Consider the following 71,399-nt stretch of genomic DNA (forward strand, 5'->3'; position numbering starts at 1 on the left):
TGGTCTAGGCTGCACAATGCGTTTTAGGTCAAAAAATGGGACAAAGAATAAGAAAAATAAGAAAAATACCAGCAATTACAAATAGGGTTCCCACACTATGTGTGTGTGAACCCTAAAAAAACTCGAGCAATTACAATAGGGTTCCCACACTATGTGTGTGAACCCTAATTAAATATATGGTCAACCTTAAAAACTTAATACGTTTGATCTGCCCCTGTGCAGTGACCCGCCGCGCACGCCGGAAGGGGGCAGTATAAAGCTCTGAGTCTTATTCACGCTACAGCCATTGGACCCAAAGAAGAAGAAGTAGGAAGGCGCTGTCATACGAGCGGATACGTTTATTTAGTAATTGGTTTGAAACGCTAAACATCGCAATGAGCCGGTCTTACAACGACGAGCTGCAGTTTTTGGACAAGATCGACAAGACATGCTGGCGAATCAAGAAGGGCTTCGTCCCAAACATGCAGGTGAAGCTGTTCAAACGAAACGTGGCGCAGCCTGCTGGGCTCGCCGGACGAGGTCGGACATGGGCAGACTAGCAATGTGAAGTGCATAAAAAGTCATTTTGGTGTTGACGTGAGTCACCACATCCAAATAACAACCAGATCTGCATATTGTAAGGGTTAGAAATGTTTAGTTTTCTGCGTCACGAAGCCACGTAATTTAGTTAGCTGTATAATGAGGTGGTGTCGTATACTGTCAAAATCAAAGTCCCTTCAATTCGGTAATAAATTGCGTGCAATCAATTTAAGAAACTCAAAGAATACTTTTTTGCAGTTTGTAGAATATACACACACACTTTGATTGTTTTATTTATATATATAAATATATAGAAACTATATATAGTGTATGTGTGTCGTCATTTGCTGAATACCTTTGTCAGAAATGTTTCTTGTTACACTGCCAGATGGTTCCTGAATTATTGTTATTGTGCATTTGTATTAAAAATGACATGTTGTGAAATTCATAGGTTGAGGGTGTGTTCTATGTCAACGATGCACTGGAGAAGTTAATGTTTGAGGAGCTGCGAAATGCATGCCGTGGAGGAGGTATCTGCAGTTTACATGCAGTCCTGTACATCTGTAAAATCAAATGTAATATTGGCATCAGCCAGCCGAGTTTAAATAGCCTAACGTCCAACTCCACGTTTTTTCGGACAGGCTTTGGCGGATTTCTTCCCGCTATGAAGCAGATCGGAAATGTGGCAGCTCTTCCAGGAATTGTGCATGTGAGCACATCTTTTATTTGTTAGTGTTCTTTAGTATTCAAGGCTGAGCTTGTAAATATGAAGTTCTGTTCATGCCATGTCATTTATTTGACCCAGAGATCTATAGGCCTGCCTGATGTCCACTCTGGATATGGTTTTGCCATAGGAAACATGGCAGCATTTGACATGAGTGACCCCACAGCAGTTGTCTCACCAGGTATGTTGTAAACAAGAAAGGACATGATTTCTGGGATCGGGTAGTTAATATTAGGCAGTAAATACAGGGGCTGGGTTACAATATGTTTACAATATGTTTACACCATTTCACAAGTGGCAGAATAAGGACCATGTGACTTTGTGCATTGTGTAGGTGGTGTCGGGTTTGACATTAACTGCGGCGTGCGTCTGCTGAGGACCAACCTGGATGAGGGGGACGTGCAGCCCGTGAAAGAGCAGCTGGCCCAGGCGCTGTTCGACCACATCCCCGTGGGTGTGGGATCCAAGGGAGTCATTCCCATGAATGCCAAGTAAACCACCAAGAGCACTGGTTTCATCGCTCATAGTCATCTACAAATTGGTTAATGGCTATGAGGAATCCCCATGACCCATCATCCACAGGATCGCTTTTGTGTTGAGAATGCTGTGCACTGATGCGTCCACAGGGATCTGGAAGAGGCTCTGGAGATGGGAGTGGACTGGTCCTTGCGGGAGGGCTACGCCTGGGCGGAGGATAAGGAACACTGTGAGGAGTATGGCCGCATGCTACAGGCCGACCCCAACAAGGTCTCCTCCAAGGCCAAAAAGAGAGGCCTCCCGCAGGTACGCTCATGCACACGCAGCTCGTTAACCCACTGTCCCATCCTCCGTGACTGAATGGGTTTGCTTTAAAACCTTTGCCTTGACTATGTCGGCAAGGAGAGATGATCAGAGACCCAAAAAGCTGAAGGATCTGTTTATGACCATGTGTACCGGTCTAATTTGTGCTCTTGAGTGTCATGACCATGTATGATTGTGTAACTGGTCGGGTGCTGTGCTGCAGTTGGGGACGCTGGGAGCAGGGAACCACTATGCTGAGATCCAGGTGGTAGATGAGATCTATAATGACTATGCGGCCAAGAAGATGGGGATCGACCACAAGGGACAGGTGTGTGTGATGATCCACAGCGGGAGTCGCGGCCTGGGACACCAGGTGGCCACAGGTGGGTGTTGTTCAAATGTCAGAAGAGCCAATTCCCTTTACTGCTGTTCTGGCTGAACAATGACCTCCATTTTGAAGACGCCTGCCCCCTTGTTTTATGTTCGTATTACCTTGGAACAGTGGCATAGTTCTGCAAGAGTACCGAACTGTCATAACTAAAAACAGTTTTAAAAATAGCCCACATTTATATAGGAATCCTCATGTTAGTATTTGAAACGACAGTAAAAGGCAGTATATCCCAACAGCCATTACAGAAGATTAGTTGGGAGGACAAAGATTAGGGGAAAAGGGAGGCAACTTTTTTTTTTATGTACACACTGTAGGAAACAAACCAATTCACTAAGTCCTATGCACTTTGGAGACCATTTAGATTTGTGGGTTTTGGACCTTCATGGACCCATCACAGCACAGCCACATTTCTGATTTCTGAAGGGCAACGAGAGCATTCAGTGTGTCTGCGGTCTTCAGTATGTGTGTGTCGGAGTGGTGGGATGGCATCCACTAAGTTTGCTTTGGACTGGTATGTTTTGTAGATGCTTTGGTTGCCATGGAGAAGGCAATGAAGCGTGATAACATCATCGTAAACGACCGGCAGCTTGCCTGTGCTCGAGTCACTTCTCCCGAGGGACAGGACTACCTGAAGGGCATGGCTGCGGCAGGCAACTACGCATGGGTCAACCGGTCCTCCATGACCTTCCTCACACGGCAGGTGAGTTCCGCCCCCGCGGCTGATGCAAACCGCTACATACCCCCCATGCTGAGCCAGAGTTCAGCACTTCAATCTTTGAACTTAAGTCTCCATGCTTGGCTTGGCTCCCCATCACAGGCCTTCTCCAAGGTGTTCAATACCACGCCGGATGACCTGGACATGCACGTGATATATGACGTGTCCCACAACATAGCAAAGGTGGAGGAGCACATGGTGGATGGGAAGCAGAAGACCCTGCTGGTGCACCGCAAGGGCTCCACGAGGGCCTTCCCCCCGCACCACCCTCTCATTGCTGTGGACTACCAGGTAGCTCCACGCCACGCCATTATGCAGGCATTAAGAAGAGCTTTGGCCAAGAGTTGTTTTTTTTTTTTTTTTTTCTTTTCTTTATTTTTTTCTTCAAGCCCATACGGGTGCTTGAGTTCCTTTATTTAACACTGCAGTTATGAGGCTAATGTAGCATGCAAGCTCTTTCACCCAAAACCTTTTGCTGATCATATACGTAGCTTTAACACTTAATCTGCGTAATCTCATTTTCAAACACGCTGTTTCATTACCTGTCTTTCCCTGCCTCTCTCTCTCTCTCTCTCGTCTGTCCTGCCTCCCAGCTCACTGGACAACCTGTGCTGATTGGCGGCACAATGGGCACCTGCAGCTATGTGCTGACTGGCACCGAGCAGGGCATGACTGAGACGTTTGGCACTACCTGCCATGGCGCTGTGAGTGGGGCATGGCAAAAACAAGCTGAAGATCTTGATAAACGAACACTTGATCAGAAAACATTTGAGAGTATTGAGACAGATGATGTGTGTTTGAGTTTGTGGTTTTTTAACTTCAGGGCCGAGCACTGTCCCGAGCCAAGTCCCGCAGGAACCTGGACTTCCAAGACGTTTTGGATAAACTAGCGGACATGGGAATTGCCATAAGGGTGGCGTCACCCAAACTAGTCATGGAGGAGGTGAGCTGCAGAGTGCAGGACTGACCCTCTACAGAGGGGGTTTGTTCCATGTTGGTCAGGATGTCATAGTATTTGGGTTTAGTACAGCATGACGAAGCATGCCATGGTTAGCATATTTAATGAAAGCTTTTGAATGACAACTGTGTAATTATAGGAGTCATATCCTCTCAGGAGGAAGATGTAAAATATTAAATGCATGTTTTATTGATAGCATGGAGGGCTGTGGCTGTTGGGAGTCTAGAAACACTGGGCACCAGATAGATCGTGAGATTTTGATAGGATCCTGTGGAATTAAAGGGATGGTTTAAATTGAACTGCTGGACTTACAGGAAAACGAGGCAGGACTTAGAGCTGCACATTTGGTTCGACAACCAATGTATTTATTCAACAGCATTTGAAGTTCATGTTGAAGGATAAAAGTTTTGGAATATTTTTGGAAGAACCTAATAGGGAGAAGCTTTTCTGTGATTCATTTTAATTCGGTTACAAAAGACCTCTGCTGGTTTGTCCCCCTTTCAGGCTCCTGAGTCCTACAAGAATGTGACGGATGTGGTGAACACGTGCCACGAGGCTGGAATCAGCAAGAAGGCCATCAAACTCAGACCAATCGCAGTAATTAAGGGTTAAACTACCAGGCCCTGCTACCATCACCGCAGGGTTAAACCTCGAGAACCCTACCACGTGCCACCAGCAGAACCTGCTGAGCATGGAATGGGCAGAAGGGAGAGGTTCCTGCCCTGGCCGTAAGACCTCTGCACGCTGATTACAGGGATTGGCCTTTTCCTACATCTGCGTCATACTGCACAGACAAACAAACAAAAAAAAAAAACACCAGACCAGGAAGAGCTGATGAAGCTGTGGTTTTGTTTCCTTAAAAGCTTTATTCTTATAAAAGCTGAGTGAAAATAGGATTTTTCTTTGTCAGATTAAAAAAAGGAATTTGTGGAAAAATAAAAAGCAGCCATGTTCTCTCCCTGTTCTAGTTTCCTCCACACTGTGGATTTACACTGCAATCGGGACAGTAATACCACACAAATAGGCAATTAAACAGTAAAGAAAGGACATGGGATGCAAATAATCAGGAAAGATATCTGCAAAATGATTAAATCTACTTTTTAAAAGTTTACATTGCTTCGGGGAACTTGTTTGGTATGTTGCCATGGGTTGTCCTATATCATGTTGGGTGCAGACTACATTAAGGTTTGTGTGCTATTCCAGAAGGGGAGGGTGTGCTGTTATTTAAATGCATTTTAACATGCTGTCAGGCTGTAGAGAGCTGCTCTGCAAATGTCTAATTCACAATGATGTTCAGTAGAACTCCATGACCATTCACAGACATGTAACAGATATACAAATAGCATTGACATGTAACATGACTCCACACATAACATACTGTAATGTATTACCATTTTGTATTTGAGTTTTAAAGGGTTTTCAAGTTTTGATGAGCAGTAATTTTCTTTGAGATGGTCCATTAATGTCCTATTATATTTTAATGTGAGTGGCATTCATTAATGAAAGCATGTGCCTAATTAATAAAAATTAATTCGACTGGATAATGGAGAGGGATCATAACCTTCCTGTAACCTGTATTTTCCTCATTTATTAAACACGGACTTCACATGAATAGCACTCAATTAGCATGCTGCCAAACTTGAAACAGTATTTTCCAGTTAATGACTGGCATTAGATTCGTCTTGTAAACATTGGATGCCAGTAGGCTCTTAAGGGCAATCTTTTTTTTTCTGACCACTGGACTTATTTCAACATGCATTGTGCACTGCGCAAAATAACCTAAGCTACACAAACCACAAAGGCCTTTAAAACCATATAGGAATTAAAAAACTCTGTTCTTGTTTATTGAGTTTGCTAATGGGGGAAAAAAGAACTTTCAAACTATTCCTCTAAACACTAAATTGCCTTTGTGACAAACACTGAAAATCACACAGCTGCACCAGCTGGGTCAGCACCCAGAGCGGGACACCAGCTGGGTCAGGACCCAGAGTGTAGGGTACACAGGCTGGGTGGGTCAACACCTACAGTGAAGTGGATGCTGGCTGGGTCAGCACACAGAGCGGTGTGGATGCCGCATGTCTGTGATTATGGATGGCTCACAGGAATGAGGGCCTTGAATTAATGGATAGTATGCAAATATCAGATGGCATGACCGTGGCTGTGAGGTCAGCTGTTTATAGTGTTTCCTGGTTAAGGGATGATGACTAACTAAGACTGGCTTGTGAGGTACTACTGTACAGCAAAATGGTCTATAACTCATTTAACATCCCATGAACAAAAGGAGAAAGGTTTATTTTACAAATCAGAGAGGCAAGTGGGTCCTGGTCACATAACTGTGTGGTAGGAGGAAGCAAAGCGTTAGACCCAGAAATTCAGGATCAAGAACACTTTCATATTACTTCTAATCACTCCAAAATAAAAACTACAATGGTTCCATCCCATGTCATTAAAAAAAAAACATTAAATAAAATTCTTCAACCAGCCCTTCATCTCCAAGTCTTTAGAGAAACCTCGTTTCAAAAATTCAAACAAAAATATCACCACATTTTTAAATGCTCTACAGATTTCTTTTTTATTCCCTATGGATTAATAAACCAAAAATGCGGTCACAAATATAAAATATTACTCAGATCATTTCATATTTTTAAGCGTCACTTTTCCCCTTGTTTTGGTAGGTAGGGGCAACTTAGGAAAGATATTCTCTCCAATAGAAAGACCTACCACAGCTGACCACGAGCTTCCCACCATGTCAAATTGGCCATTGATGAATGTTGTTCCCTAAAGCAGGAGGTCAAACCCACATGGAGAGCACAACACTGATTGGGCCTGGGTCACAGGAGGGCCGTGGTCACAGCTGACTGTTAGCTCACGCTCACAACAGTCCTGTTTGGGCACCGTTCCCCTAGACCCCTTAGGGTGGGTGTTTTTAAGCTTCTCTCTTCAAGTGCAAAAAGCAGCCTCTAAGCTCTGCCTTTATCCTGTACTGTAAGTGGCGCTGTCTGCTGTCCCCGGAGACTAGAGTCCAGTTATTTACAGTTTAGCTCTTTGAAAGAATGCCTGAAAGACAAAGACAAGCAGAGACACCATGAGCAACGAGAACAACGACAATCATTTGAGTGTGAAGATTCAGCGAGCACTGTGTTTCATTGAGGCGACACACCTTCATGTAGTTTTTTAAAACCTTTGTGTCAGGTTGCTGAAGCACTTGACAGAGTTCCTAAAGAGAACAGACACGTCTGAGACCAGAGTGCAGGTAAAACATGGTAGATTTAAACACCATGTGTTACAGACCACAAACAGCATCCTTTCATTAGTATACACAATAGCACTTGGAAAAGGACAGGGAATTTTGGGGTTGTGAACAACTGTGATGAGGTACCTGTGTGATCTCAGGTGACACCTGCAGAGAAGGCAGGTACTCCTGTTGTAGGAACTGAATAAACTCCAGCCCCTGGGAAGACAAACACGGTGAGCAAGTCAGTTTACATTTGGAAGGTGCTAGTATAATGGGGATTGCAATAACCATACCAGTTCTGCCAGTGCCCCTTGAAAAGTGAGGGCCCGAGACTAATCTCCCTTAATGGACCAATGTACAAAAACAAACAAACAAATTGGCTGCATATGAGCTGGTACCTGTGCACCCTGCCTGAGCACCGTGTTATTTTTTCATGGCCATGACATTATGACTTAATTTTGTTAAGGGCCCTACATGCTTGAGTATTAGGAATGTAGTAAAGTAAGTAATTCTAACTGAGGATGTACTAAGTTACACATTGATACCCATTGACATTCACATTAACACTGCATTAACAGTGAAACAAATAAATTAAGTGTTTTTAAGCTTGAGGAACACTAAAAGGCATCTTTGTCTAATTATGGCAAAACAGCAAAGTCCAATCAGAAGGCATTTATTTAATTTGAGCACTCAACACTACTGGCCTGACGGTGCTTTGAGGTGAAAGTTAAATCCCACAGGCCCAAGACTCACCCTCCGGAGATGAATCATTTTCAGGGTCAGTGTACACTCTGACAAGGTCTGTAAATGAAGAGTTTGTGATATAGGTTACACACCGATTGCTTTTGTACACACAAGTCTCACCTGACAGCTTAAGACCTAATGGGACTTACCAGGACAGTCTGAGCATCTGAGAGGTCAAAGGTCGGTTTGAGAGGAGCCAGGAAACATGCTGGGACAATGTGTTTGTAGATGAAATCTGGAAATCCAACTAAACCGTCTTTACCCCCTGAGTGAATACATTTGAGAGGGTAAACACAGCAGAAATAATAAGTTGACAGGGTTACGATCTTTCAAAGCTTTAACTCAACACCACCATACCCCAGAGCTCCACAAGTTTAGAGAGGATGATGAAACAGGTCTTCTGGGCAATAGGGTCAGGGAAGTCCACCGCTCCCTGGATGATGGTGAACAGCACACGCTCAATATTGTCAGCACCTGATATCCACAAAAGACACAACCCACCCCACCCAAAAAAATGGGAGTTAAAAAAAAAAAAAAAGATAAGAGACATGATTCAACTTCAGAGAAACAAAGTGAGATCCCGCCCTAGCCTTACTGCACGAGTGTGTGGGTGCCTGAGGGTCTCACCCTGGTTGGCCATGACCTCGTTCATGCCGCTGCTGGCGATGGTCTGGATGAAGCTGAAGTAGCTCCTCCTCAGCATCTGCTTCTCGAGGGCGGCCGTCTGGTCATTGTCCTCTGCTGGCTGCGACAGCACCTCGAAGATGGCCAGCACCAGCGGCATGAAGATCTGCTGCAGGAATGGAGACACCTGGCTCTGCAGAGAGATGTGCAGAGAGATGGCCGCAGGCGTTAGAGCAGGCCACTGCTGATCTGGAGGGCAGCGCTGCCGTCGTGCCCTTGAACTCAAACATGTTCCCACTACTCCCATCCCCACTCTGCCAGGAACATACTTACAAATGACAATATATCATCAAAACACTCAAACATTCAGTTTACATTAAAAAAAATGTTTTACTTTAAAAGCCTTAAAAAACAAACAAACAAACAAAAACCAACCGGACCACTCCGTAATATTTGTATTTTGGACAGTGAAAGCCACCTTAAACTTAGCCGTGATCTGGCTGATGAGGGGGATGAACTCCTGCAGGTCTTTGGGCTCGCATTCCTTCAGCATGTGCTCGGACGCGGCCGGGATGAAGGGCAGCACCTCCTCCTCCAGGCAGATGATCATGCGGTGGAGGAAGGAGCGCACAGCGCTGCGCAGCGCCCCCCGCTGGACGGGGCAGCTCAGTGCGGGCAGGAAGGTCTGCAGGCAGTCCAGGTAGACCTCGGAGCAGCCGCACAGCTTCACCGTCTGCTTGTTACTGAAGGCCTTGCTCGTGCGACTGGGGACAGACGGGAACACAATACAACATTTGGGGCATTAGAAAATTAAAGGGGTTCAGGGGGGTCGTATAGCAGAGAGATGGGGTGCTGACCGCTCCCCCCGAGGACACTGGTGAGTCCAAGCTTGACATGGGGATGATGAATCTCAGTGTGGACTTTTGTCACTGAATTATGAGATTGGGAATACTGTTCAGAGGAGTTCAGAGTGTAAATCAGGCCTGTAATTCAGCCAGCTAGCAAAAGGACTTCGGATTCCAAGGTTTTGCATTTGGAGTCGAAATTCCTGGATTTTCAGAGAAACTGATGCACCAGTAAAGACTGCACTTTCTCCAAGTATTTATGGTGTGCTGAAACGGTGACCAGGACTATATACAAACAAAATGTCAGCCAGTGTAAATAGAAATGTTCTTGAAAGCCGATTAATGCCAGTCATTGCTTTAGTTTCAATCCCTATGTCCAATCAATAAAAATGATTCCAGTCATGTTACTGACTATGATTATTCAGACATGTGTAGAATTTTTTGTGTGGCGATCAGGCAGCGTACGCATCATCTCTCTCCTCGCATACCTGGCGAAGCCCACGGCGTGACTGAGGCAGTCGGCGAGGGCCGTCTGCCTCTCCTCGTCGCCCTCTTGTGTCAGCTTGGCGAGTAGCAGGCGGAAGGCCTCCAGGAGAGGCGTCAGCAAGCTGCGCATGAGCGCCTGTTTCCTGTCCGCCGGACTCTCGCCGTTCACAATGAGCACGCCGGCAGTCTCGAACATGAACAGCTGGTCGTCACTGCTGAGCAGAGCCTGGAAGCCATTCTCCTAGAAGAGAGAAGGAGCAGGCCAGAGGATGAGGTTGTGTGTGTGTGTGTATGCGTGCACGCATGTTTGTGCGTGTGTGTGTGTCTCTCTCTTACAGGTGCAGTCAGTTCCAGCAAGTCCTGTATTCGGCTCAAGATGTCTTCTATATAGGAGTTCATGTGTTTACTATTTAAAAAGAGAAAAGCAACATCAAAATACAAATTAGCAGCTCTTAAAATTCATCACAGCTCTTCCCCAAGTGAAACTCACTCCACCAGCACTGACTCAAGTGTCTCCAGACGGCCACCGTGTGTGTGTGAGACTGACTCACTGTAGCGTTTTGATGAACCTGGAGAAAAGGTAGGACACTCTGCTTCGCACCTTCGGACTGCTGTGTCTCAGACCGCGATGGTCTAGGAACGCCATCTGAGCAGGGGACACACACACACACACACACATCAACCTTTTGTTTGTTTTTGAGATGACCAGTGCGTGGGCAGTGCTGGCAGGATCCCTAGGGCCCTGGGGCCCCAAACACTCACCAGGACACTCGGAATGTGCTGTGGCTCCACAATGAAGAACTTGTCATAGCGAACGACAGTCTCAAAGAACTCCAGCGTGACTGAGGTGTGCTGGTACTCACTCACCCTGCTGGATATCAGCTATAAACACACACGCACGTGCACATATTAAAGCGGCGCACCTCTGCACAACCACTGCATGTCTCTAGCTATACTGGGGTGGGTGGGTGGGGGTGTTGGTCGTGGGCACTCCTACCGTCCTCATCATGTCCTGGAGCGCGCTGGCTTTGGTGCTGTCGCCCGTGAAATGAGCGCCATGAGAAGCAGGCAGAGCCTCCCCCAGCATGTAGAACAACCTGATGGCCACTTCTACCTCCATGAACCGCGCCGTTTGCCAGCCCCTACACACACACACACACACACACACACACACACACACACACGAGGACACAGTTACAGCTACAGCACAGTGCTCAAAATACAACCACTGTTCTTCTTTGGAGAACAAGCCAGAGAAGGGCACGCACTGTGGTGATTGTTTTGAGGTGTGTGTGTGTGTGTGTGTGGCAAGCCCTTACTGCATGGTGCTGGTGAAGACTCTGCTCACAGACTCCAGCACTAGCTCTGGGGACACCTGAGCCAAGCGGTCCAGCAACATCTTCAACTGCTTTCGGTATTCCACAAACATAGCCTCATCCTCACCCTGAGAGAGAGAGAGGGGTTAATTAAACATAAAATCATGAAGAGAAGTCTTGACCTTGTGTGTTAGGTTTGCTCATGACATTAATAGCATTACCTCATTTTCAAAGTTGTATTCATCATCATATGTCAGCTTCTTCATAACAGCCACCATGATGGCCTGTTCAAAAGCAAACAGAGCAGATAGAGAAAGATCAGGCCACCATGGAGAGAGGATTACAGGTACGCCGAGAGAGACGGTTCAGGATAGAGAGAGAGAAGGTGCAGGAGAGAAGGAGATAGAGACAGAGAAAGAGGGCACAGGAAAGATAGAGAGACAGACAGCACAGGCACGGATTTGGTCTTACCTCAGCATTATTCTTCTGCTGATCAGTGAGCAGAGGGAGCTGTGTATTAACACACACACACACACACACACACACACACACACACACACACACACACACAGTGTGTGAGTTTGAGTGTTTCTGTAAACGAACTTTATAATGCTATAGAATAACATAACATAAAAAAAAAAGTGGTAAAACTATGTTGCATCTGGGGGCAAAAAGAGCCGGTTCCTCGTGAGCCAACTGCTCTTGGATTACGAGAAAGAACCGGAATTTGTTGTCACACAAACGTGGAGGCGGGGGCGAAGCGAACTTATTTAGTTAGATCGTTATTACCGTATTTTCTTGACTATAGAGCGCACCGGGCTAAAAGTATACTTATATACATATATCTACTGAACTGAACACATTTAACTGAGCCAATCAGTTTCCCAACGGTGTCTGTAGCATTTCACGTGCAACAGATTTGGCCTTCAACTGGTGTTGTGCCGAATTGGTAATCTCCCCTTGTTTATCTGTGCATAAAGATGCTTCAGATTATATTGTCACTGCTGGGAAATGTGTCCTGATTGGTCAAACCTGTTTCTCCCCATAGCAGCTATTAACTGATTAAACACACTAGCAGAGATGCTTATATGAAGACTGAACATTGTATAACTACTATGCAATACAGGCTCCTTCTTCTTTAAAAGAACTGCTAGTACCACAGACACATTTACGAGCCCTTCGTTCTGTGCATCTCCACCGTCTTCTTCCAACCAGAACAAAACTTTGTACCATGGGTGACCGTGCCTTCTGTTCTGCAGCTCCACGCCTTTGGAATGCCCTGCCTGACCATCTGAGGAAGCCACAGACAACTGATTCTTTTAAAAAGGGACTAAAGACATATCTTTTTAGGAGGACATATGGTCAATAAAGTATTATATTTTATTAGTATTATTATTTTTTTCTTTTCTTTGATTACTATCTTTAATTAATGTTTTACACTGTAAGCACTTTAGGATTTACTATAAATGGAAAGTGCGTTATAAATCCAATGTATTATTATTATTATTATTACTGACTGCAATGCATGTGTGTTTTGTTAATCCCTCATTACTGAGTATTTGAACCCTGACCCGAACCCCACCCCGCTTATGAAGATTAAGGTTTGCTTGAGCAATGTGTGTGTAAATGTTGATGAGTACTTTTATGAGAATGTGTGAGAAGTGAATAGTGTACCTAGCTGAGCATGTGTAGGATGTCAAAACATGTAGGTGGTCAAAACACTGTGCGTGTATACACACCTGTTAGAGGACGTGCAAGTAGTCATAGCATCAGGCCACTGTGTGTGTGTGTGAACCGGCTTGAGAATGTGTACATAGTCATAGCAGAAGGCCACCATGTGTGTGTGTACCGGTTTAAAGGACGTGTAGATAGTCGTAGAAAAAGGCCACCATGTGTGTGTACCTGTTTGAGGACGTGTAGATAGTAGGGATGCAAATTATCGATTAATTAATTAATCGTTAGTTGATTGATCTTATCGATCGACTTTCGATTAATCGATAAGCAGCGTTTTCCACTTGAATTTCAGTGTTTCAATAGGGCTTTTAAAATATTAGCTAAATATACTGCTCAAAAAAATTAAGGGAACACTAAAATAACACATCCTAGATCTCAATTAATAAAAATCTTTGAAATCAGTTGAAAATCTCTAATTTCTACCCGTTGTCTGTTCCATTTGCACAAGAGCAGTTGAAATTGATTCACAATCAGTGTTGTTTCCTATCTGAACACGAAGTGTGGATGACTTGGAGTTACATTGTGTTGTTTAAGTGTTCCCTTTATTTTTTTGAGCAGTGTAGTTAAAACACTTGGGTCAAAAAGTATATATTATATTATGATAATTATATTGTATTATATGATATATTGCTCAAGTAATTATGCATTAGGATTTTTTTATGGTATAACAAAATACATTCTTTCATTTAAAAAAGGAATAAATTAAGGACTGGCTCCGTTCTTGCATTTGAAACATTAGACATTTTTAAAAATGTAAAAAAAAAAATTTAAAGAAGAAATTAAATAGAGAGCCAAACTGAATATTATTGAGCCTATGCTTGGACAATGTTTCTAGCGTTGTCGTGAACACACGCTGTAACGCGACCGAAGAGTCCCCAAGTCTCCACAACATCATTGAGCTTGTCAGCTAAATTGTCAGCGGTGTGTCTGTCCGACATGTTCGTCGTAATCAGCACTGCAGATTTTAGCTGCCAGTTCTCGTCAGTGTAGTGGCACGTCACGGTAATGTAACTTTATGTTGTTAGAGTCGTCCAACAATCTGTTGTAAGGGCAGGGCCGGCGCCAGAACATATACAGTGAGGGGGCGTCAGAAAATTTCGGGGGGGCGAACGTAAGTTGTTGAGCGGGGGGAGGGGGGGGGGGGGGGTGCGTGTAACGATTGTCGAGCGGCCGAGGGGGCACCATGTAGCGATTGTTGTAAAATAAATGGGTCTTATTTTTTACATTGAGGGGGCGGGACACCTCGACTGAGGGGGCAACGCCCCCATTCGCCCCCCCATGGCGCCGGCCCTGTGTAAGGGCTACAGCAGTAGTGGTAGCTAGCTTTGTTTTAGCTCACTCTTCATTTTTCATAGTGAGCTTCGAAAACGCTCGCCTTCCCAGTGTAGCTGTGATTTTAGGTTGACCAGGTGCACTGGTGATATGCAGGACAGCTGCATGCACGGTGTTCAAATGATAATTGAGTGAGCTAGTGGAACTGTTGTACTTCAATACCGCATTACACAGAGAACATTTGACTTCTTAGCCTAAATTAACAATGTTGAAATTGTAGCGACTACTACTCCTCGCAGCGAATTCCCTAACAGACAGGCACTTGGCCCTTTAAGTGACACTGGGGGAGCGGCGCCTGCGCGCGCCAGGGGAGGGGGAGAGAACAGTGCTGTTGTTTGAGTTGCGTGGAAAATAAAGTTTCTCTCCTCGGGATTTTCTGGATTACGCAGTTTCTGCCTCGTTTCCCGAAACCGCTTCAAAATGGTCCCACACCGCACGTCTTTTCGCCCGCTTCATTTTGTTTTCCACTCTGATCTTTCGCGACACGTGTTCACCTCTCGTTCTTACACTCTGTTCAAGTTACTACAGGAGCGCTCTCTAACGATTAATCGTGATTAATACATTTTGATCGAGTAACGTCTTAATCGACAATTAATCGAAAGTCGATTAATCATTTGCATCCCTAGTAGATAGTCATAGCAGAAGGCCACCGTGTGTGTGTACCTGTTTAAAGGACGTGTAGATAGTCGTAGAAAAAGGCCACCATGTGTGTGTGTGTACCTGTTTGAGGATGTGTAGGTAGTCATAGCAGAAGGCCAATGTGTGTGTGTGTACCTGTTTGAGGACGTGTAGGTAGTCATAGCAGAAAGCCAATGTGTGTGTGTGTACCTGTTTGAGGACGTGCAGGTAGTCATAGCAGAAGGCCAATGTGTGTGTGTGTACCTGTTTGAGGACGTGTAGGTAGTCATAGCAGAAGGCCAATGTGTGTGTGTGTGTGTACCTGTTTGAGGACGTGTAGGTAGTCATAGCAGAAGGCCAATGTGTGTGTGTGTGTGTACCTGTTTGAGGACGTGTAGGTAGTCATAGCAGAAGGCCAATGTGTGTGTGTGTGTACCTGTTTGAGGACGTGTAGGTAGTCATAGCAGAAGGCCAATGTGTGTGTGTGTGTACCTGTTTGAGGACGTGTAGGTAGTCATAGCAGAAGGCCACTATGTTGGCTGAAATGTCATCGTCCTCGTGAATGAGCAGCTGCAGCATCAGGGGCACCTTGGCCTCCAGTGCCTGGAGTGTCTCTGCAGCAACCTTCACATCTCCAGACTTGGTGAGTTTGGTCCAGCTTAGCACCAGAGCCTGGCCCATCCCATTCACCAGACGTGAAAACTTCGCCAAGAAGTCCACGTCCTCCTCCTGACACACAGTTTTCATTCGTATTATATTCACATTCATATTACATATATACACACTATACTGCCAAAAGTATTCGCTCATCCATCCAAATGATTGGAATCAGGTGTTCTAATCACTTCCATGGCTGCAGGTGTATAAAATTAAGCACCTAGGCATGCAGGCTGCTTTTACAAACATTTGTGAAATAATGAGTCGCTGTCAGGAGCTTAGTGAATTCCAGCGTGGAACTGTGATAGTATGCCACCAGGGGAGCGGGGTCAGCGGATACTGAAGAGCATAGTGCGAAAAGGTTGCCAACTTTCTGCAGAGTCAATCTCAGTAGACATCCAAACTTCATGTGGCCTTCAGATTCGCTCAAGAACAGTGCGCAGAGAGCTTCATGGAATGGGTCTCCATGGTCAAGCATCCAAGTCATACATCAAGTGCAATGCCCAGCGTCGGATGCAGTGGTGTAAAGCACACTGCCACTGGACTCTAGAGCAGTGGAGGTGCGTTCTCTGGAGTGACTAATCGTGTTTCTCCATCTGGCAATCTGATGGATGAGTCTGGGTTTGGCGGTTGCCAGGAGAATGGTACTTGTCTGACTGCATTGTGCCAAGTGTAAAGTTCTGTTGAGGGGGGATTATGGTGTGGGGTTGTTTTTCAGGAGCTGGGCTTGGCCCCTTAGTTCCAGTGAAAGGAACTCTGAATGCCTTCAGACATTTTGGACAATTCCATGCTCCCAACTTTGTGGGAACAGTTTGGAGCTGGCCCCTTCCTCTTCCAACATGACTGTGCACCATTGCACAAAGCAAGGATCATAAAGACATGAATGGACGAGTATGGTGTGGATGAACTTCCTGACCTCAACCTGATAAAACACCTTTGGGATGAATTAGAGCAGAGACTGAGAGCCAGGACTTCTCATCCAACATCAGTATGTAACCTCACAAAAATGCACTGCTGGAAGAATAGTCAGAAATGCCCATAAACACACTCCTAAACCTTGTGGACAGCCTTCCAAGAAGAGTTGAAGCTGTTCTAGCTGCAAAGGGTGGACCAACATCATACTGAACTTCATGAATTAGGAATAGAACGTCACTTAAGCTTATGTGAGTCAAGGAAGGTGAGCAAATACTTTTGGCAATATAGTGTATGATCATGGTGTGTGTGTATGTGGGGAAAAGACGGAGCCCACCTGCTCCACATTAAAGAACCCAGCTGATTGCAGAACTCGGGAGAGAGACTCCACCAGTTTGGTTTTGTCCACGGGGTCCATGCCCTTATTTATGATCTCAAACAGACAGTCACAGGCTTCTTCCCTCAGCTCCTCCACGGACATATGGCTCAACAGCAGATTCACAAACCTGCAAACACACACGCACCACACACTCAATTTCGAAGCTGAACCATCATCATATGGTAACCACGTTTCCATGACCATCGCTGGTCAAGTAAAATAAACACTGGAGAAACACAGTTAAAGACCTTGTGCACTAATACTAACCCAATATATTGAAAACACCAAGCTTTTTCCCCTATTGTGTCCACTTAATCCAATTAATAAATACTTGTTTTAAGAGGTACTAATTAGGCATCATTCAGTCATTGACCAAGAGGAGTGTCTGCAGTCAGCTGCTTCGTCTGTAATGCAAACAGAGGTCTGTTGCAACTCAAAATACCGGATTAAGTACTAGAATACCACTTTTTCCAAGAATAGCACATGACTTGCTTTTATTTAAAACCCCACCTACAGATCAGTTATCCTCCTCTGTTACACATTCGTCCACAAAAAAGGCAGGGCAAGGCAGGATTATTTATATAACACCTTTCATACACTGTGGTCATTCAAAGTGCTTTACAAATACAAAAATATAATGCAACTGAACCTAATTCAAAAGGATGTAAGGAAATGGAAATTAAAATCTTGATTAGCACAAAAGATTTCAACTGAAGTAAACTGAAGCAACATTTCAGGTAAAAGTGCAATAGAACTAAAAGAACAGTGCTTAAACTGAGCTGAAAGCCTGATTTTATCAAAGCACTAAATTCAGATTCAAGATTATGTTAGAGTTTCTCTAAAAGTCTATCAATTTGTTCCATCTAAAGTCAGCATACTAGCAAAATGCTATACATTTTTGTGTTCCATGTTTAGTCTTCGTCTTGGTCAGGACAATCTGCTTAGGTCATATTGCATATGTCCCATACCACTGAGCATTTCATAGACCCGTCATAGTGCATTAAAGCCAACGGTGTAAGGATTCAAGTGTGGGAGTAATGTGTTCTCTTCTTTTGCACCTAGGCAGAAACTCTGAAAACTGCATTTTTAAATCAGTTGTAGCTGTTTGCCTTCTTTGGTCCCACATGGAGAAAATTACAGTAATCAATCACCTGTAACGACTCCCCTATAGGTCTGATTTAGTCAAATTTTGTTGATGTTCTTAGGGTCATAAAATGCTGATTTATCAAGTGGTTTGACATGAATGCTAAAACTGGAATCAGAGTGTATTAGTATTTCAAGGTCATGGGCTTCCTCTGAAACCCAGAGAGGCACTTAGTCTTTCCGTCCCATCCATGTTCCCAAATTAAATAATACCCGTTTTATCACTATTCAACCGCAGGACATTTTGGACCATACAGTTTGTGATGTGCTCACGGGACGTGGAGTGTGAGTTGTGGGAATCAGTTGTTTGGGGAGAGGGCCAAGTAAATCTGAACGTCCTCCGCATAGCTGTGGAAAATAGCCCGAAGATTTGTATGATTTGGCCAAGTGGAATCATGTATAAATTAAATAAGAGCAGTCCAAGAATTGAACCCTGAGGGACACCACAGGTCACTGGCACTCTTTCAGAAACATTATTTTTTGTTTCGATAAAGAATTCCTTTCTTGCAGGTATGAACTGAACCATTTTAGGACTGAGTCAAATCCACTACACAAGCATATACAGTGAGGAAAATAAGTATTTGAACACCCTGCGACTTTGCAAGTTCTCCCACTTAGAAATGATGGAGGGGTCTGATATTTTCATATTGGGTGCATGTTCACTGTGAGACATAATCTAAAAAAAATCCTATTTGCCCCGTAGCCTTTTCCAGCCTTGTGGAGGTTTACAATTTTGTCTCTGGTGCCTTTGGACAAGCTCTTTGGTCTTAGCCATGTTAATAGTTGGAGTCTTACTGATTGTGTGGGGTGGACAAGTATTATGCAGCTAACGACATCAAATAGGTGCTTCTAATTTAGAGTGGAGGTGGACTTTTTAGAAGTAGACTAACAGGTCTTTGAGGGCCAGAATTTTTGCTGATTGGAAGGTGTTCAAATACGTATTTGTAGCAGTAACACACAAATAAATGATTTAAAAAAACATACATTGTGATTTCCGGATTTTTTAAAAAGATTATGTCTCACAGTGGACATGCACCTAGCATGAAAATTTCAGACCTCTCCATGATTTCTAAGTGGGAGAACTTGCAACGTCACAGGGTGTTCAAATACTTATTTTCCTCAACATATATGTGAATTTTATGCTCAATGGCACCAAAGGCAGCACTGAGTAGTACTACTTTTATTTTCCAGTGTGTATTAAACTCAGTATGAACAGGTTGAAATTAGTCTTACTCAGCTCATTAAGGACAGAAAGAGTTGTCTGAGGTTGATTTTCCAATGAAAAAGATTTTTAATGGATCTGTAAGGTTGAGGTTTCACAAGTGGAGTTTTTAATGTATTTAAATGTCCAACATGAATGAGGTGTTTATGATCTGAAGTATGTCTACCGCCACTGAGTGCAATATTCTTTAAAAAGCTGGATGGGAAAGTATATAGACTGCAAATGGCTGATTTGAGGTAACTAACTGCATCAGTTAGAATTTCATCATTATTAGCATTAAACTGGGATATTTTTACCATGATATCTTCACATGTTGATGGAGGGGATATTGTCTTGCAAGATATTGTAAATTGTATTTCAATTATGTAGATCGGAAGTTTTACTTTGATATACTTCTATATATCTCCAAAATACAACAGCAATTATTAGCTATGTTTTAAATATAGAAGTGACCGATTAACCAACTGATTACTTCAGAGCCTTTAAAACAATACCCTTCAGATTGAATCCTTCATGCATATAAATGCATGATTGCAACTGGAATGAAAACAAAGACTGCTGCTGATATTATTCTAGAAAGGGTAGCAGAGGAACTCCTGGATAATTTATATTTAGGGCAATTAGCAACTATTAAACTACTGAAATCAATGACAATGCCTAGAATTGCAAATTAAAACGGACTCAAAACTTGAAACAACAGGAATGAAAAACTAACACAGAGAAGTGCAAATAAACAGTGTAAAGTACAAGGACAAGTGGTATTTGTGGTGTTAGTTGTCATTTAAGTACTCACAATGGAAGCAACCAGGCTGAAAAGGGACAAAAAGTTCAAAAAGCCCCACTGTTACAGGAGCAGTCTTCTGCCCCAATTCGTCTGCAATGCACCCCACCCTACTCACTCCGGCCCTGCATCCTGACCTGTCGTTGGCGATGAGGTTGAGGTCGATCCAGGACACGTAGGCTCCCACCACCTCCAGGCACTGACAGGTGAGCTCGCTGTGGCTGCGCTGGTATGTCTGCAGGATCTGGTACCAGGACTCCACCAGAGCTGGGATGCAGCTGTCCCGCATGTGGTCTTTGATCAACGTGTTCCGGCGGGTCTCCTGGGTAAGGGGAGAGGACCATAGAGGTCAGTGAAAGGTCACGGTTGACAGCAGTGTTTGTGATGTTGGGGGAGGGATTTATTCATTCAACTAAAGTTGTATTTGATCCTGGAGTGCAATATCTGAAGAAAAAAAAACATTCCTTTTCACTTCATTTACCTAAATTACAGCAGCACAAGATACATCAGTAGATGAATGCATATGCTTGTTAACCATAAATAGCATTGGGGCATGCAACATATACAATAGGAGGCTCCACCATACCTCAGGAGAATGCAGAATGTCCCTGTCCACCACCTCAGCGTCGATGGCCATGAGTGTACGTAGGTAGATGTCCAGGCCATGGGGGTTCAGGCCCACCACTGACAGGAGGTCAAAGAAGAACTTGGGCCAGATTGTGAGGTACTCCCTGATGAAGGTGAGGGCTAGCACCTGGGCCGCCTTGTTCTTGATGAAGGGCTTCTCGGACTGCGTACTCATCAGCTATCCACAAACATAACAGGTCAAACAACTTGGCAACAGCAACAGCTGCTGCTCCAAAAACACTCCACCACACCTGTAGGACAGAGGTGAGAACTGAGGGGTATAGAGTTGGAGGAGAGGGAGAAACTCACCTGCAACTGGAGCCATTTCATCAGGGTATCTCGGATCAGCTGCTGTTGGGCTGCAGCTAGGCTCCCATGCCTGACACACACACACACACACACACACACACCAAGAGGAGTTGCTAACTGCCCAAACTGTTACAGGTTTGTAAACGGCCCCATGACAACAACCTTTTGGCTAACAATAGAACTTGTACCCCACATATCTTTAACTCTCCATCATAATTAGGTGTTTCAAAGTACCTTAAACAACCAGATAGGAGAATCTCTCCTTTAGCACTTACCTAAACTTGATCTGATGCTCTAAAACTTGAAAGCAGAAAAACTTGACATGGTCATCACTAAAGGAGGGGAAAAAACAATCAAAGTGAAGATCACCAGAGGTACATTAAGCAGGAGTTTGAACCTGACTTTCTCAATACCAGTACACTGAGTAGTACTGAGTACAAAAAAAACCCAATAATTCAGTACCAATTTTCCCTACTTGCATCTCCTGTTAAAATGTTTAGTCGTCCTAGCACCTGCAAAAAATGGATACGTTTCCCCTCTTAAAACAATAATTGCTCCCAGTGTCAAATTTAATGACATGTACTTCTACACACAGATGAAGATTTTTTTGATGTCATGTCCTTATATCAGAGGTGGGACCAAGTCAGTGTTTTGCAAGTCTCAAGTAAGTCCAAGTCTTTATACCTCAAGTCCCGAGTCAAGTCTCAAGCAAAGACACTCAAGTCAAGTCAAGTCTCGAGTCAAGACAGGCAATAGTCAAGTCAAGTCCCAAGTCTGAAACTTGGAATTTCAAGTCCTTTCGAGTCTTTTTTTTTTTTTTTTTTACCAATGTTGCAGGTATATTTTTTTTGTATTGACTGCTGAGATAGAACTGGATATTATGATGGTGACAGAGAGAGGCTCTCTTCCCCGAGTTCAGATACAGAACCCAGGGTTGCCAACTCTCACGCATTGAGCGTGAGACACACGCATTTGACCGTCTTCACACGCTCTCACGCCACACATCCGATTTCTCACGCCGGAAAAATTCTAGTTTATTTACCTCTGATCCACATCTATGATTCAATGAGTTACTAGTTCGCTCTGGCACCAACCACTGGCGATCGATCGATCGCGATATAATACTTAATTTGTGTCCATTTTACACCCCGCCCGGTAAAAATTTACGTTCGCCAACCCCCCATTTGATTGGTTGTGCTGCAGCTCATGCACACACACACGTACAGAGTGTGGAAAAGCAGAGGACTGGTCTGCGTCAGAAGGACGGAAATGAAATTAATGGGGCGCACTTTACAAATATTAATATGCGTTTTAAAATTTAGATTTGGGGTAAAAAAAATCAAGTCTTTGCAAGTAAACAGGTTCAAGTCCAATTCAAGTCCCAAGTTATTGGTGTAAAAGTCCAAGTCAAGTCTAAGTCTCTGAATATTTTTTCAAGTCAAGTCAAAAGTCTTAATATTAATGACTCGAGTCTGACTCGAGTCCAAGTCATGTGACTCGAGTCCCCACCTCTGCCTTATATAAGCTACACTCAGTAGGACCATAGGGTAAAGACACTGTAGTAACAATAATGCACTCGCAATTCTGCTTTTGGCACTGGTTAGGCAGGCAGACAAGTGTCCGGTTCTCTCTCAACATTTAAAGCGTGACACAGAGGAAACTGCATGGTGTTATACCTGTGTTTAAACGTAATATTTCATCTTATTATACATTTGCTTACAAATAAATGTAATCTCTAATTACTAATCTCTAATGCTCTATCTGCACACCCTCTGAGCAATCTTTTCTCCTCAAGATTGTTTAGCTGATAATGTAGTTGAAGTTGCTTGCCACTTTCCCCAAGCATTTCATTCTTCTAGACTTCAAACACACCACACTGTGCCAAAAACAGCTCCTCCCCCGCAGCTGCACGGCTGCTAAAGGGGCAGCCGCCTTCACATGAGAGGGCCATCAAAAGAAGACAAACGTACGCTGTGTAGTTTTTGTATACCAGACCTGATCTGTTGTGAAAGTCTTTTTGAAAGAGATTTTGCCTAATTGTTTTAGTTCGAATGAACCCCCCCCTCCCAACAACCAATGCTTATTGCAGCAAAGCAAGTGTAATGCCAAAGATCCAGTCCCACTCCACTCCTCATTCCTCTCACCCAGCCCTGTTTTGCATGTTCACACCTAGTCCCCTAGTCCTGCATTCTGACATACACTATATTGCCAAAAAGTATTCGCTCACCTTCTTTGACTCACATATGAGCTTAAGTGACATCTCATTCCCAATGCATTGGGTTCAATATGAAGTTGGTCCACCCTTTGCAGCTAGAACAGTTTCAATCCTTCTGAAATGGCTGTCTACAAGTTTTAGGAGTGTGTTTATGGGGATTTTGACCATTCTTCCAGGAGCGCATTTGTGAGGTTACATACTGATGTTGGACAAGAATGCCTGGTTCTCAGTCTCTGCTCCAATTCATCCCAAAGGTGTTCTATTGGGTTGAGTTCAGGGCTCTGTGCAAGCCAGTCAAGTTCATCCACACCAGCCTCTGCCATCCATGTCTTTATGGACCTTGCTTTGTGCACTGGTCATGTTGGAAGAGGAAGGGGCCAGCTCTAAACTGTTCCCACAAAGATGGAAGCAAGAAATTGTTCAAAAGGTCACTGTATGCTGAAACATTCAGTGTTCCTTTCACTGGAACTAAGGGGCCAAGCCCAGCTCCTGAAAAACAACCCCACACCATAATCCCCCCTCCACCAAACTTTACACTTGGCACAATGCAGTCAGACAAGTACCATTCTCCTGTCAACCGCCAAACCCAAACTCGTCCATCAGACTGACAGATGGAGAAGCATGATTCGTCACTCCAGAAAACGCACCTCCACTGCAGTAGAGTCCAGTAGTGGCATGTTTACATCAATGCATCTGACACTTTGCATTGCACTTGATGTATGGCTCGGATGCAGCTGCTCGACCATAGAAACCCAATCAGTGAAGCTCTCTGCACACTGTTCTTGAGCTAATCTGAAGGCCAAATGAAGTTTGGATGTCTGTAGAGATTGACTCTGCAGAAAGTTGGCAACATCTTCGCACCATGTGCTTCAGCATCCGCTGACCCCGCTCCGTCAGTTTACAGGGCCTACCACTTTGTGGCTGAGTTCTCCAACACTTCCATTGTCCTATAATACAGCTGACAGTTGACTGTGGAATATTTAGGAGCAAGGGAATTTCACATGTGGATTTGCTGCACAGGTGGCGTCCAATCACAGTTCCACGCTGGAATTCACTGAGCTCCTGAGAGTAACTCATTATTTTACAATGTTTTACAGTCTGCATGCCTAGGTGCTTAATTTTATACACCTGTGGCCATGGAAGTGACGAACTCCCAATTCCGATAATTTGGATGGGTGAGCGAATACTTTTGGCAATATAGTGCATTAACCCTAACATTCCCTAACCCTAACCAGCAACAAACAGACAAGAAGATCAGTGATTAATAAATATTGTCAAAATATAGCTGATAAACAGCTCCTGCAAATCAGGACTTTAAGATGATACAAGTGAAAAGCTGTGACAGTTCAGTGAGTGAAAAACCTCTCTGAACAGACATTGATCATACACCACACCTCTCACTCGGAGACAATTCCTCCAGTTGCACTGCCCGAGTCACTGACCACAGTCACTGACCACACCCTCTTTCCAACACACTCACCAATAACAAATAATAAACATTAAGCAGCAGCGATCAACTTAAAGTTGAAGAACTCACCCGTAAATCCCTTTAGCCAAGGCCTCAGCGCACACCTCCCAGCCATCCTGAGATTCCTTTAGTTGCTCAAAATATGCCAACGCCTGAGGAAGAGACAGACGCAGAGACAGATATGGCATTAATTAATGCTATTAAACACAAGTTACAGACTAAATAATTCCTCAAAAACTAGATTACTACAAATCACAGATACAAATTCTCTGAATCTAAGCCTTTTTTGCATCTATGTAACGACACCCATGATAATCCTACACCCCATCGTGCCTTGTGCGAAATATGTTTTTGTATTTTTTTTTTTATAATTAGCAAGTGACTGAGGTTTTGAATAAGCTCCCAGAATCCAGTGTCTTTGAGCGGGGTCTAGTGAAGACAATAATTAAGCATGTTTACTTAAAAGTCAAACATCGAGCCTGGCCAAAACCTGCACAGTCCGTACCATCATGCATGGATTGTCGCTGTGTAGAGGTTCACACAGCAGGGTACTAGTGCATCACTCGGGTGGTTATGCCGCTGCTATGACCAAAGTTTGCTGGCAAAGTATCTAACTAGCTGGCTAACTGAGATTGTTGAATTACACCAGAGCGATGTCTCATCATGTTTAATGGCAGAGTCACCAAATGTTTTCATTTTTGCCTCTATGCAGTAGGCATTATAGAAAACTGACTGGAGAAAGTTATTCTGCATGCTATTGTATTTTGAACTAATTAATGAATTGAGTAAGAAAACAGATAAAAGCTACTGTTAGCTTGACACACACACACACACACACACACACACGAGACCCACTGTAAAGGTTTGGGGAAAGTAGCAAATGACAAATGACTCAGTTATACCTGGTTTATATGTGTAAACGGAAGCATTTTGTGCGTCATTTGTATCAAGAATAATGTATCACTACTCCATTAAATTGGTTCAGTTCTATTCACAAGTGGATATTCCACTTGTTAATTAATTAATTTGTTAATTATTAATTTGTTTATTTTCAGAAAATGTTTATGAAACCCAGTATGCAATATACCACTTAACACTCCATTAAGTTTAGTTTTTACAGAAACGGTAAGCAATTTTTTTTTCTAAAATAGAAACCAATTGTTTATTTTATATTCTTTTTGTATATTTACTACTGCTCTTTAATAAAGCAAAAGTAGTTTTTAGCTGATCACTTGAATTGATGGACGACTGATCGATTACACAATTACTAAAATTATTTATTGCTATGGCCAAAGTTGTTTTGTAGTCATGGTGTAGTAATATTAGAAGTGACCAAAGGATAAAGCTGGTAAGGTAAGGAACCTTTTCCTTGTGCCAGAGAAGATCCCAGAGTGCACCGCTATAGGGAGTACTAGACGGAGTGTGGCAGGCACATGTCAACACACACTGGAAGGAGGTAAACATCTCTTTCACATTCATTATATAGGTAAAGCATGCGCTTTTAGAAGGGGGCCATTATTGATCTGAAAACAAAGCCACGACCAAGCAAAGAAAATTGGAAAGCACACACATCTGATTCCTGCACACAATTATCTGTGATCCTACTAGTCCTACTCTATTGCCAGTTTAATGCAAACACAAGCATTACCCTGCACTACTGCGTTTCAAGGACTCCAGGAAAAACAAGTGGCTGAGCTGACACATAAAACCGGTTTTTAAATCTGAATCAGAACCAATAATCTGAACATTTCCCTTTTAATTAAGGCATGATACGGTATTTTAACAATCGATGGTCATAATTTTTACATATATCCATCATACATAGATGATGAGTGGGCCATCATCTTTTTTTAAAAACAAATAAATACTATTTTAAATGTAAAAACATTTGGCTTTTTTAACTTGGTGGAACGCTGAGCAAGATGCCAATGTATAAAAAAAAACAAGACTTAAAAGAATGTACAGGGAATTCGCATGTATTTGGTGAGGCTAACCTGTTGATGAATGTGTGTCAGTCAATGAAAGGACCCGGCTCAGTAGAGCTTAAACTAAAAGAGAAACAACTCCGTGTTGGGGAAAGTCAGAAGAGTTACCCAGGGTTTCTAGCTGGACGATCATTGCTCAGGTGAGTGTGGGTGTGTCTCTTACTCTTTGGCGGTAGCAGGCATCAGCGTTGGGGTTCAGTCCCATGAGGGCCTGCTCGTCCATGATGGTCGGTAAAGCAGACTTGCAGGCCATGTGTGGGTTAGCTTGTTTCCACTACAGGATCAGTCCAGTCTGCTACACGAACGCAGGGCTCACACATCTGCCAAAGACACAGAGAGGTTGCAGCTTACTGGACTAGATAATGCAGTAAGACAATGAATTAAGTGCATCAAATGTTATTTTCTACTAGAATGAGTAGATTGTTTAGACAAGCAACACTTGTTTTCCAGTTTACTCAGATCTCTTACTGAACTATCTTCAGATGCTTATTACAATCAATCTAAATTACTGTTCATATGAAACCAAATAAGAAGGAAAAGGAGGACCAAGAGAGCCTTACTTAGACACAGAAACACATACTAAACTCAGTGGCGTCCGGGAAACCAGCTTCTAACTAAAGTCAAAGCTAACTTTACAACTGAGGCAACAAAAAATACTCCATCAGCACGAACACTACAGCCCCTCGTTCATTCAGTGACAACTGTTAACGAAAGCGCCAGCCAGCTCGCTCGGCGTCACGGGGCCGTGTGGCATGACGCAACACTTACGCAACACTTCCACTATGGAACGTTTTGACCCAATCGGCGGTCCATATTCCACCACAAAATAACGTCTCTCCGCCGTTAGCTACCGGCTACACATACCGACGGTCGACACTTAGAAACGGTGACAACCGCTGTTAATAGTGATCATTGACGTGCTAAAATACGGTTGCTTCTAAAACCAAGTAAACGAGTATGGCGAAAGGAACAGGGACGTCCTCGGCAGTTGTTCACCCTAACAAACCCGCAGTGAGACAACTTAGATTTCTAGCCTAGCCAAGCCTGCTAACTGGTTAGCATCGTCGCGTGCGCTCTGATTTCCAGTCGCGTGGCAGTGGCCGCGTGCCCGCCAGCGTCTGGTAGAAGAGCGGCTGTGCTCGTCTCTGCGCGCCGTTGTGTAACCGAGTCCAAACCGGATCAAACCGGGTCCTGCGGGGCTGTTGAACGTGACTAACGTGGCTGAGCTGTGTGTGTGATGTCGGCGGCGGCTCGGTCCGTTACACGGGCAGCCGCTACACTTCCATCACGCCTCGATCAGGGCGAGTCGCCGCACCTTCGCTTACGTTACGTTACATTACCGCAACAGAACCGGGCCGTGGCGGATCCCCGCACCTTACTGCTCACTTCAGGGCTCCATCGCCTCTGTCGTCTGGAATTCCCCCGGTAGTGAAGAATTGTCAGACTAGTAGTACACCACGGGCTGGTCGCACGGCTCCGCGCGGCGGCGGGACGGAAATGTCGGACGTCGTCACGTCTCGTTCGGGTCACGACGACAGGAAGAGTTTCAGCGGCGTTCACGTGACCCGCCAGCGTGATGGAGAGACGGAGAAGACGCCGTCAAGTGTGCTCACTTATGACCCAGTAGACGTTACTTAATCCTCATAGCCTGAAAGTGACTAAGGACGCATTAAAAAATTATTTGTTTTTATTTTATTGTAGCATACCATGAATTTCACGAGTTGATTGCATTGAGCGAGTGGTAGTAAGCATTGAGCTACACGAGTTTCGTGTAAAATTAATCTATTACAGTTTTTCCACAGTTGGAATCTATTAACCTAGTTCTTCATATGGTTAAATAAGAAATCAGAGTGACACGGTCATCATTTTCAGACGCTGCTGTGACTTTTCCAACATTTCTGACAGATGTAGAAGTTAGACTAGTAACCAATGTACACAATACATGCTCTACTGTTTTTAAACTTTATTAAACACAGTTCTCCTATATTAGGCATAACAATGAAAAGTAAATCATATGGAATCGTTGACATGTCAAATGCTACACTTGGCAGATAAGGAGTAACATGTTTATTACATAAATATATTCATACTCATTCAGTGTTATCTAAAATAATATTTTACAGAATATTTACAGTATTCACAGTTATATTTACAGCTATAGAATATTTACATTTAATTTAATTTATTTAATTCTAATTACACTGCCCCTTAATTTATATGCTGTGTTTCATTGGCTCAGATATACATGTGTAACATTAGACGTTATGTAGGCTACAGCTATCTACCCTAAATCTACATTGACCAGAAGAGGTCCCTGTTGGATGGCGTAGAGGTGTAGAGAAATCTTGTTTTTAGTTATGTCTTTGGCAAATTGGCCAGTTCATGAAGCATACCTCTTGGGATTTAATATGGTTACAAAACAACTGTCTACTGTTTCTTATGGAACCCATCTTTGTAAGGGTTCCTTAAGAAACAGTAGCCAGTTGTCTTGTAAACATACTGAATAAAATAATCTCTGCATTATCTATTGTACTGTTGCTAAAACGCTGATGTGTAAAAGTGTGTGGATTGTACAATCAAGGTCGAATCAACACTGGCTATCTTAGATCAGTGGTACTGTACAGATTGAATTTTGATTATAACAATTATTATATTAATGCTGCTAGCCATCTAAACATTAAATCAGAGTTTATATTTTATAATGTACATGAATTGTTTTTTAAATTGTTTGACACATAAGACCTCCTGCTTAGAGTTCTGTTTTAAAATTAATATCCATTTTAAATAGTTTTTTAATCATATCTGAAATAAACATTCAAAACTGTCACATTCGGAATCATAAACATAATTTTAAAAGTGTCTGAATTAACTTACAAAAACGGTCCCATTAACCTGAAAGCTGTAGGCCCTACTTCAGTAAACAGGCCTGTCAGGTGTTTTTTGTAAAGATGTAATTTTTATAACTAAATTTGGTAATTGGACAATTTTGTGTCTTGACAAGTAATAATGGTGTAAACAACAACTGAAAAAACTACCATTTTACCAAAAATCCTAATGACTGCAGTCTATGGTGAAATATGACAAGTCACTGTAAATGGAAATCCAGTGGTCATTAACTAGTTAATCTAACTATATACTCAATGAAAGAGCATATACTGAATACTGAAACTCTCTTTAGTGTACTAAAACTCTCTATTGTACTCTCCCCAGTATACTGAAACTCTTTAGTGCTCTAAAACTCTCTTTAGTGTACTCTCCCCAGTATACAAAAAGTCTCTTTAGTGTACTCTCTCCAGTATACTGAAACTCTCTTTAGTGTACTAAAACTTGTTAGTGTACTCTCCCCAGTACACTACAACTCTCTTTGCACCTACATGTTTGTTTTGCTTGCTGGCATGTTTGTTTACACTAATGTTGCAAATAGGTCTCGTGGAGAAAAATCACCCAATTTTTTGCATAGACACCTTGATTGCAGTGATGTGTCACACATGTTCTCTGATCAAAAACATGGCGTCATCACACCACCTTTGAATATCAACAACAAAGACTCAGATTTAAAGAAATTGCCAATACAGACATGGACATATGATCATACTTAATTTAAAAAGTGGAAATCCAGTTTCTGTGCTGGAGCTGGCCAAGGCTTCTGGAGCAATGCAGGTGTAACGACCACTGTTCGGTCACTGAAGCAGTCAGACACAGGGGCTTGCTTTCCACTGTTTATTCTGAAACAGATTTTATCATGCATTTATCTCCTCTTGCATAAGACGGCTGCAGACTTCACAAGCGTCCATCCCAGAGCTCTCACTTGTCTGCTAATTTACGCCGTATAGCTGTACAAAACGCACGTGATCATATAGATTGTTCTTACTAAAAATACCAAAATTACAGATGAAAATGTTACATCATTTAAAATGTTACATCATTAATAAGATAAATCTGATTTATAAATTCATGGTTTAGAAGTATTAAAAGGAATTTGATTTGCACCATAAGAATAAAGCAGGATATTAGGCCACGCCCTCTAGGGTAGAAAAGTAAAGGAAAAAAGGTCAAGGGCGAAGGGGAAAAAAAGGAACAAAGGAAGAGATTGGAGCGATATAGTTTTTTGACCTCGCTTTCTCTTGCTTGCTTTATCTATACGAAACACTTTTGATTTTTATGTTTTTCTTTGTTTGTAATGTCTTTACATTTTCAAGTAAAGCGTCAAGTACGAAGAAGTGGACTTGTGGAATTATTTTAAAGTGGTTAGAGACGAGCGAGTGAGTTGAGCGTCAAGCTAAAGTTTCAACTGGAATTTAGGAAAATATATTAGTCCAAAAACTAGCTATTCTCAGATTTTGATGGTGGATTGGTCTGGCTAGACGAAGAGAACGAAACCAGGATACAATATTGTGGATTCAAGTCCCGAGCCAGAAGAGGAAAACGATGACTGTAAGTTGAATTTTGCTCCGCATTAGCCGTGCTACGGATAGCTAACTGAAGCTAGAAAAGGGACGTCTTTCTGTTGAATGATGAAGTGGAACACAGTTTAAGGCGAACAGTTATCGTATGTGAAAGGGTTTACTGAAAATGGAACCGCAAGAAAATAAATCTTTTTGGAACCGCAAGTCGTAAAAATGACCGAAAAGAGCAAAGAGGAGCATAAGTGTAGACAAATACATGGACGTAAGAACAAGCTAGGCCAGTTAACTAGAAGATGGGGAAAATTGAAGAATTAATGTTGGACGATGCAAATACTGACCAAGTTAAGGATAAGCTGCGTGTCGACTTCAGTGGTTTGCAGCAAGAATTCAAAGATTTAAATGATAGTTTGCAGCAATTTATGAGTGAGGAAGATTTTTTGGAAAATCAAAAGAATTGGTTTGAACCTAAACAACAATCTATGAATGATTTCTACTGGAAATGTGAAAAGTGAATGAAAGATGTCATGAAGCGTACCGAGCAGACTGTGGAGAGCGAAAGAGTGCATAGTGATAAATCTGTATCCTTGAAATCTTCTGCTAAACGTTCTAAGCGGTCTAGTTCACGGTGTTCAAGCATCATTTCAGCATCCTCGATGAAGTTGAAAGCAGAGATTGAGCGTGCATCACTAAAGGCTAAGGCGGCAGCTTTAATGGAGAAGCTGGCAATAGAAGAGGATGAAGCAGAGCTGGAGGCAGAGCAAAGGAGAAAGGAAGCTGCAATTAGGGCTAGAAAGGAGATGCATGTAATTCAAACAGCAATAGCCGAGTCAGATGCAAGATTGGAAGTTTTGCAAAAATATGAGGATGTGCAAGATGCCATGAGAATATGCGAATCTAATGACAAACATGTAGTGAAAGGTAATTTTTTGACACCTTCACAGCATGACACACCTGCTCAAAATTGTTCCCAATTCGATTTGTTTAATCACCACTTGACAACACAAAACAATTCAGTTCTAATAGATGCAAATAGGAATGGTAATGATAGAGTGCTTGATGGTTTGTGCAAGGCCATGTCCCAACAAGCAAATGTCACTGAGTACCTAGTGAAGAGCCACAAGGCATCTTTACTTCCCGATCTCACTATTAAAACATTCAAGGGTGAACCGTTGGAATATAAATTCTTTATCAGATCAATTGAACATGGAATCGAAAGCCGTACTGATGATGACTGTGATCGTTTACAGTTTTTAATACAGTATACAAGTGGAGTTGGTAAAGAGCTGCATTCACATGCCTCCTTCGATAGGCTATGTCAAAGCAAAGCAAATGTTAAAGGAATATTTCGGTGATGACTACAGGATTGCAGAGGCATACATAAAGGAAGCCTTGGACTGGCAGACAATCAAGCCAGAAGATGGTGCCGCACTACAGTGTTTCTCATTGTTTTTGACTGGTTGTTCCAACACAATGGCAGATATTAGCTACATGGAAGATTTGGACAATGCAACCAACATAAGGGCTCTAGCAAGCTCCCCTACAAACTCAGAGTCCTGGAGAAAGTTTGCCTGCAACCTGCAAGAAAGGACAAAGAAAAGAGTAAAGTTCAATGACTTTGCTGAAAAGGGTTTTCATAACATCCATTGCCTCATCCGACAAAAATAAAGACAAAATAGGAAAGCGAGGAGACCTCAATATCAGACAAACCAAAGGCTGTTTCAATGGATGCCTGTTGCAACCCATGCCTTTACTGCAACGGAGAACATCACAGCTTCACAGTTTGCAGTGTTTAAGAGCAAGACACACAAGGAAAATCTTGAGTTTTTGAAAAATATAGGTGTGTCTGTGTTTGCATGCTTGAAACATGGCCATATGAGTAGTAGCTGTAGAGAGAAGGCTCAGTGTCAAGAATGTTCTTGTTCTCATCCCACCCTTCTGCACATTACATTCAAAGGACTTGAAGAGACAAGCGGCAAAAGAAAGTAATGACCAGCAAGCCTTAACCAATGCGGGGCCGGTAAAGAAGGTTGTTTTCTCTCAATCATTCCAGTTCAGGTCAAGGCACATAAAGGAACCAAGATAGTGACAACATGTGCATTTTTGGATCCAGGAAGCTCTGCTACCTTTGCTACAGAGTCATTAATAAATGAGCTGAACATGAACGGATGCCACACAAGCATCTCTTTGAGAACAATGGGAAATGAGTCTGTGGTGAACACACGCATCGTGACAGGACTGGGAATCAGTAGCCTAGAAGGTAATCAGTTTATTGAGCTTTCAGTAGTGTTTTCACAAAATGCCATTCCTGTGACTAAGGATAGTATCCCACACCAAGAGATGTCATCAGTTGGCCTCACCTAAAGGATGTGACACTTCTGGCCGTTGAAGTAGAAGTTGGATTACTAATAGGAGCTAATGTTCCCAAAGCAATGGAGCCACTTCAATTGGTGAGTAGTGTGGATGACGGACCGTATGCTGTGAGGACAGCCCTGGGCTGGACAGTTAATGGACCCCTTAAAGGAGGAAATGATGGACTGAGGTTGAATAGATCAGCAGCCTTTACAGCAAACCGAATCTCAGTAGCTAGACTAGAAGAGCTTTGGCATCAACAATTCAAGTTGGCCTTCCCCAATGCGGGGCAGAACGAACATATTGAGATGTCCAAAGAAGATCACCAGTTTGTTAATATGGTGTCTTAGTCATCACAACTGAAAGATGGTCATTACAACATTTGCCTTCCACTGAGAAACGAATCACTGTGCATGCCAAACAACAGATCATTAACAGAGAAACGTGCGCTGAATCTAAGGAAAAGATTTTTGAAAGATGCAGAATATCATAAAGAATATGTTGCATTCATGGAAGACATTGTTCAGAAAGGCTATGCAGTGAAAATAGACAGCACTGAATGTGTTCCTGCTGAGGGAAGAACATGGTATCTACCACACCACGGAGTCAGACACTCAGTCAAGAAATAGTTGCGTGTTGTTTTTGATTGTGCAGCAAGCTTTGGAGGAACATCGTTAAATCAGCAGCTCCTACAAGGACCAGATCTGACAAGCTCGCTAATTGGAGTTCTCACGAGGTTTAGACAAGAAACCATAGCCATTATGGCTGACGTGGAAGCCATGTTTTACCAAGTGAGAGTTAAAAAAGAAGACACAAATTTACTGAGATTTCCGAATGGGAACTATGAGAAAGAATTGGCTGAATTCAAGATGCTGGTGCACATTTTTGGTGCAACATCATCACCAAGTGTTGCTACCTTTGCTCTGCAGAGATGTGCAGCTGATTTTGAAGATGAGTTCGGGCAAGATGCTGCTACAACAGAAAAGAAAAATTTTTACGTGGACGATTGCTTTAAATCAACAGCTGATGAAGGCACAGCTGCCAAGATGTGTACCAGCTTAAGAAGCATGTTGGCAAAAGGTGGCTTTCGGCTAACCGAAAAGTAAAATAAAGCGTTAAATACGAAGAAGTGGACTTGTGGAATTATTTTAAAGTGGTTAGAGACGAGCGAGTGAGTTGAGCGTCAAGCTAAAGCTTCAACTGGAATTTAGGAAACTATGTTTATAAAATGTATTAGAAAAGTGTTTTAGAGCTTTTAGCTAGGTATCAACTAAATTATATAATATATTAATGAGAAACTGCAGCAGCTACACACCGTCCATCCCAGAGCTCTCACTCGTCTGATGGAGGTACGGTAACAGCAAAGGGACACAGTCTGCAGTGACGTCAGAGCGAGAAGAGAAAAGCTTCCCAGAACCATTATGAACCTTTTTATAATAATGAAGCCATTTTGGTGAAACTCTCTATATTATTATATATTATATATATATTTTAACCCTGTTACACAGGTTCCACACTAGTTACCTGTAGGAATTAAGTGGCAGGAAACACAGACTGCACATGACAAGCAACTAAAATCTGCACTGCAGAACCACACTGCCAAGCTCCACATTCCAAGTGCTCTAAACTAATACCCTACAGTAGTTCACACAGCTCTACGAGCTCAAGTGACAGGAACAGTTAAACTGTGTTTGCACAGATTTGGGTGTGTATGTTGGTGTGGCACTGTTCCTTGCAAATACATCTTATGTGTGATATGTAGCTCACAGGAAATAGTGATCAGAAGACCAGTAGAGATCTGAGGAACGGCTGCTTTTACAGCGGACCCTCCCAGCATCGTGTCATATGTATTCACACAATGCGTCTACAGTTCTGTGTGCACTAGGTGTTTAATTATTTTTGGGAGAGTTAACAGTGTGTTGTCTGTGAACAAGGACACCTCCAGAAGCATAATCTTTATCACTAACAACACAATGCTCAATTTTATGGATTTATTTCAGGATGGGTAGTGGGTGGGAAATCTATTGTAAAAACATTTTGCATAAGAATGAAAATGAACATCCAGCATGAACCCGGACATCCTGAACCTGCTCTGAGGCAGCACAGAGATCGGCTCCTAGTTCTGTGGGTCCTAAGGTGAAAGAATACAGAGTGAGGTCTATACCACCTACAGAACAGGAATACTTTGTGATGGATGTTTGGCTGGACAGTGTGTGCTTTTCTTAAACGGCTGGACTAAGCTTGCCTTCTTCATCACTGGGTTTTTCAGAAAGGAAACGATTGCTTCTTTAAAATTCCTTTATATCTTGAAGTCAAGTATCACAAGGTCACAATCTCTTGATTCAGTTACTGAAACAACAATAGCATGTTTCAGCAATTTCCAAAAGATATGTGCAAGGCACTTTAAATCCAAGTATTTTCTTAATCTAATTAGAGCAATCGTCAAAACCAGCTGTGTGTCTGCCTGATTGGAGTACTTTAGCCGGGTTTTTAAATCACACTCGGCCCTCTTTGTTTGTAAAAGATTTAAAGTGGCGCTTGAAACGCGCTCCTTAGAGCCAGGCCCTTTTTTTTGCCTCTGTCGGCACAAACTCGTTAGTGTTTATTTAAATGGAAGACTTTTTCATCACGGTCCTTGTTGAAAAGCAATCTGCTCACACTACCTCATTTTTGTCCGAACCACCGCACTTCCCACAGAGCAGGCGTGTCTCGCTTCGCTTGGTGTTAAAGTGATCAGGGGGCAGGCCGGGCAGGTAGAGAGAGCAGTGAGCTGTCTTGGCAGGATGTCCTCTGAGCCAATAATCCCGGTAATTTTCGTGGCTCGCAGCGTGGCCGCCCATCTAAATTGCACAGATGTTTCCCACGCTCGCTGCACGATCGATTTCCCTTCCCGGGAAGCCAATTGTCCGATCCGGTTCTTTCGGACAGCTTCTCTCGCTAGACGTCCATAGAACGCTTTGAGTCATGGCTCCTTCCTCCCGAAGACGCCACTGCAATCCGGACGCCAGGGCCCTGACTGATGAGGTTAGTCTCTGGCTCTGCAAATGGGAGCCTCTGGCTTCTGTGCCATGGTCTTTTTACTGCATCAGTTACATCCATGTGTCTTGCATGCAAGACACAGGTGCTCATAATCACATGTAATCACTTAATAGGCTACTTGTAGTCTTTGTTAAGCTTCCAAAAGTGCTGAAGAGGTCAAGTCTGAACACCTCTTGCCATTAAGGAAATTGTTGTACAGATGTATTTCCATCTACTCCTGCCTTCAGATTTCCCAAATTACTACATTCATCAATGGCTGGGTCATTTTTAATTTGAAAGCTCTATTGTATGTTTGCCTCGTGTGCAAATAATGCTTTACTAGTGGAAATTTCATTCAGATTATATGTCATTCCTCATCTCTAGGAGAGCATCATGGGCGAACTCCTGCCAGTAAAGAAATTCAGGTCAGGCCTGTATGAGATGGTCTTGTGTTTTCTGTATTGTGCTTGTCAGAACAGGAGTTTCTTTGTCAGAACGTATCGTCAGGGGAGCCTAGCTATGTTAGCCCACCTCTCCTTGCCCTTATAGTCTGGTCTGCTAAATCACTTAGCTTTTCACAAACATCAACTGAGCATTGTATTTAACTTTTAGAGGGACTGCAGCTTTGCCTATTCAGCTACTTTGGTCATAAATGTTCTGGTCAAACATGTTCTGGCCATGCATTGAGATGGAGACTGTAGTCAAAAGCTTCTGTTTACCTCCTTTCAGACCTGGCTTTGAGTCCTGGGTAGGGTAGTTGCATCCAGCCTTTGTCACAAATGTCATAGTGGGATGTCGGTGAATCCTTCGGGAGTGTGCCCTGTGAACCCACCCCTGCTGTGAGGGCATGTGAGGCCCAGTGTGAGGACCCCTGATGATGGGCATGGGTGTGGCCCTGCTGGAAAGGAAGCTGTGTGTGGCAGTGGCACAAGGGCACTCCCTGGAGGTGAAGCCAATGTAATGGAGACAGTCACTCTCCGAAGGTGATGGTGTAATGTAGTCCATCACTTATGGTGGTTTGGTGGTCAAAGCTCCTGTTTACCTCTTTTCGTACCTGGGTTCGAGGCCTGGGTAGGGCAGTTGCTTTCAGCCTTCATCACATGCATATATCTAGTCTTGCATGCTCTGGTAATGCATATATCTGGTCATACATGGTCTGGTCATGCATATATCTGGTAATGCATGATTTGGTCACCCATTTAAAAATGCATTGATATGCAAAATTCTGGGCTGATGACAAAAATGCACAAGAGAATAGAAATGTCTTAATAATAGCTCTGAGAGACAGGCTGCATGGAGGTGCATTTTGAATGTTGTAGAGATCAGTGTGCTTGCAACAGCCTGCTCAACATGCCAAACTAAAGTAGTTAATATGGGCAAGTGGTACATCTATTGGTAATGGAGTGTTAAATGAATCTAGCTCATTTTGTGTAGATGGGCACAAGCACGTAGAGGCCTCCCAGCCTCCTAAGGGTTGCTGTGGTGATGGGGAGAAGAAGAGGGATGTTGAAAAAGCTCCACTTCATGAACATGAACCTACCTCACTGACCCTGTGTAGGTGCGGTTAGGCGGCTGTGACACAAGTGATGTAAGACGTCGTTTAGGCTTGTACTTTGTCTGTTTGACATCCATTAGAAGTTTGACTTCCATTAGAAGTCAACGGCAGTCCATTAAATGCCAGAGGAACTGAGTGAAATTGCTACATGAGGCTCCAGACATGACAGCCAAGGCCCTCCTGTTGTACGGAAAACCTGAGCACTGTCATTCTTTGTGTGAGAGCGAATGAGTGGTTGGCTCCCGATAGTGGAGAGCATAATGAAGCCTTCTCCATATGTGTGTGAGGGGCTCAGTTTCATTTCTCAATACTTTGGTGGTTCTGTTGTTTTCCTTGGTTCACAGGGTCAACTCACCCCGTCCATACACAGACCTCATCCGAACCTTCAACCCTCCACCCATTCAAGTGTTCACTTCATCCAAACACTCACCCTCAACTAAACACACATCTCACCCCACCTCCAAACTCTCACAACATCCCTCAACAAGACCTTCCCAATCACCCCACTCCCTCACGCCATCCAAACACTCACTCCATCTTGCCATCTGACCTCTGCTTTCATTGTTTCATATGGCTTAGGAGAAGGATACAGACAATCAGCCTGAAGGTATGGTGGATGAAGTGCAGAAAAACCCAATTACACCACAGTCTGGACAGGAGGCAGCTCTGTTTGAGACGTGTAAATGGGTTGTCCGTGACTGCTTGACGGTCTGGGCATTTTTAAACGGAGTTTTCTGCAGAGTGTCTCCTGAGTGTGTAGAGTGTGAGTAGGATCTGAAGAAAATCATTTGTACTGCTGAGCTTTTTTTTATGTAAAAACCAGTGAAACCACTAAATGTCTGCAAGAGCCAATTTTCTGTGATGGACAACATCATTGAACAATTTGTGATGGTTTTAGTGGTCAGTACTACTTGCATCTACATGCACTGTTGCAAGTTGCCATTATAAATACATACACACACACAGATGCACACACACACAAACAAAACATGAAGGAGAGACAAGAGCGTGCAGGTGACTCAGATGTTTAATCCATTCAATACAGGATAGTTCACTCAGTGCAAGTGCCAAAGGACAAGGTTTCAGTCAATAGCATGTGCTGGTTATGTACAGGTTGAGCGATTGGTCCAACCAGGCGTGACACAAACACCCCGTGTCCAGTCTCGGGCAGTCTATGAGCTGGGAGAGTAACCATTTACATAGTGTCCTTAGGACTGAATTTGTGGATGACACAGGGCGCATCCAGGTCAGCAGCAGAGAAAACAGAAAACAAACAAACAGTAAACATAAACAAAATGGATGCCAAAGCGAACAAACAAACAACTAAACAGAGAAGTGGGAAGAAACATAAAGGCAGGGTTGTTTTCTTCATTCAACCTCAAAATAAATCAATTAACAACATTACTTGTATATAGATTTATATTTATATATCTAAAGTGCATTATGGTACAAAAATATAGGTCAGCAGCACCTTGATACATTTACAAAATAAATACACCATTCAAACAAAATAAATTACTGCAAATCTGACATTGATAATTGGCATAATCCTAACAAAAAAAATATATATATAGAATAAAAAGAATAAAGAAGCAAAGTATTCACAAAGATCAAAATCTGTAGACCCACAGAGCACTGAATAATGTTTTATTACCATCTTTTATTATTCGTTTGTCACTAGTCTGGTTCATTGCGATTATTTACAAACAATAAATATGTTGCTATCCCTTTCCAAACAATCACTATTACAGTGAGCACTGTAACATTTACATGTCCATTTAAAATGTCCTCATGGATCTGAAAGTAAAAAAAAGAAGAGAGGGGAAGTTTAGACAGGGTTCAGATTACCTTCAGAATCACAGCTGTGCTGTATTAGCAGAAACAAGCTATCATTTATTCCATTGCAATTAATTCAGTAAATAATACACCATATGTGTCGCATCACAAACAGGTTATGATGCCTTTTGAAAATATAACAAAACAAAGTAATTCTGGGGGGTGTACTATGTGTCTCCATGTGTGTCTCTTTTGTGTATGTGTGTGTGTGTGTGATGATGCCTCATTATTTCACTAAGGCAGAATGGGTAAATGGTGGGATTCTTACACATGTTTGCAGTTATGCAAAGGAGACACCTTTCCCTGAGCAAACACCCCTGTTATAACCCCTGAACCCCCGCCAGTCTCCCACCTTCCACTCAACATCAAACAGCCCACAGTTCCTCTGTGCGGAAGCACCGAAAAGCAAGTGGAGAAATGTGGGTGGGTGCATCCATGTGATTGCGTGTGTGTGTCCATATGTGTGTGCGTGTCCATATGTGTGTTTGTGTGTGTGTGTGTGTGTGTGTGTGTGTATGAGTATGTGCATGTATGAGTGTGTGTGTGTGTGTGTGTGTGTGTGTGTCGACATGGGTCTGAGGGACAGTGGCCTCCAGATCCACAGAGCCCATTTTATTCCACTCTCCTTACTCAATGCAGTCCAGCAGCTTCCAGTGGTCCAACTCACCAGTAAGTAAACTACATCCCCATTAGCATATTGCGTGTGATTTACAGGAGAGGTGCGTGCGAGTGTTGAAGTGCAGTGGGGCTGCTTACCGTCGTCAGAGCCTGACAGTGTTCTAGTGCAGCTCTGCTCGCGGGCTGCTGCCCAGACGTGCCTGCGGTACGCCGCTGCCCAGATCGGCCATCGCCCAGCCCAGCGAGCGGGCGCGTCTCTTCCTCTTCTCGCCCTCCCTGCGTTTGCCCGTGCGCCCTTTCTTCTTCTTCTTGCCCCCGGCCTTCAGGGCGCCGTCCTTGTACGTCTGGGACTTGTTGGTCTCCTGCGGCAGGTTGGTGCCCTCCTCGTCCTCCGGCCCGAAGCTGAGCGGTATGTTCTTGGTGCCGCCCGCAGGTTTCGGGTGGGCGGTGCCTGGGCCCATGCTGTCTCCCAGGCTGAAGCCTACACCCCCGGGCATGCCCACCATGCCGTTCCCTCCTCCACTGACCCCGCCCCGCTGTTGCACCTCACGGATCTCGGCAGTGTGCACTTCATGCAGCAGTGCCTGCAGCCACGAGCGTCGCTTGTAGTCCTGCAGCGTGCGACCCTTGTCATGCATCAGCTGGGCGTGCGTCACTGACCGTTTACTGAGAGAGAGAGAGAGAGAGAGAGAGAGAGAGAGAGAGAGAGAGAAATAAAAATGAAGACCGGAGGTCATTCATAATGAAGGTCCTCTACCATTGATTTGTTTGATTGCCTGGTTCATGCCACAGCACCTTCAAGCTCAGAACATGGCATCTTTCCCTCAAACATATTCTGCTTGCTATGTATATACCTTGTTTCTCAAAGTTAGAGCCTTCACCCACAATGCAACACAGTGCATTGTAACCGAAGCAGTATCTACACTAATGAACAACTGTGAAGCAAATTTGTCCACTGGGGCCTTCCAAGCAATGAAGCCCGTGAAACCCATTCCGAAACTGAAACTTTCGCTCCTGCAAATTCCCAAATGCTTCCAGGATTACACATCCCTGCATTTAACCAAAACACATCAGCATGGTGAGGTGAAGCACCTTCAAAGAAAAAGTTGAACCATTAAACCATTCAGCAGGGGGTCCAGGAGATTTTCAGCTGTTTTGAGATTCACTGCTTTAAACGCTGTGCGTCAAACTGTCCTAAGCTGTACATTCCTGTACAACAGCAAAAGCCAATAAACACTCTGAACTATGTGTTGGAGGAAAAGATGATTAAAATGTCGACAGGCAGCCTAAACTCTTTCTAATTAATGGTGCCACTGTGTCCCACTTTAAATCATTTAGATGTCCGAATGCCCGTACCTCTGACAGCTTCTGCAGTAAAACAACCCTCTGCTATCGTATGCAGTTTTGGATACTGGGCACATCGTCCAAATGTCTTGAAACAATTACACATATCACAGAGCTGGTGCCTTGAATGTGCCAAAGTAAAGCATAATTCAGTGCTATTTCAAAATATTCACTGTTTCAGTCTGGAGAGAGAGAGAGCGGTGGTGGGTCTGAGACCCACTTTCTGCAGCTGCTGGGTCGGAATTAGGATGTACGTGTCGCAGCGACCAGCAGATGGCAATAAAGTATATGAGTGCAACGGCTGGTCACATCAGGACAAGTTCAGTCATGTCTTAGCATGCGCTTAAAGCTGCTGTATTTCTGCTTAACATCACTACAGCTCTACACAAAAATGTTATTTGATGTTTAAGACATTTAATTCTGTCAGATGTATTATGTTGCCTGTGTGGGATGCCATATGCCAACCAAAAATGAATTCGTAGCTTCATTGTGTGAAACTTTATCTCAACTGAACTCGCCAAAGCCCACCCAAAGCTCAACAGGTAAGGGGTAAGGTTTGTCTGTTCTGCACCTTTATTATCTGAGCCATTTGAATATCAAGCTACGAAATTTGTACAGTGCAGATATTGCCTTTCCCCCGTTCCGTTAAACTGATCCGTAAGAGTATTTCCCGACGGTCCTTTTGAGATGAGTTTTCCTTTCTTTGGAAAATCCGTTTATCCCCCTCCCGCGACTCCTAAATATCGTGCACGTGCGCTACGGGGGGAACGAGCTTCTCGGTTCTGTCACTCCTCATTATTTTAGCCATGTATTCTGAGAGATTTATGACCTAGAAATCTCCTCGGAGTGCAAATTGCTACCACAAAAGAGAAACCAGGTGCTCAGCGTGTGCAGATAGGTTAACAGATATGAATTAAAAAATGACAAGCTGAAGGTAAAATATGAACACTGGAGCCTGTCAGCATACACAAGAAGCCCTTGTTCTGAATCTCAAATTATAATAACCCCCAACGCGGGCCCAGAACAGTGGAAAACTACATTACACACAAGACTGAAAACACACAACCTTTAGGTGAGGTTCCTATAGTTTTATATGTTTCTTTTTATAAGCTGTGGATTGAAATATAATATTTGTTGAATGTTTTCATATGGATTGGTATATATTATTTATTGAATATTTTGCTTGGTGTAGCATGGATAGTAAGGAGAGACATAAGATATGTTTTTTGGTTAATTTGGGAATTCCAACACCAAATCAGATACATCAGAAAACACAGAACAAAACCAGGTTTTAGGCTCAGAGTATTGTCCAACACAATACGCCTGTCGATTTGGGTGAAGCATGCCTGAACAAAAACAAGGGTCTTGGCGGAGGAAGAGAAAAGTAGGAAAATGGCGACATGAAGGATATCATGCATAACGAGTGAAATGAAGGAGGGAGAATGAGAGAGAAGGAGCGTAAAAGGACGTAGGCGCTGAGACAGCATTGGGAGGGTGAGAAGTGATGGAACTGTGTTATCATTTTTGCCACTGTTGACTTTCATCCTGGGTTCCTCGCCACCCTCCAGGTCCCATTGCCAGTTGAAACACAGCAGAAAGCCTTAGTGCAGTGATCCTTGCACAGATCAGGCAGCCAGGTAGGTATTAAACCTCATAGATCACAGATCAGGCCGCCAGGTAGGCATTAAACTTAATCAGTGTGCCCAATCAGATCAGTTATTTGCAGTTGCTTTTGAGGCATATTAGGTGTCTGTGATCAGAGGAGAATCAGTAAAGAAAAGTCCCTTACATAATTAAAATCCCATCTTAATTACATTTGTTTTCACAGCACTGGATAATTTTGTAACAACACGGAAAACAAAATATATGAATTTGTAGCATAAGAAAACAGGATCAAAAAATGTTTCTGAAATTGAATCTTGAATTTGCCAGTAGTGCAGTAACGGCATAAGGGGCCCGTTCTTACACCTCACCGAGAGTTTACATTGACCGCTCACAAAAAGGAACCCAAAGCCTTCACTCTTTTCTAATGTTGCAGTCGGGGAGGTTACATAATGATTAATAACAGCTTCAACACTTTTATATCCTGGTTCAAATAATGGTCCCTACAGCAGTTAAGAGCAACTATATTTATATCACTACAGATTTTTCCTTTAAGATGCCTTGTGAAAATCTTTATATTCTCAGATAGCTTTGCTCTGTTATTACTTCTGATAAGTCAAGTTCAAATGCTCCCTCGGGTGCAGAGAGAGAGAGAGAGAGAGGGAGAGAGGCAGGCAAATGTCTCGGACAGCACATGCCCAGCTGGTGCTGCTCGGTCTATCTGAGAATATAAAGATCGCTTATCTGTGTTGGTTTCAGAAACAGAGTGGTGATGATAGGTTCTTGCTCCAGTACACGGAGGTCCTTGCTCCTGTACATGGGCTGTCGTGGATCTCTCTGGCTCATACGTGTTTGGTCTTTCCTGGCGCCAGGCCAGGTTAAACTTTGGTAGGAGGTATTGTGCGAATGGCAGCCCGTCAGCCTCCACGGACTTGTCAGTGTTAGCTTATTGTAAATGGTGAACGCCCTTCTGGATATTTTGCGAACCCGTATGGAGATAAAAGATCTGTGAATTCTGCTGAGAGAGGACCTGTGTTGTTTGGACCCAGATGACTCTGTGTGATCCTTTAATATCCTCTGTGCGAGCGGGAATTGAGTCTATTAGAGATATTATCAGGACGAAAGCTGAAAACTTTCAGCTCTTTAGATTCCTTCAGACACAGCTGAATTATTCTATGTACTTTAATTCTCGTTCTTAGGAGGACATCGCCCTGCCTGTGGTTTCTGCTGATTAATACCTACAGGTGTATCTATTGCTCTTGTACTTTGCTTGGTGTGCAGGTGTGCATGTTTTTGCACACTGTTGCTCATGTATTTCTGCATAGAAAATTTGCCCACTGCACAATTCAATGTAATCAAAAAAGTCAAAATGTTTACTAAAGTTCAGGGGGCAATGGTCAAATGACACGTCACAGTCTTTGGCAAGCAGATGCAGATTATTAAACATCACAAAGAATGTTCAGGCCGACGGTCTCATCCAAACATCCTCAACAACCAGTCACCAGCCTCCAAACCCAACAAACACGTTTGGAACTTGGCTGTGTGGGAGTTAGGACCACACAAGCACACACACTTGCACACAAAGGCACACAAACACAGACGTATGAATCAGTCCTGCAACAACACCGCAGCCGGGTCCACCCCATGCAGTTCAGGGGTGAGTGCGTCCGCAGTCTGAGCACGGACAGCAGGGCAGGAGGCCGGGGCTGAGTACGTCTCATGGCTCCTTCACCCACACCGCTGCCCTCACCCACCCTCATCGTCCTACTGACCACACAGGCACGTCCATGTCTATCTTGGCTGGGGGTCTGAGGGTGTTCTGGACATGTGCTGGTGTGTTTTACTCGTTCCTGGCTGTGAGTGGAATAATGACAGCTCAACAGCGAAACTCAGAAAATTTACAGGATTCCCAGTATCTCTGGAGCAGGGAGGCAGGTCCTCACCTGCACAGGTGAACTCTCACACACTGCCTTTCTCACCAGTGTGAGTCACTGAGCATGCACACGCGCACACACACACACAGAGCAGGAGAGCCCAGGACCAGTGCTCTCGCTCCTGCCTTAATGCCGCTGGCCTCTCACTTCTGTCTGCCATCCAAGAATGACGCCATAGTCTCACAGCCACAGGGAGTCAGAAGCAATGGAGATTGGTGGACAGGTTGCACAGTGAGACGACCTGACATTAATCTGAGAGACGCGTGTGTGTGTGGTGGTGGTGGTGGTGGGGGGGAGTTTGTGGGAGGGTTTGCTCCATCAGGTCAGGACATTCAGGCATTCCCTCACCCTCTGAGTAAACACACAGGTGGGCGCTAGCTATCAAAACAGCTCCTGGCATGCTCTCCAAATAAGCATTTTCCAACATATTACAGCCAAACAACTCACTCCCCTACTGAGCAGTAAATGAGCTAAATAATCATAATTATAATAATCATATTATTATTATGTTCTTTCTGTAATATGCAACCTTTATGAATAAAAAAAACATTTCTATTAGTAGTAGAACTAGTATTATAATTCTTGATAATATTATATTTTTCTTTTGTATTTCCGGCCGATTAGAAAAGTTAAAAAGCGAAGTGTTTTCACGCAGCAGAAAACAAGGCATTTATTGTCTCAGCGTCAGACGACGAAAATGCACAAACTTACATTCTGTTGCTGAGGGCGTGGACGGGCCTGCCGTCGTGGGGCACGGGGGAGCACAGCAGGAACACAGCCAGACACCAGTGCTGCTGCATCCTCCACGAACACAACATCCTCGGCCTACAACAACACAGCACAGACGCCGTGAGACCCAGAAGAGAGCCCCATGTACCACAGCACACAGAAAGGTGGTCCAGCGGCCAATGTTCAGAGCAGCTAGCCCAGGGGTCGGTGGACCTGGATGCACACAGGGCAATGGGACTCTTCCCTGTGTGCGTCATACTATTTTTGGGGTGTAAGTGAAAACAGACAATGGAATAATTCATTTAAACCACTAAACAAATGACTATGCTGTTTTTCCCCTGCTGTTTTGTGAGAATGAGAGCTGGGGAGTTCAGACTGGACACCCTGGAAGCCTGCAGCGTTCGTTAACTCGAACCAGTCCAGTCAACTTCAGGAAAAGAGGAATGATAAATAAATACAATTGAAAAAAGGAATTCCTGTAAGTCCTGTGAGCCACAATAAAAACTTAACAAAACCCAGCTCAGTTGGGGAATATGTAACAAGTCCAAGGAGACCTGGACAAAGAGAAAAAGAATAAGAAGAAGAGGGAAAGGGAACTTACTCTCCCCACTGTGATGTCTGTTTCTGAGTCTCCACTTACTTCTGCCTTTCAACCAACCAAGTAAACGATGGCAAGCAAAAAGCAGCCCACCAGACAGGCGTCCCCCAGGTGAACCCAGGTGCTGATGTCCTCGTCAAGGTGAGCAAAGATCTCACCAACTTAGCCAGAAAGTGTCTCTCCAGCACAGCTCATTTCCTAAAAAAAAAAAAACCGAACCAGTCCCTTTTTCCCCTTGCTGCTTCCTCTTATCTCCGTGGAACTCTTCGAAAGTCGAATCACCCAGCCCAGCCTGAACGGCAGTGGCTGCGGAGGAATCCAGAGGCGGTGTGATGCGAAGTGAGCCCGGTGAGAGTTGGTATATGTGTGTGTGTGTGTGTGCGTGTGTGTGTGTGTGTGTGCGTGTGCTCCAGGTGGTCTCAGGAAGGCGGTCTCTCTTGCTCTGCTGGCTGAAGTTTTGCTTCAGGCAGTTATAGAGGAGGCTCAGAGGCCGGTCAGCACGGTGATGGGAAAAGTTTCAGCATGACTGTCTGTGCAGGTTGCGGCCGAGGGAGGGCTGGGAGAGGGTGGGAGGGATGGAGGGAGGAGAGGAGGAAAGGAGAGGAAGGGTGGGAGGGGGATGTTGGGGCTTGGGGAGTCCTCACAAAGACTCAGCCCTTGTGAACTGTGGGAGTGTGTGTGTTTTGAGAGAAGCCAGATGTGGCAAGAAGGTGGCGCAAAAGGAGCATTTCAGAGTGTAGAGATAAGGAAATTATTGTGTGTGTGTGTGTGGGGAGCAGCGGTAAAAAATAAAAGGAAAATACTAATTTGTCACTCACACACAATCACACGCTAGGTGCAAACACCCCTGAAAACACACTGGAAGGAAGTTCACAACATTCTTTACACCCACAAGAACCAATTTAGTGCGTGTAATGAACTGCGTTTGGAGGCCAGAGCCCCAGATTCAGAGACATGGCAAAGCTCATTAGGAACAGACACACCGGGCTTGTGGCACTGGGTGCCTTTATATTCACCAGTGACTTATAGGAGAGACAAGAGAGCTATTAATTATGTGAGGTTATTTCTTTCCCACATGTTTGAGCAATTTTTCTGTTTTGTTTCATGACAAAGTATGAATAACGAGTATGGATGAGAAATCGCTACACAGTACACCACATCAAAGAGTACTGCAAGCATACAACCGCACTTCAGATCATACTGTTATAGGTAATGCAACATTCTACATCTTAATATTCTTTGAAATAGAAAAGCTTAACTGATCCATCTGTCTGTCTCTCTGCCTGTCTTTCTCTCTGTCTCCCTCTCAGCAGGTAGCGGTGTAATGAATGAGGTCTTTAGATGTTAGAATAACAGCGTTCCTCTGCGAGCATTAGCCGAGCTCTGAGGATTAGGACTGGTCAGTCCTGTAAGCATTAATCCCCATGCTGCTTCTGCCTTTGAAACTAAGTCTGCTGACATTTTCTGAGGGAGGCTGGCTTTGTCTGTGACTCCCCAACGTGGTCTTGTTTGACGACTTTTACAGGCGGTGCGTGTGTGTGTGTATGTGTGTCTGTGTGATGGATCAGTGACTAAGGACCACAGCTGGCCTGTCTATGGCAGGTTTTAGATACACTGGTCCTTGGAAACGAGGTACTCGACTCTCCTTCCCAGCGTCTCCAGGCTTCAGCGTCACCCGATCCTGAGCTGTACGTGCCTCAGACGAGCTCGGGTTCAGCCAGCCCGGCTGTAGATAAAAGCGCCCTGTGTTCTCGCCGGGTCTGGTGCCGCCGGGTCTGTGATGTTCTGTGTCATCGACCTGAAGGACCACACTCCCAAAGTCCAAGCTGCATCATGAGCTGAAACTTTGTCTGACTGCAGCAGTTGCTGGGGCGTTCTGCTGGATCCGCACCAGCCAGTACACCCTGCGAACTCCGTTCAGACGAGTGCCTCCGGGAGCCGGGAGGCACAGCCTCTTTGAGTTTGGAGGCTGGTTATAGGAAACATTTCTCCCTCTCCCTGTAACTCAGCTGGAGAGATACCTAAGCGCTCTGATGAGTTCCCCATCTAACTCAGCATAATGCCTTCAAGGACTGCCTTCTTTCTCTTTCCTAAGACCTTTCTTAGGAAAAAAGTTTTTTTTCTTTCCAGCCTTATTTATTCCTGGTGTGAGAAAGTGGGGCATTTGGGGTGAGTTTTGGGGTGTTGTATCTGTCAGATAGTGTGTATGCGTGAACGTGGCACCTACTTCCTGTTATTGGCTGCTCAGAGGTTAGTTAAGGGCAGAGCCAGCCACAATGTCTGAACCTAGAACCCGCCCTCGGTCCTCTGTAAACCCCATCCCCATTTCCTTCTGCTTTAATTACCACGGACAGGGTCTATAATCTAATCCAACTACCACATAATCCCCCATGCTAAATAATCTGGTGGTGCTGAACGCTGGTCTGGGATTACAAAACATCACCTCCTTCCAAATGTTTGGCTAGCCCTCTGGAGGGCCTCCAGCACTCTGCAGGAGAGCGCCACTCTCCTTGCAGCACACACTGGCCAGGGTGTGTGTGTGTGTGTGTGTGTGTGTGTGTGTGTGTGTGGGTGGGGGGTTCAAGTCTACTGGCCAGCACCAGTGTTCACTGTTCAAAACTGTTGCAGCTGTTCCTCAGTGTAATAAAACCCCCACTGATTTCAAGCATGCTAATTACTGCTCATCATCTATTATGGCAGTCATAATGATAATCTCTTTCATGTAAGCAATAGCATCCAAGTTCATTTCCCTGCCTTCATGATCTTATTACTCATTGCTCTTCTGCATTCCCAGAAACGAGACCTTTCGATGCTCTGCAGATTGTTAAAATTGTATACATTGATTTTCACGGCTGTCTTTTATATTAGTGTCCCGCACGCAGGCACATCAAGGGAATTTCAGGAATTCTTCCTTGCTAACGTTGCCAATGCACACAGCAGGCTTGCTCATTCAGCACAGCACGGGATTGCTCTGAGACACCAGAGAGACCTTAGTCACACACTTACACGCTCTTAAATCCGAGTTTTAGGTGTAGTGGCTTAAATCAACCATCTCTCTTACCCCCTACCCCCCACCCCACTCGTTAGTGTCTAATAACAACCAGGCCAGGCTGCTCCCCTCACCCAGAAGTTGCAGTCTGTTTATTACACTGCCTTGGTCTGAGGATAAAAGCCCTTGAGTAAAGCATCGCAGGGCAAATTAGTGCAGTTCCTGCCATTTTACAACCTTTTTTTCTCTATGCAATAGCCTCCTTGGGGAAGCTTCGTCTTCAAGGGATCTACATTAAAGTCTCAGCTCCCTCCTGTCTACCTGTCGTAGGCCAAAGCTCATCTGATCCTCCCTCCACTTATATAAGACTTTTCACGTTTGCTAGGAAAAAAGGACCTCATTCGAGGCCACTAAGAAGTCTACTTTACCTGCATATAAACAGGTGAAAAAAGTCTTTCCTGGCAGGCAGCAACCAGTGGGGCCAAGCCAGGAAAGCTGCTTTAACTTCAGCGAAAATTGCTGCCTTTTGGCAGGGTGCGGTGTACACAAAACAAATGTCTACTTTTAATCTAACAAGTTTTTTTTCCTCATTCATTCATCTCTCTCCCTCCCTCTCTCTCTCTCTCTCTCTCTCTCTCTGCCTCTGTACTGCTTCTGTGCTCCTCTAATGAAGAGAAGAACACAGAAGGATCTCCACATCTGTGTTGCATGAGTCTGCTCTGGAACACAGAAAATATTCCACATTTATTCCATTGTCACAACTGAGCAAACACACTTCCTCCAGGCCTGCTTTGGCCGATTTCTCTGTTGTTCTCTGTTGTTTCTTGCTGTTAAATTCTTATGGTTTCTACATAATTTATTTTTTACTTTGCATCATTTCTCTTTTCCCCTCAATTAAATTCACACCTCATCTCTTTTAAAGCATCTTGTAATTTGAATACAACGAACCTGATTCTAATTACCGTAAACAGGTTCATGTCAAGCTAACATTTGCTGACTATCAGTACAGCAGCACGTGCTTTGCGCTATTGTATATCACAAATGATCTGGAGTGAAACCCAGATGGCCCGTTGCAGAGATAGCGATCCCTATGCAATGGCTGTTTCATACTAGATGAGCTTTTCTGACAGTCATTATAATTATTGGATGTGTGCAGAGTAATAACCTAAAAAAAAAAGCAGCACATACATGGACCTTGCATCGTCCCCTACGCTGGACTCCGTTAGAGAAGCCTGCATTTGTCTTTCATCACCCACCAGCAGGAGGGGAGTTTACTCCAACGGGGAAGGGGAAGAACACTGTCGCTTCCCACGGACATGAGGTGCACAGCGGGCGTAGTGAAAGTCCTGCTGCGTGACAGGACATGCTGGTCATCTGCTCAGCGCCCCGCGGACCGTCGAGTGAAAACATTCATGCCCTGGCGGCCACGACCATGTTCAAACACAGGACGACATAAGCGCACGAGAATGATGGAGCTGCCTCCTCGCCAAAGAACGTCCGTTAAGAAGAACAGCCATTGCTGTAGGTGCTGAAGGAAGCTGAAGGGAGCTGAAGACCATGGTTCTTCTGGCAGAACAGCTGCCTTGCCCTACTGACCACTCAAGAACCCGTACTCAGAAATAACCAATTACTGAGAGTCTGACAGCAAGGCAAAACAGTACAAAATAAAATTTTAATGTAAAATGTATATATATAAATATATATAGGCCTATACATATATGTGTATTTTTGCAATATTGGTGAATAGATATTATAGCAAGGCAGATGGCATAATCCATTTATACTTACTGTTGTGTTGAATAGCAGAGGTTTCCTCCCAGGATGTTATAGAAATCCACCAGGACAGGTTCTGAGCTTTGAAGAAAAATGTAAAGTGTTGGTAGCTAGTATTGTCCTGGTCTCAGAAGTGTCCCTTTCTTAACTTACAGCCAGGAAGAATTTGCCACAGCTCTAAACGTGTTTGAAGCCTGTACTGACTCACGGAGGACGTCTGTTCCTACTTGTAAAACAAGTTGAAATTTCAAAATATATATACGAGGTTAAACCCCACTGCTGACATCACTAGAAAGTCATCATCACTGCCTTGCAGTAATACAAGACATTCTGCATATACAATTAGAGGATGCACTCATACACTCCTCCTCCACACACTCATACACACACATACTCATACACACCCACATTCATACGCGTACTCTCATACACACACACACACACACACGAACACATACACATATGTAAACACTGAAATATACACTTATACTGTGGCTTATAAGGGAATGCCAAAAGAACCTGTAGCATGTTACTCCCTTTCTGAAACAGACAAACACCACACGTTGGTGTGTTGTTTTATGTGTTTCACACCACACACACGCGCGCACACACTTTTCCCTGAAGCCTGTTCCACCGCATCACTGGGGTGCCCTGGTATTGGCCCCCTCAGGCTAGACCTGATATTCCACACGACAAATGACTGTTATTACAAGGGCTTAAATACTACATAAACTGTGTCTGGGACATATTAATATTATCATTTAAAAGCCAAATACAAAAACATCATGGGGAGACGGTGCCGACTGGCCTGTTTCTGTTTTGTCTCTCTGAGAGGAGAAACGGTGTGCAACCATGGTGTTAATTAAAAGTCGAGCTGGTGGGGTGGCTGGTGAACTGCCCCACCCTGGCACCCCTGGCGTGGGGCTGTGAGATAGGAGCCCCCGCCACAAAGCCAGAGGGTGACCGCGCTCCAGTTCCTCACAGTGCCGTCTGGGCACCGGGCTGTGTTCTAAGTTTAGCTGTGGCCGGCGGTTTGAGCTCCGCGCGCAGCCGTAGCCCTGGTTTCGCCCCCGCTCTCGTACGCCCCGGTGCAGGGCTCGGTCGCGTGGCGCGACCCTCGCGACTTGCGCGCGTGCCTCAGAATAACTGTTGGTCAACGGGAGCTGATGAACACGCGGGAGGCTAAAAATAACACATTGAATGTCAGGGCTGGGGGTCTGTAGGCGGTCAAGCCACCCCCTGCCTGCAAGGGTTTTCGTGGGCTCTGACTTAAGGGTGATTTCTTGCTGTGCCCTCGGAAGTCACATAAAAACTCTAAAAGTGTATTAAACAGCTTGATGTAAGGCTGGGGATGGCTTGAATGGGTCCTCTCTGACATGGTCACGGCTGCCAAATCATTTTTTGTCAACGTTAAAATCTCGTTGCTACTATAGACATTGCAAACAATGCACACGTTAATCCTTTTAACACAAATCTTTACTGTAAATGTTTGCGTTTATAAATGCTCACCCTGAATAAGACTTACACTTATCTGAGGAGCAGTTCAGAGATCTTAGACAGGAAAGAAAGATGAGGAAAGATGACTTGGCCTTCGAGGAAAGCGTCATGATTACAACACCAGCACAAACTTCCATGTGAGACAGATGAGGAAGTTTCATTTTGACACTTCCTGCCAGTTGTGACACAACTTGCTTGAGGAAATGAAGTCCTCGTTAAATGCCTGTGTTGAAGCTCAGCATTGAGTCCTGTGTTCGTTAAGAGATGGGACTACCATTCGATCAATTGAGCTCTCGAGTCCTGAACCAGGCATCTGATTGGGCATTAAGGGCTTGAAGGCCAGACCATGATCTCCCTTTGTACTATAATTTCCTACCAAATGGTAATAAATAACCTGTGAGCTCAAACCAATGTAAAACGAGATCATGTTTTAAATGAAGGTGAAAACCATATTATTTGAGAATTGTTTTCTGAACCTGGAATTTTTTTTGTATTCAGTAAAGTGTTTTTAAGGAGGGTTTGTTTCGTTTTAATACAAGAAGCATTATGGTCAAGTGTGCACAGTACACTGTTAGTGCACTATATTTACGTCAAGAGTGCAAATTATAGTTGAGGAAGTTGGCATGGATATGAGACGGATCTGGTGCCTCAGGCCTGGTTCTGCTGCCCGTGTGCCAGTGTCTGCCCTTGAGCAAACTCCACTGGAGCATTCTCGTCACTGAGTCACTGTGTGGTCCTCCTGCATCCAACAGCTGCTATCCCATCAACCCCCACATCAGCACTGCCCATCTCTCAGACTTCCTGCTTTGATCTCAAGCTTTGACGACGTCTTTCACTTTCTGACCCCCCCAAAGGAAATGCCCCTTACCCTTCATCATGGATTCTGCCATCTCACTGGAAATTAGTTAGCCTGGCAGTAATGCATGGATTTTGTAGCCAATACATATACATAGTGCTCTCCATTCTTCTGTTTGCTTTCTAGATGAAGACGCGAGCATGATTTTGACCCGAAGGTCATTTGAATTCCTGACCCCTTTTTTCCGACGTGGAGGTAAATGACTGCGGTTTCACCGGTGTGCAGGTATTTTTCTACTCATACCAGTCATCCTACCTCAAACGTGTGGCGTCTCTTTGAAGACGGAGGAAAAAAAAGAAGATGGATGGCGTGAGGTCAGTTCAGCGCCCGGCCTCACAGACTCCCCTTCTCCACCGTCCAACAGAAACGCTGGACACTCAGGACTCGCTCCTACCGAGCACACGCTTCCAGGGACAGTGTACGAGGGCTCCTCTTTTTCACTTTGTCTGGCAACATATGGCACCCAGCTCAACTTTTCTTTCAGATCATCTCTTGCTGTCCAACTCCTCTTGAGCTGTTTAGTGAATGAATGAACTGTGGTCACTTGCAACATGCCAAACGTGTGAGGGCTGTTCCCATAGGGACAGACAGGACCCTGCCTTGGAGCTGGTGTATTCTGCAGTGGTGAGGCCCTCGTAGACATACAGAAAGCAGACCTTGCTAATTTTTACAGGATTACATAATCGTTTCTAAGACTGAATGACAGAGCAGATGAAGCATTGCTGAAGTTGTTTTCTTGAACGCTTGCAAGATCTTGGAAAACTGAAGAGCAACACGGGGCAGCTGAGGGCAACGCTGCGGGGAGGGGGGGTGTTTAGTGATGGAGGGACTGGGGGGAGGGGCGTCTGGGTGGTGTGTGTGTAGGTGTGGGTGCGTGGGTGTAGGTGTGTGCCCGTGTATCTGAAACGACAGGGTGCTTGGTACAGGCCGATTGGACGTGGTCCTCCTTGTGTTGGCCAGGAGCGGAATGTTGTTCCGGGTTCCTCCAGATTAACGTGGGGCTCGCTGTTACTGTGGTCTTCTTGTTTGGGCTTTGCAGAGGCTCTGGGTGGGTCCCCTCCCTCTGCCAATCTATGAGTGTGACACAGGGAGAAAGTGCATTAACACACACACACACACACACAGGGTCCCACTCTTTTTTCACATGCCACGTCTGACAGCTTGTTGTGGAGTCAGTGTGATGCTGGTGTGTGTTTATATGATGATATCTTTCCATGAATGGCTTTATCAAGCTTTTTCCCTAAGAACCAGAGATTTGTTATAGATTAGTGGCCAGTAATTATTTTCATGCTCTGGATTTTAATGAAATATCCGGTGGATGTCTGATTGCACCTCCGCTTAAAGCAATGGAATACACACACAGGAAAGGACCTGAGTCGAAGGGCGGCCAGCACCTTCGGCCAGACATACACGTCGACAAGATAATGCGCAGAGGAAGGCGAAACAGAAGAGGAGCTTGCTGGTTCGATTGGGTATTAGTCATCAAAGCAGTGCAAACAGCTGAATGAAGATACAATCTGTTTTTTATTTAAAGGGCCCTGCCTTTATTACGGGTTCATAAGAGCAGAATTGTACTGTAAAACTGCTTCCACATGTGTGCACAGTTTGTTGTGGAGACAGAGTTGAACTGGACAGATATGGAACGTATTTGAGTGAATATACAATAAGGCTGTTTATGGAGACTGTTTGAAGCTCAGAATTAATGCTGGTTTGTGCTAATTGAATTAAACTGAGATGCTCCTGATTATTTCATGCCCACTTCAAAGAGGAAGTTGTCACTGCAGATGTGTTTAAATCCCCATGAAACACAAATTACAGTTGGGGAGAAAAAAAGCTCAACTACCGTAAATGCATCTTTAAAGGGATTATTGGTTGGTGGTGTAGATGGAGGTGTGACACACCAAGCGGTGACTCTTACCTCTTAAGTCCTTCTGTAGACCAATAACCATACAGCTTTAATGTCTATATGCCTTTATATCAGAATAAACAAATAAATATACAATCAAACAAACAAAACAATGAAAATTGATATTTTAGAGGTAACCTGACAAGACCAGCTGCTAAACAATACCAAGCTAGTCTTTTCACTTTGAAAGAAGCACTGTGTACAGATTTTTTGTTCACTGATTGTAATAGAAGTATAAAAAAATGGATGACAAACGCCTCATGTACACATTGTTTCACTGGAGCTTTTCAGGGGTTTAATATTCAAAGGTGCAGTTCTAAGCACAGATGCTGGTACAGAGTCAGAACATCTTGTGTTATTGTTATAGTGTTTTAAACATGTAGTCTGCTCGTTTGAAACTCTTGCTGACTTAGCAAACACTGCTTGCCCTTTGCTTAAATTCCTGATTGTGTCTTAAATAAACAACCTTTAATGAGAAAAAGCTGTTGATGGTCTTTAATGATTGTAGGGTGCTGTGCTTTGGTATGTTTAGCCAGAAATTTCACCTGCTTCTGTCTGACATTTAATGGCTATAACAGGGCAATAATTCCACACACACATTTTAACAAATGTTTTTTTAGATTCATAGATTACTGATTCCCAGCACTGTATCTCTTCTGAGTCAGGGGGTTTAAGAGAAAGTTCTTGGCTGATCCTGTCTGTCCGGTCTTCGAGTACTTTCTGAAGATTTTGTAAATTTACTCATGCTGTGGACAGTCTTCTCAATATTTAGTGTACTTTTGAGTTTGTGTTGAACTGAATATGGAAACAAGTTTTGATTTATGTGCCTGAATGCATGACAAATGAAAAAAAAAGAAAAACTACGCACACACTCAATGTGTACACACACACACACACACACACACACACACACACACACACACACACACACACACACACTCTCTCTCTCTCTCTCTCTCTCTCACACACACACACACACACACACACACACACACACACACACACACACACACACAAACCACGATAAAGATTGGGAGAAGAGAGTCTGTAATCCATCTGAGGTGTTCACCCCTCCTATTAATAGCCATATGATGTCTCTGATTTGCTTTGTGTGGCAAGAACTCAACTTTGGAATATGAACCCAAGAGAAGCTTTTCATGTTGGGCCAGGGACACAGTTCCAGGAGTGTAGAATTATACATTTCACTGGAGTTGGTCTCTGTCTTTCTTTCTCTCTGAAAAAAAAATCAAAAGTGCCTCACAGGAAAAGTAACAAAACAACAACTGAATATCCTCTCAAATGACAAACAACAACGGCAGGTAATTTACATGTAGTTTTACCAGTAAGGCGACACCAGCGATGTCCGTGTTCAATCACCCAAGACCTTCCCAGCTCCTGCCACTCTGCTCCTCCATTCCCATGTTCTCCGCCTGTGCCGGCGTGCTGTTTGGCTCACGGCCCACACATCGACGCCCTCCCCTCTCGGCCTCGGAGCCGGGCAGCGGGAGAGCTTCCTCAGCGGCCTTTTAGGTCCCAGTTTCTGCCTGGAAAACTCCGTGACTGCCTGGCGCCTTCCTCTGTGGCCCTGCTCCTGCTTGGAACGAAGGGGCTGGAATTACGGAATGGTGCAGGAGCCTAAAATCTCCGGACACCTCCGTGCATGGAAACTGCTGTAAACCAGTGTGAGGAAAAACAGGACCTTATGCATGTGGAGAATGGAGAGGCCTGGGTCTGCATCCCGCCCACGCACCTGACTGTGGAGGGACTCGGGTGGAGGGACTCAGGGTTGAGGGACGTGTGTGTGGATGTAGGTTGGAGGGATGTGTGAAGGGACGTAGGGTGGGGGGACAGGTGGAGGGACGTAGGATGGAGGGATGTGTGTATGGACATAGGGTGGAGGGGTGTGTGGAGGGACATTGGGTGGAGAGACGGGTGGAGGAATGTGTGGAGGGACATTGGGTGGAGAGACGGGTGGAGGAATGTGTAGAGGGACATGTGGTGGGGGGACAGGTGGAGGGACGTAGAATGGAGGACCGTGTGTATGGACATAGATTGGATTGACGTGTGGAAGGGAAATAGGGTGGAGGGATGTGTGGAGGGAATTTGGGTGGGGAGACAGGTGGAGGGATGTGTGGAGGGACATTGAGTGGAGAGACGTGTAGAGGGACATTGGGTGGGGAGACAGGTGGAGGGATCTGTGGAGGGACGCAGGGTGGAGGGATGTGTGGAGGATTATAGGGTGGAGGGATGTAGAGTGGAGGGACAGGTATTCACCTCCACCCCACCAGCGGATGTGGGGTGGAGGGATGTGGGGAGATGCTTACAAGACCATGTCCTAAATTTCTCTTTTTGTTTCTCCACTTTTAAAAACAGTGAGTGTATGTTCAGTAAAACTGCTATACTTAGATCTGTGTTAGGCCTACAAGTCTTACATGTCAAATAAAGATTTAAGTAACGCCAATGGTCTAAAATTCAATTTGATATAATGACAGAATAACTGGTCATAAGGTACATCATTACCTTATGAAGCTTTGATATGATCCTTATATGTCTGTATAACATTTGAATATCTACTATCTATTCACTCTCGCTATTCAAGAAATGTGGAAGTGATCATTTGAGTCTATCAACATTATGTTGCTATGAAACATAACACTGCCACTCTCCCTGTCTCATCGGCACTGATAGCTGTGTCTCACAGACGCAGACTGGTGGTGATGTTTATGTGGACAGTATAGATGGGGGCGTGCAGACAGTGGTAAGGGTTTGGAAAGTAGTGTGTGTGTGTCTAAGAAAAGGCTCTTAGATGTTTTTAGTTGTGTGTGAGATGAGATTTAGATGGTGTGTATGTGAGAAGTGGGGAATCCCTGAGGGCGAGACAGGCTGTATTGGATAATACCATAATAACAGAGTAAACTCTCCATGAGGCCAAAAGAACACCGCAAACACAGAGTCCAGACCAGCCGCTATCTGTGTGTGCGTCTCCGTGTGTATTTGTGTGCGTGATCGTGTGTATTTTTGCATGTGCGCGCATTCACGCACGTGTGAGTGTGTTGTGGTTGATGTTTCACAGCTGTGAACATTTCTCCTTGTTTTTGACGGGTATGTGTTTCCACGGCAAGGCAGCATGGCCCGTCCCTGACGCACACACTCCCTCACCCAGCCCGGCCTCTCCCCCGTCGGCCCGGTCAGCCTGCCAAGCCGACCCACTGCTGTGAGCCTGTAAATGTCAGCCCCACTCAAACAGAACGTAACCCTTCATACGACCGGAGCACCAAGGTCAGGCTAAGATGATTCACATGCTCTATTTCAACCGCTCATTTCTAAAATAAGTCTGCAGATACGCTTAAACTTACTCCCGTGCCGTGATGTATTTGGAGACTCTGAATTGAGTGTGCACTTCTCTCACGGTTCTCTTGTTGGTTCTTTTCCCAGGGCAAGAGGTGAAATGTTGGCCATTACAGCAGTCAGATTCTCGATGAATGAGAATGAGATAGAAAGACAAGGCATCCGTCAGTTACGCAGTCTCCCAGCCCTCCTGGGTGCTGACGGACTGACATACACGTCCTCTCCCACCTCCCAGCCCCACTATCTCCCAGGGCCTGCCACCTACTCATCACTTGTTTGATGGAGAACATCCAGTGAAAGGAGATCAGAGTCACGATTCACGGCCCCGGAGCCCGAACAGGTTTTACTTCCTGTTATGAAGCTCAGTGGTTGAAGGGTGTTAGATTATAATTGAAAGTTTGGAGAATTTTACTTTGGATTCACTAAAGGTAGGTTGTAATTGACAGGCACAGGAAGAGGGTAGTCTGGTTAGTGGAATGCACTGGGACTCCCTCACCTGTCTCACTTAGCCACCCATCTCCCTCCAGCCCCCTCTACCAGCCAGTCGTCTTCTCACAGTAACTTGTCTCCATCACATCTGGCCTGCAGGAGCAGTCTGGAGCCCCTGAGACGAGCTCAGTTTCAGATGAATGACCAGCGTGGCTCCAGATCTCTGTCCTCCCCAGTCTGAGCAGGAACGTAGACACACACACACAGACACACACATGGACGTAGTTTTGATTTCATAAGTGGGGGGGACACAACCTGGGGTGGCGAACTGTTGAGCGGGGGGGGTTGAATGAAAATTGTTGAGCGCTGTGAACAAAAATTGTTGAGCGGGGGGGGGGGGGGGGGGAGCTCGGAGCTGCATGATCCTAGTGCTAGATTTGTCGCTATTTGGATATTGTTTTTTTAACCGTTAAAAAGTGGGGGGGACATGACTTCGTCGCTACTTAAATATTTGGTTTTAACTGTAAAAACTGGGGGGGACCAAAACCGGCTTTTGAAAAAGTGGGGGGGGACATGTCCCCCCCGTCCCCCCCCAAAACTACGTCCGTGGACACACACATCCATATCCATCTAGACAGTCATTTTAGGCCTGACTGGTTGGAATCACCCTCTGTAGCTCTCTGACTCTGGGAGGCAGAAGTGCCATCACCCAGAGATGATGACAAACTCATAATTTTTCTTACTGACATGTTCCATTAACCTTTCATCACAGTGAGACTGATGAGTCTCCTGCTGAGTTATGCCGGTGCTCTATAATAGTCCACACTTTTTGTGGCTCTTCGTTTTTGTTGGAAATCACAGTTTGACCGTCTGCGTGCCAGTAAAAGTTACCTCACATATTCAAAAACTGCCCAGGGTCATTGGTGTTGGAAAGGAGAAGAAATGACATCAGAGAGGGACAGTGGTTTTCACTCCGACCTTCATCAGCATTCTGCCGTAATCTCGCCTGCGTGTCTCCCTCATGCTACGGTCTCTGCGCCTCTCTGATCATCCCATCCCAAACAAGGCTTCGAGATCAACATTAAGCTCTCTTCGGAAATTCTCAAGCCCATCTGTATGGATGAACTGGACGGTACTGAGGTGGGGGATCACCTCTTACATGCCCCCTAGCTGAGTTGAGTCGTGAACAACTGCCCCGTACCTGAGATGTATTTCTGTCAACCACATCATTGCTATGCAGGACCTCAGTGAAGTGCTGCTTTGCTGCGCCGTGTTCACCATTGCTAGTGTTTGTCACGCGATGCCCAGCTCTAGCTCATACTATAGTGGTACGAAGGCAAGAGGAAGCGGTGATGCGCCACCTTAGGGCCACTGTGCGCTCTTTGCTGGGGTCAACAGTCTGGCTGCCCCAACCACAGTTTGCTTGTGCTCACTCTCTGCCTGACTCTCCAGTGCTCGATCTCCCTAAACCTCAGCCGTCACCACAAACGGCCCACGCTGTGCCAACACACACAGGACATAACTCATAGACTGCTCCTAACACGCTGCTGTAAACTCCACAGGGGCGGCTCGCCACGCAGCAAAGGCCGGGATTCCGTGTCCGGCTAAATCGCACGCGCTAAATCGGACGGGACGCTGATGTAGTGACAGCGCATGCAGAGGAGAGCAGGTGGGCCAAGCTAGCAACCCTGGATTGAGGTCTCCTGGGGTTGGTGGAGAGAGGTGGACGGGCGTCCAATCCAGCCCGCGTTGCGACACCGTGACCTCTCTCGGCCCTTGCGCACTCCGTGAGCTGCGTTTGTAGAGGCGGCCTTTGGTAAAGGTAAAGGTGTTAGTGAATGGAGAACTTGTTCACTAGTTGTCAGTGGTGGAAACACGGGATGTATGTGAATGTGTGTGAGAGTAATGTTTAGCAGGCGTGGGCCATATTCCCCAGCCTGTGTGCAAGTTTGGTGTCTGTGGTGGCGGTTTGAAACCGATGGCTTTCATTTGGTATTTGACCAAAGAAGGAAAATATCATATCTGACTCAGTGAAGCTGGCTTCACTCCTGCACTGCCGTATCCCTCCCAGTGTAATAGCTGACAGTGGTGGTAACAGTTTAAGGCCCAGTATACTCAGGCCTCTAAGGTTCATTATGTCAATATGCAGTACATACAGCCCATGTTATGTACCTGGTTGGTGATTAAGAAATGCCTATAAAAATGACATCGTAATGTACAAGTGGCTATGAACCTTGAACTTTAGTCACCAGAGTGTACATACATCGGTTTCAGTGTCAGAATTAAGACGTATTTAACATCAGCTTACAGTCACCATTACTGTGATTACTTTGTGTGTGTATGGTATATGTGTGGTTTGTGTGTGTGTGTGTGTGTATGTGTGGTATGTGAGTGTGTGTGGAGTATGAGATTGGATGGCTCACTCGTACAGTCCATGTGAAGTCTCATAAGCTTGTGTTTGAACACACCAAAATGATTTAACTCTCATCTTTTTATCCATATCCAGACTTGGTCTAAATCCCCCAGTCAGCACCCCCTCCTCCACCCCCCACTCGGGACCCAGTGGGAGGAGATCCAGCCCTCTGAGCAAGTGTCAAGTGGGGCTGTTGGAATGTCCTCATCATGGGACCCCCCAGGCAGCAGCAGGCCCTACAGCAGCTGGCTTCAATTGTGGCTCTGAGGGAGCAGGCTGGGAAAGGAGAGAGAGAGAGAGAGAGAGAGAGAGAGAGAGAGAGAGCAATAGAGAGAGAGACACCCCTTGAAGCTTAATTAACGGAGACTGGGAGACTGCACTACGATGGATCACCAAGTGTTTTCCACAGAGAAATCCCCCCCCCCCAACAGTGCAGACATACACATCCAAACATGTACCCACCCTCCCTGCACACTATCACTGCTGGCTGCTCACCTTGTTTTGGTTGTTAGCAAAACACTGTGTGTGTGTGTGTGTGCGTGCGCGCGCGTGTGTGTGTAGCCAACACCGAAACGATTTACACCCATTTTTATTTTCCATCAGGCAGTAGTGAGCCAAAGCTCAGAAGGGGGAGGGGCCTTGGACCGAAAAAAGAGGGACAGGGATAATGGAATAGTGAAACAGACAGTCACCCCACTCCACCCAAAAACACATCATGACACTGACGCCATGTTGACTGAGGCGCTAATTTCCATGAGGCCTCTGTCGCTGCCATTGCCGTGGTCACTCCAGTGATTCTATAGAAACGCCCTGACCATCACTTGCAGCTTGCTGGAGTCGTTAGCCCTTAGCCCTACCTGCGGGCACACGAGCTCAGACGGGCGCGCGCAGACACCCGTCCGGGAACAGAGAGGGTTGCATCTGCTGCCCAAACAAAATAACACAGTAACACAAGATGGTTTTACACAAGGAAACTTGCCATCACATCTCAACACCGCAGTTACATGTCAGACACCACATGGCCTCATGCTGAATGATGAGAATAATTCACATGTACTTTGAATTTCACTGAGAGTTTGCAGCAAAATAATCTCTACATCACACATGTAAATAACATGTCAACTTCAGTTTGACATTCACAACGTCCATAACGTATTTTGTCAGGAAAATGGCGTCGTATGTCACACTGTGTTTTTCATTACACTGCTGTGGCCTAGAACTTAATGCTTTACCCTTTTTCTCTTTCACTTCATACCTTTGTTCCTTCTAATGATATAAAATGTCTCTTAAAACTGAATGTAGCACAGTCAATGTGGCCTAATGTTTTACAGTGTAGAACCCAAACAGTTTCGTAAGAATAAGAGGCTTTTTTTGGGTGTAGTAGTTTCAACTTAATAAACTTGTTTTAAAGACAAACAACACGATTACCACTGAGACGCCAGTGATATTCATGGGGAGTGTGAGAGGCAGTAAAGGGTTTCCTCCGCATTTAACACAGGAAATCAAACAGCTGTCTGCTAGGCCCTGCTTCTCCTCATTAACATAAGTCCGTCAGCTTTTTTCCCCCTGTGTTAACCAATCAACAATTTGTGTTGTACTCATTATCTCCCACCTCCATCTGAGCTACTGCTGTCTACAAAACACACACATGCATGCATGCGCAGACACACACACACACATGCGTATACACACACACACACACACACAAACACCCACACACACACACACACACACACACACACACACACACACACACACACACACACACAAACATGTGCGTACACACAACACAAAAACCCCATGCAATAAAACAGCAATAAAATGACACCCACTGTCATTTTATTCTTTAATGTTCTAGTGTTTGTCAAGGAACCTCTCCCTAGACATTTTAGCATTTTAGAGTTTAATTTGATGATTTGTCTTGAAGATAAACAATTTTTATTAAAATTGAAGACTTTAAGATTATATAACGTCGCCGTTAGAATGGGTCGAAAACTTCAGATTCCACATGTAAAATACAACTGCATATATACAGGTCAACAACAAAACAGTTTATTAAAAACATCTTGTAGGTGTACAGTGAGGAGTTTGAGTCTATTGCCAATCTGTTGCCAACCACAGTTTGTGTTAGCCACCCTCTAGGCCTTCATCAGTGGTCAGATTCTGACCACAGGGAAGCTGCTGGCTGGATATTTTTAGGTGGAACACCACTTTCAAACCAACAGTGATACTGACATGTGTAAAAACATCCTGCAACACTTTTGTCTCTGATAAATTCATACCAGCTCAACACCCACAACCATGCTATCACGTGAGTCTGATTACAATAGACCACCACTCAGAAAATATCCACAGTGGAGCTCTGGAGACTGACTGCACAGTGAGAAGCAGGATACATTTCAGTCTTCCCACTTATAAAATGACAACAACATGATAAGGTACATAGTGTTTTTAAGGTTTTGAATACAACACACATATGATCACCAGTGGTCTACTACTTCTAAATTATTACAAGATTGATCAATTTATTATATTCATCTCATTCAAAAACTCATAGGTAATGATAAATGAGAGGAAATTATCAATCCAAGAAGGCAAGTCTATAAAATAGGTTTTATCAATGGTAGCTAAATGCTGCAAACATTTCACACACACACACACACACACACACACACACACACACACACACACACACACACACACACACACACACACACACACACACACACAGGCAGACAGCTCATGTCGTTCAGCTACATGCACTGTGAACTGTAGATTACATACAACAGCACGTCATGCTGATGCACATCTTATAGATTCTCATACACTGTATTTATCTCTTTATATATTCTTTATTATATTCTGTATATTGTGTGTACTCTGATTCTAAATCACAGTTTGAATACTCGGGTGTGAAAATGCACTGGTGGAGTGGATGCGACGTGTTTATTTAAGCGCTAATTTTAGCTAATGGAATTCACTAATTAGTTAATTTTAAGTGCTAACATTCTTCTTTCTTGCCTGTTCTAAAAATGCTTTTCATGGGATACCTTGAAGATTGGTGAGATTTGTAACTTTCTGATATTTCTATATTCAGAGTTGTAGTTTGTCTACAAGTAAGTAAGTAAAGCTTTATTTATATAGCACTTTTCAAGACATCGTCACAAAGTTCTTTACAAAATCCATAAAAAGTAAAACATGATACAAAGATTAAACTACATTTTAGTACAACAATAAATAATTGATTTATAATAAAATAAAAATTAATTTAAAATTACATAAATACTCAAATACACACCTACTATGTCAGGACAAGAAACTGTTTAAAAGCAAGAGAATAAAAATACATCTTCAATCACTTTTTAAAAACCTGAAATGAGTCAGATAGTCTGATCTCAGTAGGAAGACTGTTCCATAATTTTGGTGCGTAGACTACAAAGGCCCGGTCCCCCTTTGATTTTAAGTTTGTACGGGGGACAGATAGTAGCCCTTGGTTTGAAGACCTTAAAGTTCTCTTACTATGAAGAGGATGCAGGAGCTCATTTATGTATGCTGGGGCCTCGTTATGAACAGCTTGATAAGTAATCATTAAAATCTTAAAATCAATTCTGTATCTAACAGGTAACCAGTGTAAAGATGCCAGTACTGGTGTGATATGTTCCCTACGCTTTTTTCTTGTGACCAGACGAACCACAGAGTTTTTAACACCCTTAAAAACACAGAGTAATTAACATTGCTAGCTGACAATGATTTACAATCTAACTACAATCTAAGTCTTTCCGGGTGATAAGTAAAAAGACATGATGGAACATAATGGTGTTGGTCCAAAAGTAGAGAAATAACTTGAGTGTTTTATTGTTTAATGATTAATTTAACAATACTGACAAACTGCCCAAATGTTTAGAAATAGACCCCATTTCTCACAATAGCTACATGCCATAGAGGACAAATAAAGTTCTGTTAAAGCTTTATTGTCAGTAAAGTGGACATTGATCTTAAAATTTTACATACCTATCAAATGGTTGGAGAGAATTTCTTCATCAGGATAATAACTGGGTATTAGAGGTTGGGGTTAACTAACCACTTGGTAAAATGTCACGTTCTATTAAAGCCACCTTGATCCTATCCAAAGCCAATAATGCGTTCCAGAGATCTGGAGGAAGCTCAAGGTTACCCCCTCGACTTGGAAGTGAGCTTCGATTGAGTGTTAACAACAGTGCGTGCAAGACTTGATGTTTTCACTGTGCCGAAATTCCTAAACTGACAGTGTAATGTGCTATGTAGCCACTCTGTCTAAAAGTTGAAACTGCTTATCTTAAAACAGCACCATGAACCACTCATTCCCAAATTTCAGCACTTTAGGCTCTGTCAATGACATTACCACTGATCTCCTGCCAGTGTACCAGTGCTGACCAGATTTTGTGAAGCCAAGGCTTCACTTCCACATCACTGGCAGAAAACCTGCTGGGGTGATCTGCTGCTAAGTGGTAACATAGGGGTTTTTTTCTGTAATTATTTTTCCCCAGCTGAGATCCATCACTTTAAATGCAGGTACTTTCTCTCCTCATTCCTGCACCTCTGCTATTGTACTTGACTTCAGCCCCTGGAGTCTAGATCTTATTCCTACAAACTGACGTGGTTTGTTACCGATGTGGCATCAAATGAGTGTTATGAAGAGAGTTAAAGGGAAAGTGATAGAAGCTCTTCATTCTTGCTTCAATGCTAAAATGGCTCCGCACTTCAGGATAATTAAACTACAGTGCAGTCATATTTAATATGGCAACTCTCTGCTCAGTTTTTGCGATTACACTGTGATTTTGCTAAGTGGACTTCAAAACGTGTTCAGCCATATACAGGATCAGTACATTTTAGCTCATTACAGATATATAAAACTTGATATGATGTGACACAATTTGATGAGTACAATTTCTATGACTAAATATTTATTTATTTAGATATTCTCAACTTTCTATGAACTTGGGTGAACAGTTTAATTTATTTTCTTTTGTGGCATTCGGGCCAGAAACAGACGTATTTTCAATAATTTTTTTGTTGATTTTGCTTTAAAAAAACTGGCTTTAAAGGAGCAATAATCAATTCAGTTCTTCTTTGCCTTATGATACAACCAATACAGTGTTATTTGCACTTTGTTCTGACACGTACCAGTTTGGTTTATGTAGGACAGCATTGCAATTGTACCTACATAATTTAAAATCATATATAATGATATGCATTGAAAAAGTTAATAGATTGATTATTTTTGAAGAATTGTAGAGTAGCTATTATATTTCTCCCTTCATATGCCTCACAATGGTTTGGTACACTACCTACCATCACCAACCACCATGAAGGTTATGAGTGTAAGAATGAAAAAATGTGAAATGTGCCATATTTGTCAATTGTGATTTTTCAATCATCTGTGCAGTTCGAACTCACACACAATAGCAGGTTTGCCAACTTTCGAAGTTCGCTTGGATTGAGATTTGAACCTGGAGGAGGTGGCGAGTGTAAATTGTTGACGGGGGTTGATGGTGAACGTAAGCTGTCGACGGGGGGGGGGGGGGGGGGGGGGGGTAGTTGAACGTAAAATGGACACAAATTAAGTGTTATATCGCGATCTATCGATCGCCGGTGGTTGGTGCCAGAGCGAACTAGTAACTCATTGAATCATAGATATGGATCAGAGGTAAATAAACTAGATTTTTTTTTCCGGCGTGAGATATCGCAAGTGTGGCGTGAGAGCGTGTGAAAACGGTCAAATGCGTGTGTCTCACGCTCAATGCGTGACAGTTGGCAAACCTGCAGTAGTGATTACTGGGGGGCTGTGGTGCACACATGCTCAGAGCAGTGGGCAGTCCTAGCCCGGCACCCAGGGAGCAGTTGGGGTTAGGTCATGGCTTCAGGCCTGGGAATCAAACCCACGACCCTCCGGTCACAAGACCAGTTGCCTACCACCAGGCCATGACTGCCCCCCTAAACTCTATTGTTAGAATAGCATTAGGTCTCCTTAGCAAAGCATATCAGTTTAGTAGCTAGCTAGTTAATGTACATTTTAATTAGCTATCCAGCTGTGTAATGGTTAGTTTGTCATATTTGTGATCCAGCATTTGTTATTACGTTGATTATTGTGTGCAGAGCAGAGATGTTATTATCTTTATCTGTTGAACCATTCATTCACTGTTCTAAGAATCTGTTGGAAAGGCTTTCTCAAATATTAAAAGAAGAATTTATTCCAAGGTGTCCATTTTTTATGTCTGCAGATCTCTCTTCTGATGTTTCCGTACATTAAGAGCTGCAGCTGCAAAATGCAAAATGCTGCAAAAATGAGCAAGCCCAAACTACCCCCTGGTTTAACAACAGAAGCTTCTAAGATCCTAACAGAGTTCACCCAGCTAATTAACATAAAGTGTCATGCAGGGAGTCGTGCATAGAGGGTGCTGAGCAGCGAGTTTCAGAGCTGGAGAGTTACCTATGACGCTGGAATCTTCAGGTACTCAGGACACCTGAAACCAACAATGCATGCTGGGAAGTTCTCAATATTTGTCTATTTGTTCTACTGGACAAAGCAGAAAAAAATGTGATGGTAATCGATGCAGTACAAGCAGGAAAAATATTCAAGGAGCCATTGAGGAATTATGAAGTTCACGTCAGGAGGCCATTCACAATGCTGTTTGGAAGGCTGACTAACAGATGAATCCTTTTTTGTTATTTTTGTTGATGTGTAACTATCATGCTATCTAGACAGAACCAGGAAGTAGGTGGAACAACACTCACAGGCAGGGGTGAAGCGAGATATATCTAGTTATATCTAGTAATAATACTTATATCTAGTTATATCTAGTAATAATACTTGTTTGACCTACTTTGGTAGCCCTTAATTATGGCGTCAACTTTTTTGAGCTGTGCTTACTAGTTATTCCTTTAAACATTGCAGTTCCTCGTTTTAGGTCCTAGGTTATATGTCCTTGTCTTTAGTTATGCTTAATGAAAGGGGACTGAGATTGCAGCTGAAATACAAAGTTTTGTTGTGTCTTCTAAGAAACTTGTCATTCAAAAACTCACTTAATTGAGACTGATGTAAAGTTTTAGAAGGCACAATGGTGCAATCATAAGTGGCTTGTACATGGTACAGAACACTCTGCTGGTATTCTGACATTGAAAAAAAGGGTTTGTTGTGAATTTATGAATGTCACTGAATGTGATCCCACTGGGCATTTTCTGTCCTAATTGATAAGAATTGCTCAAACTGTAATCTTTGTAGTTAATATTTATGGATATTACTCTGGTTTGGAAAATCAACTTAAGTTGGATGCTAGAGTGGATCGGAATCTCCACTGGGTAACGCAGGAGCGATATTTTTTATTGTACTATAAACAATATTTTTTTATTCTTTCCCTGGATTTTTAGAAAGATTTTGATACAATAAAGCCCAACTTCCTTCTTCATTAATTAAGCAAATTTGTCTTTGGAGACTCATTTTGTGAGGCAGTTGAAGCCAAGTATAACCATTCCAATTTCTCTATAAGGCTCAAGTGTGGTACCTGGGTTTGAATTAGATAGGGAAATTAGATAAGGCTCTCTTATCTCTCCAAAAAAATGGGTGATGTGAAGGGGAAATCGATTGCAGGCAAAGAGTTTGTTACTTGCTCACGAGTGTTTTCCTTAAATGATTACACTCTGGTTGCTATGGCTCTATGGTTAATTGAAATGCTATCTATACCTTTCGGGCTTTGCCTCAACATACATAACTGAGTTGTTGCTAGTCAAAAAAACTGTCAGATGTAGCTAATTGAAAACGGGAGCAGGTGGTATTGTGGTTATTGCGGGATTTGTTGACTAACGGTACAGTACATTTAACCAAGGTGGGAGGGATTTCTAGAGTCCCATCTTTGGCAACATGTGCTCAACCAGTAAAATGGTTACTGATTGTTTGTGATGGACTGGCGGACAAGACATGAGGTCTGGTTCAGGAGCATGCTTAAAAAGAAAGACATGAGGTCTGGTTCAGGAACACTCTTAAAAAGAAAAACATGAGGTCTGGTTCAGGAACACGCTTAAAAAGAAAGACACAAGTCTGGTTCAGGAACACTCTTAAAAAGAAAGACATGAGGTCTGGTTCAGGAGCATGCTTAAAAAGAAAGACATGAGGTCTGGTTCAGGAACACTCTTAAAAAGAAAAACATGAGGTCTGGTTCAGGAACACGCTTAAAAAGAAAGACACAAGTCTGGTTCAGGAACACTCTTAAAAAGAAAGACATGAGGTCTGGTTCAGGAACACTCTAAAAAAGAAAGACACGAGGTCTGGTTCAGGAACACTCTAAAAAAGAGAAACACGAGGTCTGGTTCAAGAAAACTCTAAAAAAGAAAGACACGAGGTCTGGTTGAGGAACACTGTAAAAAAGAAAGACACAAGGTCTGGTTCAGGTACACTCTAAAAAAGAGAAACACGAGGTCTGGTTCAAGAAAACTCTAAAAAAGAGAGACACAAGGTCTGGTTCAAGAAAACTCTAAAAAAGAAAGACACAAGGTCTGGTTGAGGAACACTGTAAAAAAGAAAGACACAAGGTCTGGTTCAGGTACACTCTAAAAAAGAAAGCAATAGGCCCACAAAAAATTTAGTTATGACTTAACTTTATGAGTTATGAAAACTGCTGATCCAACACAAGTAAGCTGAATTAGCTTTCAAGTCATTGCAAAAAGTACTTTGTATGTAAAAAAAGCAAGTTGCCCATTTAATTTACCTGTGGTCAATACACATAACCCCCAAAACTATGATCAAGTTCAAGCACTGATTAGGTTGCCATCCCTCAAGATTTTCCCCAGTGTCATGCTACACCCTGAACCCCTCCCTTCGGGCGTGTGTTAATGTAGTCCATGTCTTTATATGTACGTCCGTGGATGTGGCTGGGTGTGTGTGTGTTCACTTGTCTCATTAGTCTAATGTGTTTCACGCGGTGCTTTTTAGGTTACGTGTATATAGTGTGTGTTTGTATCGTTTGGTGCTCGCCTTTAATGTGAAAACCTGTTGAGTCTTAAACTGTTGTTTCGACACGCCGTGAGCGTGTCCTGCGTCAAGCTCAATAAACATAGTCTTGTGAACGCACCACGTCTTTGTGTCCTCGACTCCCTCACACCCATTACAGAAAGACGAGCCATAAGGATGCCAGGATCCCGGCCATCGGGAAAGAGGTCAAGCAAGCATGGGACAAAGAGGGGGAGGAACCAACGTGCTCCCTCTCCCATGTCCCATCACACGCCCTCACCCGGCGCACAGTGTGAAGTTCCGGATGTGGCCTACCTTCAGCAACATGCTCGCGAGGCTGAGGAGGAGGAACTGGCAGGCTACTACCGCAGACTCGTGGAGGAAGCCTGGTCAAACCGTGCCTGTCAGTTGGCGAGGCACTCCCCCCCCCTGGCAAGAGAGGTGCACCTAGGTACAGAAGGAGACCTGACGCTTGCCACCGGAGAGGTGGTGTTGGC

At 43.9% G+C, this 71,399-nt stretch overlaps 3 protein-coding genes across 6 annotated transcripts; 1 reads left to right on the top strand and 2 right to left on the bottom strand.

Moving 5' to 3' along the window:
• The first annotated feature begins 291 nt into the window (after positions 1 to 291).
• Positions 292 to 5,945, top strand: rtcb (RNA 2',3'-cyclic phosphate and 5'-OH ligase). The gene is made up of 12 exons (XM_077006881.1): positions 292 to 467; positions 971 to 1,049; positions 1,161 to 1,228; positions 1,325 to 1,424; positions 1,578 to 1,734; positions 1,870 to 2,026; positions 2,247 to 2,406; positions 2,939 to 3,114; positions 3,232 to 3,420; positions 3,723 to 3,833; positions 3,953 to 4,072; positions 4,592 to 5,945. Exons 1-12 carry the CDS (start codon positions 375 to 377, stop codon positions 4,697 to 4,699), a joined length of 1,518 nt encoding a protein of 505 aa, XP_076862996.1. The 5' UTR covers positions 292 to 374; the 3' UTR covers positions 4,700 to 5,945.
• A 695-nt stretch (positions 5,946 to 6,640) lies between these two features.
• Positions 6,641 to 28,284, bottom strand: xpot (exportin, tRNA (nuclear export receptor for tRNAs)). Of its 3 annotated transcripts, none has more exons than XM_077006879.1 (25): positions 28,106 to 28,284; positions 26,883 to 27,039; positions 24,804 to 24,886; positions 21,327 to 21,383; positions 21,052 to 21,121; positions 20,702 to 20,920; positions 20,253 to 20,437; positions 16,928 to 17,096; positions 15,514 to 15,750; positions 11,809 to 11,847; positions 11,559 to 11,621; positions 11,341 to 11,465; positions 11,019 to 11,163; positions 10,784 to 10,903; positions 10,573 to 10,667; positions 10,358 to 10,427; positions 10,024 to 10,262; positions 9,169 to 9,454; positions 8,694 to 8,883; positions 8,424 to 8,540; positions 8,216 to 8,331; positions 8,076 to 8,123; positions 7,467 to 7,538; positions 7,248 to 7,304; positions 6,641 to 7,144 (listed from the first exon to the last, which is right to left on the bottom strand). In XM_077006879.1, the coding sequence occupies exons 2-25, from the start codon at positions 26,970 to 26,972 to the stop codon at positions 7,118 to 7,120; spliced, it is 2,919 nt and encodes a 972-aa protein (XP_076862994.1). In that variant the 5' UTR covers positions 26,973 to 27,039; positions 28,106 to 28,284; the 3' UTR covers positions 6,641 to 7,117. The 3 variants fall into 3 exon arrangements, with proteins under 3 accessions (XP_076862994.1, XP_076862993.1, XP_076862995.1); XM_077006878.1 differs by having other exon boundaries at positions 28,094 to 28,284; XM_077006880.1 differs by lacking the exon at positions 28,106 to 28,284 and adding an exon at positions 27,280 to 27,812.
• Positions 28,285 to 39,056: 10,772 nt separating this feature from the next.
• Positions 39,057 to 51,702, bottom strand: pthlha (parathyroid hormone-like hormone a). Of its 2 annotated transcripts, none has more exons than XM_077006883.1 (4): positions 51,486 to 51,702; positions 46,093 to 46,206; positions 40,640 to 41,167; positions 39,057 to 39,844 (listed from the first exon to the last, which is right to left on the bottom strand). In XM_077006883.1, the coding sequence occupies exons 2-3, from the start codon at positions 46,197 to 46,199 to the stop codon at positions 40,663 to 40,665; spliced, it is 612 nt and encodes a 203-aa protein (XP_076862998.1). In that variant the 5' UTR covers positions 46,200 to 46,206; positions 51,486 to 51,702; the 3' UTR covers positions 39,057 to 39,844; positions 40,640 to 40,662. The 2 variants fall into 2 exon arrangements, with proteins under 2 accessions (XP_076862998.1, XP_076862997.1); XM_077006882.1 differs by lacking the exon at positions 51,486 to 51,702 and adding an exon at positions 46,712 to 47,237.
• Between the last annotated feature and the right edge of the window lie 19,697 nt (positions 51,703 to 71,399).

The sequence above is a fragment of the Brachyhypopomus gauderio genome, chromosome 5 (genome assembly GCF_052324685.1).
Source record: "Brachyhypopomus gauderio isolate BG-103 chromosome 5, BGAUD_0.2, whole genome shotgun sequence".
Lineage (NCBI taxonomy): Eukaryota > Metazoa > Chordata > Actinopteri > Gymnotiformes > Hypopomidae > Brachyhypopomus > Brachyhypopomus gauderio.

Excerpts from the sequence above, each read along its gene's own strand:
- rtcb (XM_077006881.1), top strand. The coding sequence starts at position 375 with ATGAGCCGGTCTTACAACGACGAGCTGCAGTTTTTGGACAAGATCGAC. Across the intron at positions 1,050-1,160 it reads AAATGCATGCCGTGGAGGAG|GCTTTGGCGGATTTCTTCCC; the intron begins GTATCTGCAGTT and ends TTTTTCGGACAG. Across the intron at positions 1,735-1,869 it reads GTCATTCCCATGAATGCCAA|GGATCTGGAAGAGGCTCTGG; the intron begins GTAAACCACCAA and ends ATGCGTCCACAG.
- xpot (XM_077006879.1), bottom strand. The coding sequence starts at position 26,972 with ATGGCCTGCAAGTCTGCTTTACCGACCATCATGGACGAGCAGGCCCTC. Across the intron at positions 24,887-26,882 it reads ATGCCTGCTACCGCCAAAGA|GCGTTGGCATATTTTGAGCA; the intron begins GTAAGAGACACA and ends TCTCTTCCTCAG. Across the intron at positions 21,122-21,326 it reads GAGCATCAGATCAAGTTTAG|GCATGGGAGCCTAGCTGCAG; the intron begins GTAAGTGCTAAA and ends TGTGTGTGTCAG.
- pthlha (XM_077006883.1), bottom strand. The coding sequence starts at position 46,199 with ATGTTGTGTTCGTGGAGGATGCAGCAGCACTGGTGTCTGGCTGTGTTC. Across the intron at positions 41,168-46,092 it reads CACGCCCTCAGCAACAGAAT|TAAACGGTCAGTGACGCACG; the intron begins GTAAGTTTGTGC and ends TCTCTCTCTCAG.